Source organism: Camellia sinensis, chromosome 3 (genome assembly GCF_055761805.1).
Source record: "Camellia sinensis isolate YWXY chromosome 3, ASM5576180v1, whole genome shotgun sequence".
NCBI classification, from domain to species: domain Eukaryota; kingdom Viridiplantae; phylum Streptophyta; class Magnoliopsida; order Ericales; family Theaceae; genus Camellia; species Camellia sinensis.
This window is the reverse complement of record NC_138963.1, coordinates 163,153,914-163,226,002: the sequence shown is the minus strand read 5'-3', so window position 1 is coordinate 163,226,002 and position 72,089 is coordinate 163,153,914. Positions and strand designations below refer to the sequence as shown.

General features: G+C 39.6%; 1 protein-coding gene across 1 annotated transcript; it reads left to right on the top strand.

The window, feature by feature from the left end:
- Positions 1 to 34,817: 34,817 nt before the first annotated feature.
- Positions 34,818 to 48,097, top strand: LOC114314937 (TOM1-like protein 3). The gene is made up of 10 exons (XM_028261468.2): positions 34,818 to 35,100; positions 35,468 to 35,639; positions 38,011 to 38,089; positions 40,717 to 40,815; positions 40,914 to 41,027; positions 41,590 to 41,768; positions 43,108 to 43,189; positions 45,866 to 45,951; positions 46,049 to 46,240; positions 47,135 to 48,097. The coding sequence occupies exons 2-10, from the start codon at positions 35,530 to 35,532 to the stop codon at positions 47,805 to 47,807; spliced, it is 1,614 nt and encodes a 537-aa protein (XP_028117269.2). The 5' UTR covers positions 34,818 to 35,100; positions 35,468 to 35,529; the 3' UTR covers positions 47,808 to 48,097.
- The last annotated feature ends 23,992 nt before the right edge of the window (positions 48,098 to 72,089 follow it).

Below are 72,089 nucleotides of genomic sequence, written 5' to 3'. Positions count from 1 at the left end.
AATTTATGGCTGCTTTTGTTACCGAAGTTAATTTATAATTTAATTACAAAAAGGGAAAATTAATTTTCAAAAATGAAAGAAACCACATTATGAATGAAAACTCAATACTCTTCGTAGGTAAGTTATATATCAGCCCATTAGCACATATGACTCCAGCCAAAACAAAACTTTCATGGCTTACAGGGAAGGTTAAAAAAAAAATAAATCAAATCTACACATCTGCTGCATCATCAGCAGCGTCTTCTGAAGAGTTGTCTGTACTGTCTGATTGACTGTCCTCATCCATTGTCTTATCAGACTTCGCTTCGTCCGCCGCCAATTTGTCATCGGTCAGCCAATCAACGTTCTGCTTGACAGCGCCGACTTGCCACTCCAAACTTGACAACCGTGTATCCACTTCATTCAACCTTTCGTAGATAGCTTGCAACTGTTGGAATACAGGAGCAACATGAGCTTCAACAATAGCTTCAATCTTGTTCGAATCGGACATTTTGTAGGAATATGTGTATGGTTTATTTTACTGACTACTTTTTTAAAGGAATGTACAGATTCATAATATTGCACAACACTATGCTGTAAGTATTTGTAATATATGGTACATGACTTGTATGTTTGCAGAAGACCTCATGCATTGTGACATACATCGTATTAATTTCTTAAACTGGCCGAATTCATCTTGCAAAAATTTGTTCCTTCTTGCATGCACCAAGTCATCCGTTCAGTACCCCTGATCGTCCATTATTTGGCATTTCCAACACACATGCATTGTACCTTCCATCAGTACTATCCCACTGCCATTGATTTCCACACCCACAGTTCATCATACATTCACATTCGTCATTTGTATTTGTGCCCCAACCCAATTACATGTCTACTCATCCATAAAGGTTAGCAAAATTGCTCTTATCAGATACATATGTTGTTCCAATTGCACCGAACCTATTAAATGAAATACCCGCAGTCATTAAGTTGCTTTTACGCAGTTTGGGTAGGTGTTGCCACCAAACAACAATAAGTGTGTTCACATCTTTAAACCTACCACCAACGTATTAATGACTACGGGTTTAAGGTAATTTAACATTTACAACCAACCACAAAAAAGTTTGCAATCAATGTTGTTTCCTTTGTATTTGGGTTTGTTTTTGCGTCCATATATTCTTCGTGAACCTGGGAAAACAAAGTTGGACTCAATCAAGAACCTTCACACCTATGGATGCACACCACGATAAACGTGGTCGTGGACAATCACTTGCAACGGCTGCCAGCTCCCGACCGAAGTCACCAGAATTGGATTATGCAGGTGGGTATATCGATTCCTTCGGTGATCGACGTTTCTTTGAAACAGGGTTCCCACTGTGGAGTTTTGAACCTCTACGGGATTACAACTGCACCCCGATACAAGATGCTTGCCTGGGAAAGTATTTTGGAATTCCAGTTTCACTGTTTGCCAAACGAGTTCAGTGTGAACACCACTGTCGATGTGCTTTTCTAAAGGTCACAAAAGCTCGATCGGTTGAAATGCAGCGGCAATTCCCCCATGTCAGCGACTCCCAACTCAGGCATCGTTTGCAAAGTGAGGTTGATCAAATAACTCGTCGACTCATTAGGAACTCACGGATAGAGGACGCAAAGGCAGAGTCGAAGATACATGGATCGAACTCGGCATCTGCGATCAAGGCTATAATGGAGGATCCTGCACTAGTGTCGGACCCTGACCTTTCAGATTACTCAGACTCCGAGGTTGTTGATTTGAGCGAGGATTAGCAGACCTGGACATGTGTATGACATAGTAAGCGTAGTCTTGTAAAATGGCATCGTCGTGCGAAAATAAACGACTTAGAAACTAACAGACCGTCATACTCTGCTAACCATTGCAACGGTGCATGTGTTAATGTCTTCATCATGTCCACTTTGTTGAAGGTATTTTTTTGGGTCACCGTCCTCGACTAAAAGCTGTCTTATGATTTTTGTTGGTACGATGACAAGGTAATTTTTTTGTAATGTCAATGGCCAATATCAGAAACTATCATTAACCTATGTTTTGTTGATTACTTCATGTTTGTGAATCGTACAATATGGACAATAAGGTTTAAGTGTCGGAATCATTGACTCGAATCACAAGCTGTAATTGCAAACAAAAATTGTGCACAACCAGCCAACGGTCTCATACACTCTTAACATCAATATGGGCACAAAATGTTTTGTTTATTCAAACACAACGGTTGTGTGGAAGCATACTCCATGGGGTCAACCTGTGCATTAGCAATTTTTCTCCCATTGTGCATTGTTATGAACTAATCAGCTCCCCTTCAAACAAAAAAATATACAATAGACCATGCAGAAACAGAGTATTGATATTCATTAATGAAGAAGTCAGCACGATGGTGAAGAAATGTACCACGCATTCTATATCTGCTTTCAACTTGCTAACAGATAATAGTTGAGGCCACAGATAAGTGACAAATAGATACTAGCTGACAGATAACAGATTTGCCAAATCTGTTAATTACAAACAAACCTGCAACACATAACAGAAGTTGTTCATTACAACCAAAATTCATGCACCCAAATAAGAGAACCTGCAACAGATAACAGGCCACAGATAAGTGACAATGCACCGACAAAATTCAGTCATCCACAAAGCATCCACAAAATTCATCCACATAGCATCCACAAAAATGAATCCACATACCATCCACAAAATTCGTCCACAGATCTGCCAAATAGCATCCACAAAGCTCTTACAATGACACCAACGTTTCCCAAAATTCATTACAGAATAACATTATAAGTTACATCATAATAACTTATAAAATTCATTCCGTACATTCATTCCATAATAAAATTCATTCCACAAAGCTATTAAGTAAGTTACATAAGTTACATCATAATAAAATTCATTCCATAAACATTACTTACATCATGAAGTACAATACAACAAAAACTGGTACAAACTTCCATTCAATTTCTCAAAATACAAAAAAGTACGAAAGTTACATGATCAAGTACAAAATGATAGAAGGGCTGTGCTACATCCCCCGAATTTGGGGGCCCCTAATCTCCCGAAAAATCAGAACAAGGCAAAAAAAAAAATGCCCAAAACGACGTCGTCTTGGGCATTAGGGGGATTAGGGGGGCATTTTTAGGTGGACAAATTATTTCTCAATGATAGAAAATAGGAAAATGATTTGTCCCCCTAAAAATGCCCCCCCTAATCCCCCTAATGCCCAAAACGACGTCGTTTTGGGCAAATTTTTTTTTTTTTTTTTTTTTGCCTTGGTTTGAAATTTAGGGGGCCAAAAATTAGGGGGATGTAGCAAGGCCCTAGAAAATATAATGAAATACACCATCGCTTTGATAATATTTTCTATCCTTTCAAGCCTTCGACCATGGTCATTTCCCAAGTCATGAAGCCTTGTCCTTACATCGTTGAAGTGTTCTACTGTTAAAGCATCACCAGCTCTAGTGTTAGAAGGGATTGTGGACATAACGCCTTCATCATCTTCAGCCACGAACTTGAAGTAATTGCAATGGGGAGTGGGAGTGGTACTTTACAATGCATAACAATCAGTTAGTTGAATACGACAAATATTACTGTGACTACTAAAGGATTAAAATTTCCAATACATACTTACATATTTTGATGGGCAAACAAAGCACAAACGCCCTTCATTTCCATTCTTATTGTTCTGACAATACGTATGGCAGCGGTTCTTCCATAATTGCACAGCCTCGTTTGTAATATTATGTTGCTAATGTTAGAAGAAGAAGCCATTTTTTAAATCTGCATACATGAGAAATTTGTAGTGCTCTGCTATGCTTCTGTTTGATGGGGTTAATCGCAGGTCTAGTTTAATTTGAGGGACAGAGTGTGTCTTTACTGAAAACATCTATTTGTTCAAACTGCCATGTTTAATAGCATTTGCACAGAGGTTACACAGACTAAACTGTTAATAGCATTTGAACAAACATCGCAGCTCAATGTACACACATAGCATTTTGAAACTGAACAAATACAGCAGTTTCAATCATAGCATTTGTGATTAATTGCACACATGTTACACACATAGCATTTTCAATCTGAACAAACATGGCAGTTTTACAAACATATTAGTTCAATGTCAAGTAAATTATCAATCACACATGTTAAACAACTATTATCAACAAATCATGCTGAAGTGAAATGATTAGGGGCAGATTGTTGGAGACTGTGATTCAGTAGTTATCAAACTGAAATAGTTATCAACAAATGACACATGTGATTTTCAACAAAGCACACTGAAATACTTATCAACAAATCAGTAATAGTTATGAACATTTAAGTTCAGTTTGATAATAGTTATCAATGCTGATAATAGTTAATTCAAGTCACACAACTAACACATTAGTTGATAGCAGTTCATTACAACAATTCATGCGTGATTGACAACAAATTCAGCAAAATCACATTATCAATCACACATTGAAAATTACACAACTATATGCATTCGTTCAACTAATTATCAATCTGCATAATCATACTATGTTCTTCAAAGATGTGATCCTTTCATTTTATGTTGGATCAGTTTCTGCGTATTCATACTACGTTCTGCAAAATTTATACTTTAACTCTAAAAGGTAAATGCATAAATGTTCGTCACAATATGTGCCACATTTTTCAATCATACCATTTATCTATCTGCATAACAGTAATTTTCAAATCTATTTTGTGAATCACAACCCTAACTTTTTGATTTCAGCGTTTGGAGGACGAACCTGGTTCATCTATGGCCTGAAAGCCCACGTTATCGTCAACAAATTCCTTCTCTACAACCGATGGTGGTCGCGGTCGAGCTATGGTTCGCGAAGCAGAGAAAATGAGGGCTACAGCGGTGGGTTGGGTTTACGAGTGGGTGGCCGTCGGGAGTGGTCGCCGGTGAGGCTGGGTTCGGTGGAGGAGGAGTGAGTGTGACAGTGAGGGGGAGTGAGAATGAGATTAAGGTGTATACTCTATATAACCTGTATAGCAGAGCGGGAAAACGAAAATTTATGTTTGGTTTGCATTTGGGAGACGAGTTTTAAAGAAAAAAATTTCTAAAAAATTGTTTGGTTTGAGTTTTTCTAAAAAAAATTTCAAAATCACTTTCTCTCTCTTACACATCAATCAATCACTTTTTCTCTCTCCTCTCTCCTTCCCAATCACTTTTTCTCTCACACACATCTACTCAAATTCTTCCAAAATATCAAATCATCCCAAACTTCCAAAAAAACAACTCTCCCAAAATACACAACCAAACAAACCAAAAAAAATTTTAAACTCTCTCCCCAAATTTTTTTTCAAAAACAACTCTCCCAAAAACAAACTAAACAATCTTTATTTAATTTTTAGTCCATAAGCCAAAAAATCACTAACAAAAGACAGTATGAATTAAGATTGGGACCCCCTTTCCCCGTACGAGGATCCTCTCCTTGCAAGCTCCTCCTTATGCCCGTCCTTGCAGAGCCTTCGGGCCTACTTTTAGGCCCAATTTTGATAATCCGAACCGTTCATATTTTATGATTTATTCAGTATATCATACCTGTAAAAAATCAAGTTGATTTATTTACTCTCTCTGCTTCCAACTCCCTTTGGAGCCTCCCTTTCTCCTCCCCTGCCTTGGCGCGCTCGCCCTCCAGTTCCCTCTGGAGATCGCCCACTCTGCTATCCGCCCCGTCCTTTTGCCTGACCAGCTCCTCATTATTGCTCATAGCCTCTTCATGTCGCTCGACCGCAACGACGCAGGCTCTTTAGGCCTCGTCCAACTTCTTCTGCTCGCCAGCAAGTTGGAACTCGAGTGACACAACCTGGCGGCGTGTGTCCTCCAGCTCCGCCTTAACTGTTTGCAGCTCAGTGTGGGCACTCTCCCAACTTGCACTCTTCTCCTTTAACTTTGCAAGCTAGGCCTTGGCCTCATCTGCCTTGAGTTTGGCAGCCCCCGCCTTCCTCAGCAGGGCCCCTGCTAAGGTGGTTACCTCCATTTGAGCGGAGTATAACCCCCTTAGCCGCTTAGCCTCGTTGAATCTGGAGGCCGAGCGCAGGGCTGCCTCTTCTACAATCCCTACAAGGTGATTTGCCCCTGCTCTGGCTGGGCCTTCTTCTCCCTCCAGCCGCCCCGCCACCGCACGAGCATGGTAGATCGCCGTGGCCCCACCAACTCCTCCTTCTTGAGGTACAAGACCCCCCTGAGGCTGGCGCTCCCTCCTTGGCCCAGGGCCAACAGCCTCATCCTCCACTTGCCTTTCGGGGACGACCTTTGCAACCCCTGCGGTGATCGCCGCCACCACTGGCACCACCTCCATGACCTCTGAGGCAACATCCACCACTTCTGGGCCACCTACCCTTCCTGGGGCCCCCTCCACTTCTCCCCCTTCAGACCCCACGACTGCACTGTTTTCTTTCACACTCATCTCCCTCCTCCTCTTCTGGGCAGGCACTTCCTCACTCTGACTCACTCTCTTCTTCTTCTTTTCCACGCCCAATGCCTCCATCTCCTTCAACGACCTCTCCTTCAAAGGGTCTGCTGGGGGCGGCCGCGGCACAAAATCGCCCAAGTTTTTCTCTCCCAAGGGTTTGGGGCGAGGTCGAATCCGCTCCCTCGCAACAGGTTTTGGTGGCCGGTCGGCCTAGGACTCTTTGAATTGCTGGGCTTTGGCAAGAATGGCCTGATCCTCTGCCTCCTGCACCCTTCTCCTCGCCTCCAACTCCGCTCGGTCGAGATCCCCACTACTTGGCTTTGGCCCCAACCCCGCCTCAAACAATGCCGACGGCTGAACGAGCTCGTCCCATTTGGCCTTTTCTCTCTCCCTTCACTCCTTCACCCTCCTCACCCTCCCCTCCGCAGCTGCCCCCAGTTTCAGCTCCACAAACCTGATGGGCACTTTCCACACGGTGCGCGCTCCAAGCCCCCCATTGGCAGACACATAGAACCATCGCGGCCGCCACCCCTTGATTGACGACGGCAGACCCGCCACCAACCCCTTCCCCACTGCAGCCTGCAGGGTGACCCACGTCTCCTGCTGCCCCAACACCTTATAACACGCAAAGAATTCGTCTACTGTCATGGCCTCCCCTCCATTTACCTTCGACCACGCACTGGCACAGGCAAGCAGGATCTTCCATACGTTAGGCATTAGCTGCCTCGGTGCTACCTCCAGACGGTTAAGCTAGGGATGGCAATTTGAAACCGACCCGACGGGGATCCCCGATCTCGACCCCGATTTAAGCGGTTTTTCCCCGAAAAATACCCCCGACGGGGAGAGGACGGTATTTGAAAATCAATCCCCGATCTGTCACGGGCCGGGGACGGTGATCAGTGTTTAATCCCCGGCCCGGCCCGATCCCCGTCCCCGTCCCCGTCCCCGTCCCCGGTCCCGTCCCCGAATTTCCCCGAAGTGAAATTACTTTTATACCCCTTATATATAATAATAATAATAATAATAATAATAATAAAAAATAAAAAAAAACCAAACCGTTTATAATATTTATAATATACCAAACCAATGACACTGTGTTTATAATATTTATAATAATAATAATAAACGGTCTCCCTCTCTCACTGTGTTTATAATATTTATAATATTTAGGGCTAGGGACCTCAAACACACTCATCACTCATCATCAACGCCCTCATCTCTCTCGGTCTCCCTCTCTCAATCTCCCACCGCCGATCTCAATCTCCCACCGCCGATCTCCCTCCTCCCACCACCGATCTCCATCCTCCCACAACTCCAACGTCTCTCCCACCGCCGATCTCCATCCTCCCAAGCTTGCCGAATCACCGCCACCATCACCGACCAAGCTTCGCCGATCCGCCACCATCACCGACCAAGCTTCACAAATCTGGAATATTCTCTCTCTCTTTCAATTTGTTATATATATATATATATTATATTTGAGCATTAGATTCAGATCTTCTCTTTCTATATGATGTTGAATCTGAGCTCTAACTTTGAATCTGATATTGAATATGATGTTGAATCTAATTTTTTTTTTATGACATTTGAGCTCATTCGATCTTCTCTTTCGATTTTTTTATATTTATTTATGATGTTGAATCTGATATTGAATATGATGTTGAATCTTATTTATGACATTTTTTTTGGAACTGATTTGAATCTGATGTTGAATGGGATGTTGAATCTGATTTTTTTTTTCTTTTGGTCGGGGATTTTTCGGGGTCGGGGAAACCCGATCCCCGTTAAGGGGCAGGGGCGGGGGTAGTGATGAGCTCCCCGTCGGGGCCGGGACCGGGGACGGGGGGAGTTTCCACCATCGGGGATCGGGGACGGGGAGGGTGATCCCCAGCCCCACCCCGTCCCGTTGCCATTCCTAGGTTAAGCACATCCACCACCACTTGCGGCAGTGGTAACCTCAGTCCACCCTTCAGAGCTTCCTCATAAAGGGAAAACTCCCCTGGCCTGGCGTCAGACGGCCTTTCCGTTGCTGTCGGTAGCAACAACTCCACATCTCCAAGGATCTGGTATTTTTCGCGGATAACCTCCAACTCCGCCTCAGTAATTGTGGATTTGTCAGCCTTCGTGTGCCAATGATCTGGTTCCGCCTGGCTGATTGGCTTTGGAGTTGCTATCATGGTGGAACCGTGGGATCGTACCACCGGCTCCCCCACCCTCTCTGTCCTATACTGCGCCGCTAGCTCCACAGCATCGTCATCTCCAAGCGGGTCCACCTTGACAATCGCACTCCCTTCTTCAGCCATTTTTGTGGTATGTCTGCGAATCGCTTCGGCGGTAGGAACAAGGAAATTGAAAAAGTGTTGCAGAGGTGTATTGTGAGCAACAAAGGAATTCACACTTGGAATATTTTGATTTTTCGTACACAGGTAGGTGAATCGAATAATGCCAAAAGCCCACGGTTTACCCGTATTCCAAGGGTCCCAATTAATTTTCGCCAGTTTCAAAACTTTTCAAAATCATCCGCCAAAACCGTCTCTTCAATACCCACAATGACCTAATGTTTCATTTCTGATCCAACGCCTAATCTTCCCCCCTTTTGCGGGATGTGGCCACTTGTACGGCCACGATGCACTGTCCATCCCTCTTACCCTATCTTTTTTACTTCCAATCATCACTTTCCACGCCGCCCCTTGAGCCTCGCGCCAATTCGCCCGTCCTTCACACGATCAGCCCTCCCCATGGTCGGTCTGCCCTCAACGGTCGGCCTTCTCGCGCGGTCAGCCTGTCCTCACGGTCGGTTCCTTGGGTCAGCCTGCCCTCACGGTCGGCCCATTGGATCGGTCTGCCCTCATGGTCGGCCTTCTCGCGCGATCGGCCTGTCCTCACAGTCGACTCCCTTAGGTCGGCCTGTTCTCAACGGTCAGCCTGTCCTCACGGTTGGCCTCTTGGATCGGCTTGCCCTCAACGGTCGGCCTTCTCTCACGATCACCCCTCTTCACGGTCGGCCCTTTAGCTCGGCCGGTAGGCCCTCCGCTCGGCCTTTGCGCGATCAACCCTCCCCACGGTCGGACAATCCTACGCTCGCCTCACCAACTCGGCCGCCCATCCCGGTCGGACCCATCTTCCTCATACATATTCCTTTCGCTGCACTCGGGAATGGGGGACTACTGACATAGACAGGCCCACAAAGGCCATGAACCACTATAAATAACCAGAGCCCATCATTCGGGGCCCAATGCATAACCCTGCCGATGGAGTCCGGAACTGCTGGAATCCAATATGGCACCAAGAACCAACAGCATTCAGACACGCGGCGGGTGAAGGACGAGCCACATCAGCAGACAAAGATCTGCAAAGTTATTGCCACTACGCATCACCATTAATGCAGTCCATCACAGCATTTATTACGACAACACCTCTCCGTCGGAACAGGACCCCTTTACCCTGAGCAAGGTAAGCTACAGCATAGGCTTTCGGCAAGGAGAGCAGGTCGGAAGGGACAACGAAATGATGACAAAAGGATATAAGCAAATGTTGTAGACAAGAAAAAAGTTAAGTTCTCTATCTCGAATCCTCTCCCATATACTCTGCTTCTCTTCCTAACTTGTTCGTCGGAGAGTTCGCTGGGGGACTACTCCGTTCCCCGTTGAACTTGCCTACAGGTTATCCTGTGGGCTTGATCATTTGGGTACGGGCTGGAGGAGCTTAGACCTGTCTGATCCATTCACTGGGACGAACAACATTAACACATATAATCAGTGCAAATTTCCTGTCACAAACATCATATCCAAGTACAACAAAATTTATTACTTTGAAAACACAAAAAATTAAATTTAAAAAATATGAAAATACTAAAATAACATAAAAATAGCAACTTTCTAACCACCTTTTAGGGCTGGTTTGGCATGTTTACAAAAAGCCAAAAATCAAAAAGTCACTATTTTGACTTGAATCACATTATTTTAAGTCACATCACCTCTCACACACATCATTTCAACCCCCAACCCAAACGGAACCCATATTTCACAAAAAGTGAAAAAGTACATTTATTTATATTTAAAAAGTGAGGAAAAAAATTGGACTAAAAAAGTGTAATTTTTGTCTTTGTGGATAAAAAAATGAGGAAAAAAATATGGATGTTTGGGTTAACTTTTTGACTTTTATGAAAAAATGTGTATTACAAAATTGTATAAATTAATGTGTAAGGAAAAATTAGAATTCGGAGTTGTGTAGGCGTAATTTTTGACTTTTTCTGAATAGTAATAACTTTTTGACTTTTTTATTTTTTTCCCAACTTGCCAAACTTGGCCTTAATATGTAGTGTCACGTACGTTTCCGTTTCCCTCCCAAATTTGGAACAAAAACCAAAGTCGCCAGACAGTGCTTTTGAAATCCCACAGATGCAGTACTTTTCATGATGACCCACATGCCATAGCCTTTCTAATCTCACCAACTCATTTCCATTTCCCACATACAAATTTCGGCAACTTTGATGTCCCTCCTTCTCTCTCCATTTCGGTTTTGCTGTCCACCTCCAGTAACACACTCTCTCTCTGTCTCTCCATTTCGACTGCGCCAGGTCGCCGACGGTAACAGTCACCATTTTCTCGGGCATGTGTGAGTCTGTCTATTTTTTATTTCGGAGCACATTATTATTATGACCTACTGTGTTCTACTCGCACGACATTACCATTTCTCAACTATTAAACTGTTCCTTCTTAGGTCATTGAAACCATACGTACGATTAGGTATACAAACTACACGGGTGACAAACTGATATTGCCATTAAGGAGTTTCAAAGTGACAAACGGTCTTCGTTGAGCAGTGTAGTCGGGTTTTTATTTCTCTGCATGAAGGTAAGTTGCGTATGGGTGCTGTTGGGTTGAATGTCCGATGTGGCCCTGTTTCAAGTGTGCGCATTGGTTGTTGATTCGGGCTTGAAGTCGTAAATACTATAAAACGAGTACAACATATGGCCAATTAATTTTCGTAAAACAGATGCATGCCATATCTGCATAAATTAACGACAACATATCGTACTTGAAAATAAACGAAAAGTACCACTCGTACAATGCACGTACGACTCAATGGTCCATTGATTGTAAGTTGTTAACAGCCAATTTCGTTTTGTTACAATTTGGGAGTAACGTTCTTTCTGCATCCTTATGAATATTGCATGAAATTCTTTGCAGGAATTATCGTAATTGGATATGGGCGACATGTCAGACAATGCGAAGCAACTGTGAGTTTATGTCGTTCAGTATTTGATACAGTTAGGTTTGCAAGGTTATGTTTCCTGTACCTACTAAATACCACGGTCTGTTTGTGTATTGCATATTGTGCCATTATGTACTGCCATCAGGAGGTTGTGGGATTTGAGTTTGACACATTTGCGATAGCTTCAAATTGCACCATGAATTTCGTGTAATGGATTAAAATTGTGTCGATTTCTTACCAGAATATGTGCACATACGGCACATGTCGCGTATTCTGCGGAGAGAATTTGTGAAATCCATAATTCACTGAGTTATACTAAACCACTTCAGTTCATAATTTTCGGTGACAACGGAAAACGACGTTACCAATTTCACGAAAATGACACAACTTTTGAAATGGGAAGGCAAGATTGACTAACTTTAAAGTTAACCGACGAAGATGATAGAATGCACAAAACGTACATACCACCGATGTAATTTGGCCTTGAACAAAATTTCATTTACGTTGATATTTGTTACAGGCAAAGGAAAACATTGAAGGCAAGTGGCAAAGGTTCACAAATGGAAAGGGTTGACATTACCGAACCCCCTCGTCGAAAGCGGCCACTTGGGCCATTTATTTTTTACAGGTTCGATCCATGTCCTTCAAAGCGGCTCACGGTACGAATCCCTCTCGTCAGAAATGTGTGACAGTATTTTTGCACAATTCTGCATTACATATTTTGAACTCATAGCTTGCGCCTATGCAGATTTCAGTTTGTACTCACAAGAAATTAAGATTTTAGAGACCAAAAGTAAGGGCCAAAATAATTTGGACCATTTATAATTGTTGTTGCAGAAATGATGTGGTTATTATATTTTTAACAACCAAAATTAGACATTACGGATGCATTATTATGTAGTTGGGACCAAATTTGTTTGTGTCACAAATTGTGTACATATATGTATATATATCCATCCATATCTAACATATACTTGCGCCGAAATTGACAATGGTTGCAGCCAGGAACAATTCAAGGAAAGACCAGAAACAGACAACCCCGGACCGAATATGGTTAGTGTGCAGACATGTAGTAAGTAGAGTACCGTGATGGAAACACGTGACTGCTGTGATAGCAAAGTATGGACTTCTATTCCATGCGCACACCAGTCATGTGCTTTTATTGTGTCGCATTCAGCGATTTCCAGCAGTCATAGACGCCATATTGCGTGTTCTTATAAACTCCGATTATTTGTAAAATTCCATGTTCGTTTTTATTTCAACTGTGTGCGAAATAGTAATTTGTATGTGCAAACATATGTAAATACCAGAAAATGTGCACACATTGCGAGTGATACAACTTTTGGTGACAATTATTTTGGACTTACAGCTCCTATTTGTCCTGTATGTGCGTCACGTTGGTGTAACACTTACAGAGCCGAAAGGATATTGGGGAAAGGTGGAAGGAACTCCCCTGTGATGAGAAGAAGAGGTTTCAGGACATGGCTAAGGCAAGTGCCAAGGAACTGGGCGAAGAAGTTGCAAAGAAATCTGCAAAGGTACTTACGTGCTTAGTGTTTTCGTAACTGCATTTAGGGAGGACCTGCTATCGACACAATGTTGGTTAATTTTTTGTATTAATGTTCACGTTAATAACATTGCAGAGTAAAATGCAAGTCCGCATATCATTGAAGGCAATTGTTGATATCGTGAACCGGTGTAACGAAGCACAAAAGCAGGCAGTCATTGATATTGGGTTCGGTGGCCTCCTCGGGTTAAAGTGTACCCGTATAGATCACAACATATGCCAATGGTTGGTACAGAACTTCGATCCCGACACGTGTTCGTTGACTGTTCATGGCCATCACCTGAGGCTCACCTGTGAGGAAGTGCATGTCTTATTGGGTATACGGTCAGAAGGCAATGACGTGCAGTTCACTGGTTCAATAGACGCATATCCCAATATCTACGAAGAGGTTGGAGCTGTTAAGGGAATCATTCCTTTGAACCAGTTGAGAGTTTATCTAACTGAGAGTGATGGTGCAGATGACAAGTTTCGGCGGAAGTTTGCGCTGTACGTGTTGGGGGCCATGTTGTGTCCTACCACAATGACCGCGTTGAGCCTGTCGTTCGTTCATGCCGTGAAGGACGTGACCGGTATGGGGGCATGTAATTGGGCAAAGGTGACACTGCAATTCCTTGTCAAAGGTGTTCGGAAGTATAAGATGAAAGTTCAGCGCGAGGCAACTGGATGTGTTTTCCTTCTAATGGTAACGTAATCGACCGTTGTTTGTTTGTACCATGCCGATTACATATTTAATCCATTGCTGTGCATATGGTTCAATAAAATGGCAGTCATTGCGAAATACAAACTTACTTGTTATTGAACAGCATGACAAATATACCTGTACGGGCCATATTTTTTGCAACCACGAAAAGCTTATTTTTTTAACCGGAAAGCTGCATGGGGATTCTGCCATCGAGACACATAAACACATACATATGATTGTGTTGTAAGTTGTATGCATTGTTAGCGAATACGGATTATTTTGCTCGGAAGTGTATAGTAAATATCTTTTCCCCTTTATGATGTAGCTATTTTACTTGGATCGTTTTGCCCCTCCCTATAAGAGTACGTCGGTTACTACACGCTCCATCCCTCGGCTAAATGATTGGGGTGATGCCGAAATATGGGAGACGAGGCGACGTATGGGAAGGAAGCAATGTTGCAGCAACATGAGGTAATCAACCCATTCGTTCTGCACATTTGACAGCATTGCCCCACTTGTGTTATGGATAACGATGATGGACAGAATTTGTGTTCCTATGACTAGGTGACAAGCAGTGACAAACAGTGACCCATTCCTTAGCGTACGTCATATTTTCAGTTTGTCCCTCCCTATTTACTCTGAAATACTCGAACTTTTGGGGGGAAAACATGAAGTTTCCATGTGGACGATGTTGTAGCCTTACAAATTCAATTTTATGTACTACTTCCGTTACGAAATGAATTTTGGTTAAGCCCTGAAGTCAGATTTTTGGAAAAGCTTGAAGATTTTGGTTTTTTAACCTTGTAAAAAGGTCAAAACATTGTCGTTCAGTTATTCTTAGTTAGTTTGTAATTGAAAGTTTCTCTTTGTTTATGTAATTGGGAAAAGGTAAAGTGGTAAACATGGGATCGACTGTGAAGTTTTTATCCACACCAGATAAGCATCATTTACAACAATTTTTTTTTTTCATTTCAGACAAATGGAGTAATTAAGTTTTATTAGATATATTTAATATGTAAACTGTGTACACATATGTTGTGTGCAACTTAAGAAAGCAGACCGAAATTTTACGATTCACAATTGAGATCGATTAACGATTCAGTGCATTACCATTTTCATTTATGATTTGAATCCCGATTTGACAACTATGTTAGGTGGAGTTTCATCCAACAAAAGTGAAAAGCAACGACATTGATGACGCAATTGACACACACCATGTCAATAACAAATAGAAACCACAGATTGATGATGTTCGTTTGAGCAAGGTTGAGACCGACATTGGTGAACTGAAGGAAACCATGAAGCAAATGCTTCACAGCAATGCGGAAATAAGGGACATGTTGCTCAATTTCTGAGGGAAGGAAGCTGTTGACAATGCAAAGGTAAGCAAAAGCAATCAGTACACATGCTTTACACAGTTCACAGAGGTTACTTGAAGATGAAATATCGTAGCAGGTTAATGTATGTGTTTGTGTGATTAGGTGGAGTCGACTGAAAGAAATTGTAACATTAACATATCCTCCAGCATTGGTGAACTGAAAGGAATGCTGAACGAACTGGTTGCAGCTATATTGTCTGGGAAACAACCGTTTACTGAATAGACACATATTGCTGAAATGAAGCAAATGATGCAGCAAGTGCTGGCAGGTTTATCGGAAACAGCACAATTGCCTCGCTCAGAGGAAAAGGGTGTTGACCCTACCATGGGAGTCGAGTTGCATGATGGCGGCGTGGTCTTCCCAAATTATTATGGTAGCCCAAATGAGGGTAATGTTCAAGATTTACAAGGGGTGGATTGGGAGGACAATTATGTGAATGGAATGTTGTCCAATGAGATAATTGATATGCACGTTGGACAGTTGCGTACCGTCCAAGAAGTTGGGGACATGCACAACAACCATGGCCTTGCGTTGGAGGAAACATACACAAGCGAAGAAAGCAAATCCCTTTCGGTTTAGTTTCTGGCCATGAAGAACGTTGTAAAACAGAGTTTATCTTCCTTTGATGATTTACAAACCTTGCCACCAATGCGAGGAGAAGCAGACAATGTGCATCCTTCTGCTGGTAAGGTTGCCCAAACATTGGGAGCGGGACAAATTGTAACAGGCACACGAAGAGGAAGAGGAAGAGGAAGAGGAAGAGGTGTTGAAGCGACAGACGTAGGGGATATGCATTCGTGCAACGATAGCAAAATAAGTACTCGACTTACTGCCAAAAAATTCCCAAGTCGCCACATCACTTCACCTTTCGTATGTTTCATTACCAATTGATGTCGACAGCATTACTGATCATAATAGAACCATTATTTGTGTTGTATTTTAATATTTGTCATTCTAGTGCAAGTTTGCAGTAACAAATGTTGTACAATTGTCTTACAGATTTCGGACAAAGTCCTGTCCAAACTGCACAGGTTGGACAAGCGGTTCCGTTCAGAGGTTAGACATCGCTTCACCAATTTTAGATGCATAAGGATGTGTTATGTACTTTGCAAATTAAATTTCTAAACAGTGGTGAGTTAGTTAATTGTTTATATTAATAGGAAGAGTTGATGTTACTTGATTGTTTATATTGATAGAAGGACTTGATAACACTGGAGAGCATAGAGGTTTTATCAGCGGCCGAACACAAAGTTGTTGACTCTGTACTTGACGACAGAAACAATGAAAGGTACGGATGAGTTTAGTACTCGCAATTAACCTGTTCCGTAGTATTTGTGAAATAAGTTTGAATTCCACAATTTTCATGTGTCGTGCTATGTTTATTTGATTCTTGTAGGTATTAGTTCTTTAATTTTTTATTCTCTATGATTTTGATAGGTTTATGATGGGTTTATCCATGTCGCATGTAGGATTTTCTTTGAATTTAATGCAGTGGGCTACGGAAAGATCAGTGGCTAAATTTCCTGTCTGAAGTTTTCTTCTTTTGGTCTTATCCTACACACATGTACCTATTGGGAAAATTGCAAACCACTGATATTTTCACAAAAATATTTACAAATTCATGGAAACCTTTATAATTTTAATTATGAAACTTAATAAAGTTTACCAATGATTTGTAATTTTTTTTGAAAACTTATAATGAAGTGCAATTTTCCCTAGCTATTTTCTTCTACTCTGCTTACATTTTCCATTTTGATCATTTTGGGATATTGTTGGCCCCAGTTTGTAAAAAACGTGTTTCTTTTTTTTTTTAACTTGCTGACCTGTAAATGAGCATTTCAATTTTCACATATTATTTTAGCAAATACTATTGGACATGTCATAAGTTGTAATATTTAAAACTTTGTCTTTTCATTTTGTTTTTTAAAAACTTAAAACTAATCTTCATTGGATTGGAGCCTAGTAGAATCAGGAATATCTGTCATAGTTGTACAACAGAAAAAACTAATCTTATGTTGTAGAGTTAAGCCAGATACGTTTAAGTTTTACTAGGCTGTAGGTTGCTTCTTACTGGTTGATGTATACGTTTTATGTAGGGACATTGTCGTGTCTATGAATCTACATGAAATGCCTTGCGAATGTGCTACGCGACGTGACATGCGCACGCTGAAACCAGGGGTATGGCTATCCGACACTGTAAGTCGTGGCATCTGAGAATGTTATTTCCACTATATTTGCATGATGGACATATCCATGTAGGGACATTGTTATTTCGCATTACATTTAAACAAATGGCAAACCTTATTTCGCAAGTTGCCTGGTCTGTTACAATGTTCCAGCCAATCAACTTGGTCGCGGTTCAATTGACTAACGGACAGCGGCAAGTACACAAAGACGGGAGGCATACTGCGTGGTTCTTTCCAGTATATGTGTCGGTAAGTAAGTGTTTTAGGTCGGTTGTGTATTGCAGAAGACATATTTTCAGAAAACTTTGGCTGACTGAACTTTACACACTAAACATGCAGACTTTGATACTAAATCAAAAAACTCAACCTCTGAATCATGAAAATATCGTCAAATCATATTTTGGACATGACAGATATACTGGGGTGCTTGATGCATGTCAGAAGGTAATATAAATGTCCATCCCATTGAAGCGAGTAGATTTAATATGAATGTCGATCCCATTTACATGTATGTCAATGTAAATATGAAAGTGCGTACATGTTCGCATGCCCTCTAAACAATGTCTTCACTTGTGTTTATGTGTAGATTTATATGCCTTTCAATTATAGAGGAATATATTGGGTGTGGCTAAAAATAGATATGGTAGACCGTGTGGCGTACCTATTTGACTCATTGGCATCCGCCACACTGGACACCAACAAGCTGAACGCGGCAAAAATGTTAGTATGTCGTGCTGAATTTCACAAATCTACTTCCACACTGTCACATCCTTCACATAAACTAACCGTCTCATTCTGCAACAGGTTCAAACAATGCATGCCTTACTGCAACTATAGTTTGGAAATGAATATGCTGTAGACGTGCGTACCTTTGAGGTCCGCATGTTAGAACAAAGGCCATTACAACAGCTGGACGAGTAATCCACAAAGCCTGCGTCACATTGACTTCACTCCTGAATCACTCATTTAACGAACCTGCTTATATTTTACAAGAAACTGAATGTTACATTTCATTTGTAGCACTTTCGACTGTGGGATGTTTGTGATCAAGTACATGCATCGGCCTGATATACCCAGCGGTCCACACAAGGTACATTGTATCGCTTAATTGCCAATTGCAAAATAAATCCGTTTATTTCCTACCGCTGTAACTGTACCTGATTTGTGTTATTCGCTTTCTGTACATAGTTTCATCCTTCTGTGCGCCGGAAGTTGGTGCTTGACTTCGTTATGGATGTGAACAATACAAAGATGGGCGAGTATCGTTCGTGCATGTGATTGATTGCAATTACAACAAATAGGGTAGCGATTTTATCATGGCCTGCCAGTACGAGTGTAATTTTGATGCCCAACCACAACTGGATTACTGCATCAGCTTGTCGTGACAACTTTTTAGGTCGCAGCTGTGATAATACTAATTTCCCACGCGTATTGATTGTACACATAATTCCAATGTTTGGGACTGGAACAAACGAGGGAAAGTAGTAATGTTTGTTTGCTTTTATCGTGGCCTGTACATAATGTGATACACATAATTCTAATGTTATGGGTACAGAACAAACAATGCAATATCATATTTGCCCAAATGACTATAGTAATGTTTGTCCAGTGCAATGTGATATTTGTCCAACAAACAATGCAAGTTGAAAGTAGTAATGTTTGTTCGCTTTTACCATATGAATTATGTTTGTTCGATTTTTTTGAATGTCATGATTTTGTCCAAAACAAAGCAAAAAAAAGCCCACAGAACAAACAAATAGCGGTGACTATAATGCACTTTGAAGGGGAATTGATTACTTCATAACAATGCACAAACAGTGAAAAATTGCACAAAAAATAAAAACAACCATACAACAGACCATTAAAAACACAGAGTACTGATATTCAATTTTTTTTTTTGTTCAGCAAAACAAAAAACTATATTGATGAAAAAGCACATACAAGGTGTCAATGATACATCAACAAAGAGGAGGTTGGAGCTAGTTGGTGAGAGACCAGCGAAGAGAAACAAAAACAGAAGGAAAACAATAAGAATGTAACTCCAAGCCCATCCTCACAAAACCACATAATAGGGCAACCAGATGAAACTCCAAGGCAGCATGAACAAACTTCAGACCATACAGCCACCATTGAGACTTGAGCCTGAACCTTCAACCTCCATTGAGACTTGAGCCTGATCCTTCAACCTCCAAAAAAAAAAAAATAATAACTACAGCAGCAGACCAACAATTACAACAAGGCCAGCAGCAGACCTCCAATAACTTTCCCCAATCCAGCAGTAGACTTCCAATACAGCACACCAAAACATCATTCAAACAATTGCAAAAAGGCCAATATGCACCAGCAGACTTAAGCCTATTCGTTGATCACATATAGCAGCAGCAGAGTACATATATAGCAGAGCAGAGTTGAAGCACAGCAGAGCAGCAACCAGAAATGAGCATGCTTGACCCCATAAACTAAGCCAGAGCAACAAGCCAAAAATAAGGCAAAGCATAGCAACATTGAAGCATAGCAGAGCAAAAGTAGCCACTAAGAAGATATGGTAATACCACAGACTGACCAAAATCCTGCATACCACAGATTGACCAAACTCCTGCACCCTTGCAGCAAAAAACACCAAACACCACCCCCTCAATCAGACTTTGATACTATCCAAAATACAATATATGTCGTCCACTGAATACTGTAGGCCTCTATAACTTTGCTTACAGCAAAGTGCAACCCTCACTTTCACCATCTCAGCCAATTCAGGCCCATCAACAATCTTATCATTAAAAAGGCAATCATTCCTACCTTTCCAAATCATTCCTAGGTGTGCAATACAAAAGAATACATATATAAACTAGCCTAGGATTTGGGGAACAGAACGGCTAGAACACCCCACTCTGATTGAGCATCTGCCAACATGACTTGGGCTTGGTCCAACTCAGCTTTAGTTGTCTGAATGGATGCAGAACGATGTCTAATTTGGGAGAGCACCATCCTTGCTTCTTGATTAAGCTAGTCATGTTGCTGCTGCAGATGAGCCTTTCTTTGCCGGACAGAGGTAAGTTCTGCAATGAGTTTGGCTTCCTCAAGTTCAAGTGCTGAGTGTTGCTGAAGAATGGCTGTAGAGGTTTGCTGGTTGAGTTTGAGTGAAGTAGATATGGTGTGGGCATCGTTTAGGAAATCCTTATTGGTTTGAATATCCTTCGAGCAAGTCTGAACCATCTCTGAAAGGGTTGGCCATTCTGTGATGATCTTGGCCAATTGCTTTAGTTGAATGGGGTTGAAAGGATTAGGGGAGAGGTTTACAACAGCAGAAAGACAGACCAAGGTTTCATCAGGTTTGTGGAGAATGATTTCTTCAACTGGGGTGTTAATGAGGTTGATGAAGGTGGTTAAGGTTTGTTAAGTTTCAGCATCAAACAGATGTAGCCTTTGAGGCAATGGGGATATTTCGTCTAGATCTTGTTGAAGAATAGAAAGTTCGGCCCAAATATCCTGGCATGGACCGACGGCCTGTGAACATTAATAGTTTGGTGACAATATATGCTTGCAAGTAATAAAGGGTAAATAGGATGAGGTTGGAAATGGTAGTACCTGTCCTGATAACGTGCGCGCAGACGGTTGGCCTTGTTCAGCTGCGGTTGTGGCATCAGGACGAGTTGTTTCTGGTACTGATGAAATGGCAGCATCAGCGCCTTGAGGCTCTTTCTCTGGTTCTGCTAACAGGGGAAAGTCATGAGGACCTTCAAGTTCTGTCTCGCCCATTGGTCGTGGAGATGAGTCCTATATTATGTCCATCCCTGTAAATTGGAGAACAATACTAGTTACTTAAAGAGAAGTTTTTTTTTCCCAAACGAACAGTAACATTTGTATTTCTATTTACCTTGGTTGTGGTGAACTTCTGGTTGAAGGGATTTTGTGTTGTCATCTGTTGGAGAGGATTGGCTGTTGATTGAAATGTCAAATTCAATCCTCTGTGATTCTTTGTTTGAAGTTTGGGAATTGGAGGGGTTGGATGGTGATGGTTGAGGGCTAGAGACAGAAGGGACAATGTGTTGAGGAGAAGTGGAAGGATGTTGTGATGCAGACTGTGTAGATTGCTGTGGCGAAGACTGTGAAGCAGGTTGTAAGGAAGTTTGTTGCGATGCTTCAGGTGGTGGTGGAGTTGGTTGTACAGTGGGTTCTGTAGGTATAGTGCTGATTGGACTGGGAATTTGATGAATGTGTTGAGGAGAAGTGGAAGCATCGTCATCATCAACAGCAGCAAGGAGTAATCTCCATCTTTTTCTCTGCACAAAAGTAAGTGATCAGTCGGGCGTGAATGGAAATTGAGATGCTGTAAATATGTAAAGTGAAGGCTTACTTGGTAGAGCTGCCCTGAAGGATTTGATGTTGTTTGGCCAACCATTTGGCTGAGAGGGATATCCCACTCACTTAGGTCTGTGCTTAGAGCAGGAGCAGTGGAAGGCTCTTCTCTCTTCTTCGCCGTGACCTCTGTCTTGGCAGGGGTACGGGTGGTAGTTCCTCTCTGTGCTTGTGTCTGCGCGGCTGCGAAAGAGTCTGCCATTAATTTCGGAACTGAGGGGGTGTTTGTCTGAGTAGTTGCATCCATTGGATCCTTGCCTTTACGTTGGTCCCTAACCAATGGTTCAGCAGCAGGTCCAATTTTCGCTGTCAAAGGTTAAACAAGTTAGTGTTGTAGAGAAAAAAAAAAAACAAATTGCATGACACAGTCAGGGATATGAAGCATATGAAGGAAGGATACCTGTAGCCTTAAGCTTGGAAGGCGAGGATATGCGACCCTGAATATGAATACAAGTATTGTTAAGGCAGCTTTCAAGTGGCTTGCAGAAAATAATGGCAGACATAAGTCCCCACCAATGGTCAAAAGCAGCCGAGCAATCCGAAGCAGGTTTGAAGAAGAAGGGGCCAAAATCTTGGAAAAGTTTGGTGTTCTCTGTCAGAATGGATTCAGCTTGTGTAGGATCTTTTAAGTGGATTCTGGACCCAATCTCCTCATGGATGGTTGGGTGGAAATAAGGATATGGGATAGTCTGGGAAAGACCAAATTGCCTGGACCATTGATTGGGACAGTATGTCTCAAAACTGCAGCTGGATAGCTTGGCGGAGGATATGGAACAGCCAACCAAGACATGTCTAGAGGTGAGAATGTGTCTCCAACTCTCATTTTGCTCTTGGACTTGCTCATTGTGTAAATCAGAAGGGTCTGTGAAGAGGAAGCGAAGTCTACTGGAGGAGAATTCAAAGTTTTGAAATGGCATGTACAGGTTGGAAGGTCTCTGCGAAGGAAGGTTGTAAAATATGGTAAGATGATTTCTGAAAGTGAGGATGGGTTGGCTGTTATAATTGAGCAGTTGCTCAGCATAGGAGTAGCAAACAGGTTTCAAGGTGTTAGGTGGTGGGGGTCGTGCCTCAGGGAAATAGGCATACAACCAGGCCTGGAAGAGCCAGAAGGGGCCACCACAGTTGCCAGAAATCTTCTTGTCGACAAAGGAAAATAGGGTCTTGTAAAGGGTGGCAAGAAGATAAGGGGCTAAAGCCATAAGTTGGCCATCTTGCATACACAAGGCAAGGGAGAGGTATTCTTTCGTGATCTTGTACCCAGGGACACAAAAAAGAAACTCACAAAGCCAAAGTAAGTAAAAAGCAGTTCTTTCTTTGTCATCGACAGGGGAACCAGGCTTGCCTTGGTATTTTTTGGCAAAATCTGTATAGCACATGTCAGTGTTTAAAGTAAATGTCACTTTTGGAGGCTCAAGGAGAGCATGAATTGGATTGCCCAAGATTGGAAGACCAGTCAAGTGAGCTACATCTAAGATGGTAGGGGAAATCATACCAAAATTGAGGAGTATGGAGTTACTAGACTGCGACCAAAAGCATGCAGCAGCAGTAATCAGCCCTTTGTCCACGTCATAAATTTTAGTCGACAGTCTAATTGCTTCACCAATGCCCTAGTGCTTCCATACTTCAGCGTCGTGACCTTCAATTCTCCTGGCCCAGCTTCGCCAATCAGAGTCTGGTGACCTCCACCCTCTGAGTGGGTTTTTGCTGACATTCCAGTTAGTCCACTTGAGTCCAGCTTGGTTGAGAAGAAGGTTCTCACCATTACCAAGGGGATAGTATGGAGCTAGCTCGTCTGGGAAGTAAGACGCGAATGTAGGGCCTAGAGTAGCCTTAGCGACAGAGCTTGTGCTGGGCAATAGGGTTGCAGCAAATTTTAGAGGAGCGATACGTGCTCTGATAGGGTCTGGGAAGCGGAGTAGGTCTTCATTGTTCTCCTCAGATGGAGATGGTTGAGATTTTTTCGATGCCATGGCTTAGGGTTTTGTGGTGCTCTGGTTTTGAACGGCAATGGTTGAGAAGAAGGAGTACAGTCTGGGGAGTTCGAATCAGAGGGAAATGAAGTGGTTTGAAGTTGAAAGGGTGGGTCTTTTATAGCTTATGATGGGGCCAGTATATTTAAAAGCTCTTATATTGGGCTGTAGTTTACGTTTGTTTTGGGCCCGTATTAAGAAATTTGCTATTGGGCCCAAACAATGGCCCCCTCGTTGAAGTTAAATATCATATGACTTGGACCCCCACAAGGGGGGACCCCCATGACCCCCTCTCTCTCTCTGACTGGCCACTTTTTTTTTAATTTTTTTCAATTTCTTTTTTTTTTCTTCTCCAATCAGCAACTCCCACGTGTGTGTGGGGGGGGGGTGGGGGTGGTGCAGGTGGTGATTGGAGGGGGTCTCAATCACTTCCGCAATAGTTAACTTGAACATGAGGGCCATTGTTTGCACCAAGTTTTGCCAATCTCTGTCGACAGATGGTTCACTTAATCAAGGGCATGTGGCCAAGTCTGAAGGAATGTCCACGACCTAAAAGTGGGCTCTCTGCATGTGGGTCACCTAGAAGTGATAGGGGAAGTTTTTACCACTAGTCATGGAGTTAGTGGGCACACTTTCAGGAGGAAGCATAAGACAAAGCAGGAGCCTTGATCTGTCGACAGAAGTTTAAAACAGTTGGTGGCCATAAAATAAACACAAGAAAAGGGAGCTCGATAGATAGAAGTGGAGGTTTAGTATTGATATCCGTATACTGTTTTTGTGGCCCATCATTACATGATCCCACACGTCTACACCATAACTGCCACTGTAACTGCCCCCTGACTTCGAATCTTCAAGTCCCCTGAAAACCAATATTGACTCTTCCCCATCGACCTTCCTTTTCACCATTGTGGGGCATGTCCCTCATCATTATGAGTTAGTGGGCATACTTTCAGGAGGAAGCATGAGACAAAGCAGGAGCCTTGCTCTGTCGACAGAAGTTTCAAACAGTTGGTGGCCATGAAATAAACACAAGAAAAGGGAGATCGATAGATAGAAGTGGAGGTTTAGTATACTTGGAATGCCTAGAATGGAGATCGTTGGTTTCGATATCCGTATACTGTTTTTGTGGCCCATCATTGCATGATCCCACACGTCTACACCACAACTGCGACTGTAACTACCCCCTGACTTTGAATCTTCAAGTCCACTCTGCCAAATATTGACTCTTCCCTGTCGACCTTCCTTTTCACTATTGTAGGGCATATCCCTCATCATTATGAGACAAAAATCGACAGAATATTGTCCACTAAACACAACCACAATCCTTGCAAACTGGGCCAATGAACCGTAACACTTGGCCACTCACTGTTACTGCCCCTGACTATGAATCATCAAACTCTGCCAAATATTGAATTTTCCCTGTAATTTAATCAAAATATATTCAATGTCGGTAAACTTGAAAATATGTTTGAAATAACCTTTTTCTGTATTGTAATGACTTAAACACAATTGTTGTCCTACATTTTACGTAACGAAAATACACAACTTATTTATATCAAAAACAAAATATACATCTCGAGTTTATAATCATAAAAATGGGAACTACTTTTTTTTTAAAAAAAGTTCACTCATATTTTCAGTTACATTCTGATTGGATATTAGATTAAAAATTCCTCTTTGCACCTATTTTTCCCACATCCTCCCAACAGCTGCTCCATTCAACTAACATTGAATCTTGCATGCCACTTGACTTACACGCTGGAGCAGTTACTGGCAGTGCTCATGGATTTAGTGGCCACCCTCCAAGAGGAAACATGAACGAATTGGGAGTCTGTATCTGTCGAGGAAAGGCTAAAAGGACCTGGGCACAGGTGGCAACTTCAATTATATGCACTTCGACAGGTACAAGTGAAGCTTTTATGTGGTTTCAATACACGGAAATGACCGTGCAGTTACAGAAGTTGCACAGAAGTAGTTGTAGAATTGGCAGATCATGGGGTCGTGGGAATTTTATAGCTATAAAGGGCAGAATGTTTGCAGAGAGAGAGGACGTGAACAACAACACAACTTACTTTCTACATTGTAACTTCTGTGTAGTTTTTTCCCTTCTACTTTCTACTTTGTTACAAACAACACAACAACACAATAACTTACTTTCTACTTTCTACTTTCTACTTTGTTACTTTCTACTTTGTTACCATCAGTTCATCGAAAGAAGTCTTCATCCATTTCAGGCATTTGAATCGATACCACAATTGCTTGATTTTCTTCTTGAACTTGTCAACTTTAAATTACTGCTTCGTTGCTGTCGATATAGGCCCACCATAATTTTACGAACAATAAACCCATACTTCCATAGTAAACATTAAATAATTTCACAACTCCTGTTCGTAACTCGTAATTCATATACCAATCGGCATGGAGATAAAGTAACGAGTTCGTTGGGTTACTTTCTCCAAGTAACACCCAAAATTAACTGCCACTTGGATTATATACAAAATGCATGTGCTGGAATGTAGTTTTGCAAACCCACTTGGACAAAATTCGTATTTTACTCGAAATATAATACTAATTTACCGACACAAGTCATAACAAATCAATACGAAGCGAAACACATCGTTAGTTGATAAACCACACCGCAAAAAACCCTTCAGTTAGATCCAACCAAATATGGAACAGAAACAAGCAACCCGCAATAGGAATCTTGGAATACAGACATAAGCCAATTTCCCACCTAAAACAATACACAGACAACCCATATATATGTCACCTCATCTTCAATTAGTTTTGAAAATGACAAGTCACTGCAAACACAAATGACAACATCACTCTAAACAATATGGGAAATTTACAACTCGTGGCCTTGTACATAAGTAATGTTGTGCCATTTCCTGGCATTGTACATAACCAATTATTTACACGTTACGTACAGCAATCCGTGCAAAATGAAAACTACATACATTATTTCCATGTGTTTTCAATAGCTAGTACTGTCTACCTAATAAATTAAGGGAATAAGTAAATCATACAAATTATACAATTACCTGATTCACCTCATCAATTGTGTTCGAATCATTTTTCCACACTGCTGCTTCAACACTACCGTATTGGCCCACAGGCTGCTTGGAATCAGGAGAAACATCGAAAAATAGTCGCCGTTGCTTAATGTGCGGTGTACTTGGATCCACCAACCCAGTTTTACAGCGAACGGGCAATGACTCCGCATTGTACTCACAGTCAGTTATGTGGGGTGTACCTGCATCTGAGTTAGTACCCACTGTTCGGCTAAATCGAACCTTAGGACACGTTCGCTTTGTGTGCCCAATGCATTTGCAATTCCTACATTTTCTTGGTCTTCGAAAGTTGGACGAGGCCTGTCCTGGGTTCCCTTTTGTCTTCACAACATCAGGATCTTTTACTCCAAATTGTCGACGGAATGAATGTTTCCCTTTGTCTCCATGCCCACCATTCAAATTCCTCTCATATAACTCCTTCATCCAGCTCGTCATCGGAAGACATGCATCCCTAGCCTCTTTGAAACCTTCCGTTGATTGCGAGGCATAGAAACACATTTCGTTGTAGGAAGAACACAATATCCCATACCGGGCCGTCTGTGTTGTAGTGCTATCAATTGAGGGTTGAGGCCATTGCTGGCCATCCTTGCTTGCAGCCCTTGTCCATCTATGCAGCACACAAGTTGGGGGAATTTGCGTTAAATTTGTAGCTTTCATAACACATATCATGTGGCAACAAGGTAGCCCCAACGACTCAAACTTCATGCAAGAACATCTCATTGCAGCATCCACTGGACTGTGTGTTACTATCCATGATCTGTCCTTCACTTTGTACTTATGAATATAGTAGCATTTCTGACCATCCGGCATAGGGAACACATCCTTGACATTCAACTCTAAGATTCCATCACGGAGCATTCTAAATATATTTCGGGTGAATAGCTCAGCTCCATGTCTCTCTATATCTCGCAATGGAGTAATCAATACCGGAAAAGTGTTATTTGTTTCAGCATCATCTCCAGCCTCGTTATACCTTATCCTTGCAAGAGCCCGATCATAGTGCCTAACAAATTCATATAGCTTCAATTTGTGTTGGAGGAAGGGATTGAAATAAGCAGTCATACACTCCGAGCGCTGAGTGCTCTTCATCCCAGCAAAGAAATGTCCACGCATATATGCCTCAGTCCACATATGACGCTTCTCATATGTCTCCAACACCCAACTGTTGGTTTGAAGTCCAAAATTTTCGACCATTGTCGTCCAGCCATGCTCAAACTTTATCTCATCCGTTTCCATGTCCATGCACTGCTTGAAAGCATGTGCAAAGCCACTTATGTGAACATTTGAAACATCATTTTTCCCAAGATGCCAATTACATAATCGATGTCTTGCGTCTGGAAATACTCTTCTGATTGCCTCTCGCATCGCCTTATCCCCATCTGTCAGTACGGACACAGGTGCTTTATTGCCCATCGCCTCCATAAATGTTTCCAAAACCCATGTGTATGTCTCAATTGTCTCATTTGCTAGCAAAACACATGCAAATATCGTGGTCCTAAAGTGGCTAGTCACACCAGCCAACATGACAAAAGGTTTCTTGTATGCATTGGTTCTGTAAGTTGAGTCAAATATCAACACATCACCAAACTTTGCGTAGTCGGCCCGCGATTTCGAATCTGCCCAGAACAAATTTTGTAACTTGTTATCGTTACACACATCATACTTGTAAAAAAAAGTGCATCAACATCAAGTTTTGCGCATAGGTAAACCAACGCACCCTGCGCATCACCATCCTCAACTTCTGCTCTACGTTCGGCTTGAATATGGTTGTGCAGATCCGTATGGATGAAACCAACATTCTCATAAGACCCGGACTGATTTACCATATAGTCCATGATTTGGCTAGTCTTCACACCGACATTGCGCATAGCCATTGCTTGAGCTTTGTCAGCGCTGTTTAAACTGCGATGTGACCTCAGATACATCACACAGTGTTGTTCCGCCAATTCATGGTTGTGGTCTGCGACGAAGTGAGTCACTACATACTTTCCCCCTTCACCAGCATCCGCATCGTACCGTATGCGAAATTGGGCTTTGCAACCTACTCTTGTTAGTGCCTTGGGAGCTCTACTCTTCTCAGCAACACGGTCCAAGTATTTTGGTAATCTCTGACCTTTCCTTGAACACAACCACAGCCTACTAACGACCTTTCCCTCTTTATTTGTGTTAAATCTGGATTTTCGTATACTAAATCCCTTGGCTTTAGCATACGCATTGTAGAAATCTTCTCCATCTTCGACCGAATCAAATTTCTGTTCTAGAATAGCACGTTCAACATCACCAACCATGTCATTGCGATGAGCATCGTCAACCATTTCTTTTTTCGCATCGGCTTCGCCATCTTCAACGTTCATGTTGGTTGCTTCTTCATTGCTCGGACCAGCTTTGCAACCATGATCAAGTTCTGCCCGACTTTCATTCATCAAACGAATGTCATCTGCTTCATTTGGAATGTCATAATCATCACCTTCCCTTTTAACTTCCGTTGGGGCCATACTGCACATGACATTACTACAAACAATTACTTGATGACCGAAAATTGTTAACACAAACACAAACATGACATTTTCACACGGTTTACCTGTTTGTGCAAACACAAACACTCGCTTGAGAAAGAGAAAGAGAAAGGTTAGCTGCCAATGGAGGGGTTTCCGTTGGAGCGAAGCGTAGAGCGGTTGAAGTTAGGATGGGGGTTTAGTTGAGGGAAAATAGCTGAAGTAAACGGGCCAGAGAGACAGAGAGAGGAGACAGAGAGAGGGAGACAGCTCCATACCTCATATCTAGTTCGAGAGAAGGGCTTCACTTCAGCAATGGAACCAACACAGCCTTGTAGTTACGTTGTTGTTGGAAATCGCCCGTTATACTATTCCCTACAGAGCTTCGTCAATGGAACGAACCCAACATGGGCTTCTCCCTGTTAATGGAAATCAACAGTTACACTGACTCAACCTTACACAGAGAGGAGAACGGAGAGAGATAGAGACGAAATACAGAGAGTGAGTGGGATGCAATCATGCAAATACAAGCATTAACCGGTTGCCCCGGTTTCAACTTTTTCACGATTAAACAATTCAATGGTCTTGATCAATTATTGTAATCTAACGGCTAACAATTGGGTTGCATATGGTGTGCAACCTTAAGGGGGTTGCATACTTAAGCAGGACCCTAACATATATATATATATATATATATACAAACTAGAGTAGCAATAGTTAAATCCACAACAGTAGTTGGGTCCCAAAAGAACTAAACACACTTAGAATTGGCAACGAATTGAGATTGGAAGAAGAAGAAGAAGAAGAAGAAGAAGAATAGCAGCAAAAGCAGTAACAGAGATAGGAAAAACCACTGCTAAGGCTACAAATGAACCAAACTATTCATGAACAAGCTCTGCTCGGCTCGTTAAGGGTTCGGCTCGTTTACACGAGTTCGACTTGTTTATCTTTATTTAAATTATATAATAAATATATTATTTATATATTAAACAATATGAATAATATTTTTTATTTAAATATTTTTATTTAAATAATATAAATAATATTAAAAAAAAATTATCGAGCCGAGCCGAACTCGAGCCCAGTTTTTTATCAAGCTGAGCTCGAGCTCAATAAACGAGCTTGATAAGTAAACGAGCCGAGCTTGAGCTCAGCAAAGCTTGGCTCGGCTCGGCTCGGTTCGTTTGCAACCTTAATCACTGCGCAACGCCACTGTCAGCGATGGTGTTGGACTGTGTAAAGCGGTGATTCTAGGAAGCCAAATGAGGCGACTTCTCTGGTGAGTTTATTGGAGGAATCGTTGACGCCATCGACATGGGATACGAAGATGTGGCCCGGGTGGACAGCGTTGATTCCATCGATAGTGTAGCTCATGAATTAGATTGATTTTTTTCTAGATTATGTGAATTTTCTCTGGATGTGGGAACTGTGTGAACTTTCTCTAGTTGTATGAATTTTCTCTGGAGTGTGTGAATTGTCTCTGGATATAGGAACCGTGTGAATTCTTTAGTTGTATAAATTTTCTCTAGATGTAGAAACTGTGTGAATTTTCTTTGGCTGTATGAATTTTCTCTGGCTGTGATCACTATGTGAATTTTTTCTGGTTGTAGTCACTGTTTGTAATTTTGTGAATTTTCTCTAGCTGTGGTCACTGTATGAATATTCTCTGACTATGGTCACCGTGTGAATTTTCTCAAACACTGTGGGATTGTGATGTGTCTAGAGAAATTTCAATGAAAATATTCAGATAAATTCTAAACATGAATACATAAACACACGCAGAGAAATTCTAAAGGAATTTTGATTTGTCTAGAGAAATTCCAAATATGAACACACAAATACGCTCAGCGAAATTTCTCTAGTTTCCAAATTTTTCTAGATTGAAATTTCTTTGAAAAAATGTTAAGAGATCCCAACTACTATGAAAATATTAAATGTCCTTTATCCTATAAAATCTTAATACTAGGGACCTTAAATTTTTTTTTCCACATAATTTTTAAAAATATTTTCAGTTAAGTAGATATTTTAAAGTTTTGAAAATCAAACTAAATGTCAAATTATCATGTTCCTGTATAGATAATCATAAATGATGAACAATTATTATTTGAAGGACAATTCCGACTATTAAAAATTTAATGAAATTTGAAAGTTCAAAAAATCTTAATTAGGACTTGTTTGGGAAGTAATAGTTTTAGGCCAAGTTTGGCAAGTTGAAAAAAAGCCAAAAAGTTACTTAAAAAATTAAAAAGTTATCATTACTCACCAAAAGTCAAAAATTCCGGCTACACAACTCCCAATCCTAATTTTTCCCTACACACTAATTTATATAATTTTTTAATACACATTTTTTCATAAAAAGTCAAAAAGTTAACCCAAACATCCATATTTTTTTCTCAATTTTTTAATCCAAAAAGACAAAAAGTACACTTATTTAGGACATCTAAAAAGTTAAAAAGTTACTAAAAAAACCAAAAAATCTATAATCTATACCAAAAAGTCAAAGATGATTTTTTCTCTTTACTTTTTGCATATTTTTTCGTAAAAGATTAAAAAATCATTCTAAACACATAAATTTTTTTACCTTATATTTTAACTAAAAAATTTAAAAATTGCTAACATGTTTCTAAATAAGGCTTTAGTAGAATATAAATTTATAAATTAAAATTTGTACTAAGGCCAAGTTTGGGAACACCCCAAAAAGCCAAAAAGTCAAAAAGTTACTCAAAAAGTTAAAAAGTTATCACTATTCACCAAAAGTCAACAATTACGACTACACAACTCTCAATTCTAATTTTCTCCTACAAATCAATTTTTACAATTTTTTATTACACATTTTTCCATAAAAAGTCAAAAAGTTAACCCAAACATTCATATTTTCAATCTCAACTTTTTAGTCTAAAAAGATAAAAAGTGCACTTATTTAGTCTTCCCAAACTTGGCCTAAATAAAATAACGTGTAAACAATGTAATGAAGATTCAAGGTCTCACTGGTCAAATGCCAACTCCTCTTGTTTACACCATACGCCGGTCAGCAGTGCTTAAACGCGCTTACGGCGCATACTATTTTTCCCCATCTTATCAACCAAAAGTCCACTCCACATCTATCTTCTCCCTTGCATAACAAACCAATAGCTGCTCTTGAAAAAAAATAGTACATAGCATTATGTCAATACGTGGCCAATTATTATTGGTTTGTGACATTACTTATGTTGTAGGACTGTTATTGTACGCTTGTTGAAGGAAAATTGAGAACTTTCTAGTAATATTTTTACAAGTTTTGTTATTCTATAATAAATGGTTGACGCAATTTTGCGAAATATATTATTAAAAATTATTAGTTAAATTAATTATTGATAGTAATAAAAATAATTATTTATTATGTAATTAAAAATTTAAAGAGAAAAATTGTATAGGGTAAATTATTAATACATACCACCTATGAAATTTGATTAAATTACGAATTACATTTATAATTTGAAAAATTATAAATACTTCATTATCAAAATTTTTTATTTAATAAAATTAGTTGAAAAATAAATTTCCTAGCTGTTTTTCAATATAATAAGAAAAATTATCTGAATTATTAGTTTAAACAAATTTCTGACATCATTAAAAATTATTAATTGAATTGATGATTTACATATTGTTTGAAAAGTGTTAAATAAGTATACTTTTTGACTTTTTATAAAAATATGTGTAAAAAAGTAGAGAAGTGATGTGATTAAAAAAATAAAAAAGTGTGCTATTATAATAGTTTGCAAACAATTTTTTATTAATAAAAAATACTATTTGTTATGAAATTAAAAATTTCAAGGGGCGAATTGTAATTTTTAGAACCATAAGAGATAATTTGTATTCTATGTAAACCTTAGGAATATATTTATAATTTACCTAAATATAATATTAAGAATCACATAAAACAATTGTTATTTTAAATAATTTTTTATAATATATTTTAGAATAAATTACAAATACACCTTTCAAATTTGCTTAAAATACAATTACCCTTGTGGCTTAGAAAATTATAAATATTCCTTATCATAATTTTTTATTTAACATAATTAATTGAAAAAATAAAATTACTAATTGCTCTCATATATAATAATAAAATTACTTAAATTATTATTTAAAATAAATTTTTGATATAATTTTATGATTTATTAATAAAATAGATTATTTCTTATGAAATTCAAAAATTTAAAAGGTAAAATGTAATTTTTAAAACTGTATAGGGCAATTCATATTTTAAGAAAATATTAGAAAATGTATTTGTAATCTATTCTATATTTTAAACAAATTATTTGTAATTTCTATGGTGCCGTTTGGTAACACTTACGTTTTCAGTTTTCTGTTTATATTTACAAAAATTTAAAAAACTCAAATAAAAACTTGTTTGGTAAAATTTTTGATTTGTAAATCAGTGGTCTCAGTTTATAAATTTGGCCAAAAAATGAAAACACAAAAAATGTGTTTCCGTTTTGAGTTTCCAGTTTTTTTTTTTTTTTTACCACTTAACACTAGCCACCACCCGCCACCATTTTTCACCACCGTCTTCTGCCACCACCACCCATCCCCCACCACCACCTGTCACCACCACTCACCACCATTTTCCACCACCGTCTTCCGCCACCTCCACCTCCACCTCCACCCCACCCCCCACTACTACCTAGCACCACCACTCACCACCACCACCCGCCACCACCCACCTGCCACCCACTCGCCACCACCACCAACCCTTCGCCGCCGCCACCACCACCACCACCACCCACTCGCTACCACTTACCATCCGCCACCGTCACCCACCCACCTACCACTACCACCACCACCACCTGCCACCTACCCGCCACCACCACCACCCACCACCCACCACCCGCCACCGTCCCCCACCCACCCACCCACCATCACCACCCATCCACCACCACCCGCCACCCACCTGCCACCACCACCCACCACCACCATCACCCACTTGCTACCACCTGCCACCGTCACCCACCCACCTACCACCACTATCCGCCACCACCACCCACCCGCCACCACCCACTACCACCGGCCATTCGCCACCCCCTGCCACCACCACCCACCACCACCCGCCATCCGCCACCCCCCTGCCACCACCACCCGCCACCCACCTGCCACCACCACCCGCTACCACCCACTCGCTACCACCCACTCGCTACCACCCGCCACCGTCACCCACCCACCCACCACCAACCACCTACCGTCACTACTTTCCACCACCGTATTCCGCCGTCACTTGCCACCACTTGTCATTTCTCACTCTTTTTTATATTTTAAAATTTTTTTAAACATTTTGTCAATTACCAAACACGTTTGTCATTTATATTTTTTTAAAAATAAATAAAAATCAATTTATAAAATTTTTATAAATATAAATTAAAAACACGTAAACGTTACCAAAGATACCCTATATATTTTTACAATTTTTTTTTTTATTCTATAATCAATGGTTGACGCAAAGTGAATGCGCCCTTCCTTTTTCAATAAAAAAAAAAAGAAAAAAAAAAAACAGAAGAATACCCCTTTTGCAAACCCGTGTTCCTTTTTCTCTCTCTCTCTATATCGCGATATATATAGACCGACTCTCTCTGTTTCTTTCTCTCTCTACTCTCGCTCTAGACTGGGGTGTGGCTGTTGTGGACAGGTACGACTTGGAAGATCCTGAATCGTTCTTGTGAGAATTCTCTCTCCGATTCGACAATTGCCGATTCGTTTCTGAACTGGGTTCGTCTCTTTCTACTTTTGAATTGGAGTTTGTTTGTGTGGGTTCTTGCGAGTGATATCATTATTTGTGGATTTAATTTTGTTTTTAGAAGCTCTAATTCTTGTGGAATTGTTGGGTTTTGTGACTAATTTGGGGTTTTCAAGCGTTGATTCTTACGATTTTTTCTGTTTACATTCATGAATTAGAGGTTTCTTTTGTTCATGTTCGTTACATTTCGATCAGTCCATTTTTTTTCTTTTCTTGTTTGGTCAATCTTTCGTGGGTTTTTCTTTGTTTCCTCATCGGGCACATTTAGATGTACATGTTCTTGTTTTTCTTTCTCTATATATATATATGTGTGTGACTTTAAATCGGTGCTTTGGGCAGTTTTGTGACCAAGATCAAAGGTGGGTGGTGGGCTCAGGAGAAGGTGCAGACAATAGACAGATATGGCTAATAATGCGGCAGCTTGTGTTGAGAGGGCAACAAGTGACATGCTAATTGGTCCAGATTGGGCTATAAACATTGAACTATGTGATATAATAAACATGGATCCTGGGTATAGTTTCTTTTACTTAAACCAACTATGCTATGATTTTTATGAGATGCCTTAAGTATTATGTCTATTGGTGGCTCTGAAGTTTGACACCAAGTGAATGTATTCTTTGTTTTAGTGATTACTTTCAATTGTAATGGAAGTTTCAGACCTTCAAGACATGGGTAGTTTTTGTTGCATAGCTTTAGATTCCGCTAACACCCCGACTAAAATCTTCATGAGTCCTTAATGTAGGATAGCTTTAAGAAACTTGCACTATGGTCGCCCACAATTCGTTTTGTAGTGGATTTAGGTTTTCGGAAAGTTTCTAAGGTTTTTATATGAGAAGAGCAAGTTTTGGGATTGGTTTCCGAAGTGTGTGGTTGTTGGATATTTAGAATTTAGCTGCTGGAAAGGATTAGGGTTCATATCCAACAGCCCCACAACTAACGGCTAGGGATGGCAATTTGAAACCGGCCCGACGAGGATCCCCGATCCTGACCCGGATTTAAGCGGTTTTTCCCCGAAAAATACCCCCGACGGGGAGAAGACGGTATCTGAAAATCAATCCCCGATTTATTTCGGGCCGAGGATGGTGATCAGTGTTTAAGCCCCGGCCCGATCCCCGGCCCCGTCCCTGAATTTTTCCGAAGTAAAATTACTTTTATACCCCTTATATATATATATATATATATATAAAACCAAACCGTGTATCACATATTTCAACTCTCTCACTCTTTCGTTTCAACTCTCTCTCTCTCTCTCGTTGTTCTCTCTGGCCTCGACCCCCCCTCTCTCTCACCGACGCGACATCACCACTGCTGCTGGCCCCGACCCCTCCTCTCTCTCACTCTCTCTCTACCCTCTACTCTCTCTACCCTCTACTCTCTCTCCGTCTCCGCAGCACAGCCGCCACTGTCTGCGAAGCCGGCGTTGCTGTCTACCTCCGTCGACTTCGCCGTCCCTTCTACCTTCGTCGCTGCCCTCTCTCTTCCTGTCCGTTGAGTCACCGTCGTCGCCATTACACAGAGATCTCAGATCTGTAATTATACTATAGATCTGGGTAATTATCTATAGATCTGATTTCATTTATAATTTCTATAGATCTGTATACATGTAAATTTCATTTATAATTTCTATCTATTGTAGAAAATAAGAAAATACTATAGATCTGTATGTGTTTTGTGTATCTGTGTGTTTTGTGTTTTGAATGTTGAAACAGATTTGGATTGGGGGAGTTTCTGGGTTGGGGAAACCCGATCCCCGTTGGGGGCGGGGATGGGGACAGTCATAGGTTCCCCATTGGGGCCGTGGCCGAGGACATTTTCACCGTCAAGGATCGGGGACGGGGAGGGTGATCCCCCGCCCCGCCCCGTCCCGTTGCCATTCCTACTAACGGCCAGGGGTAGACTTGTCAAGCAATATAAAAGATCTTTTTTGTGAATCCTCTTTTTGCCCTGTAGTTTTTATAGTTGAGTTCAATTTTTCCATTGAGCTTCTTTGATGCATTTTGAACATGTTGGAACCCTTAGGGTGTTTTTAAAATAGTAATACAATACGGTACAAACTTATTTATCAAAAAAAATATTAATAAAATGTCATTCCGAGCCAAGTCTGCTGCATCAGATGGTCAGTTAGCTATCATATATTACACTGCAGAACAGCATCTGCTGTCTCTCCTAAAGTTTGTGCTGACTAAAAAGCATTCTACTGGTAGTCTTTGATTTCTTTGTAGTTGAGGTAATAATGCCATTGCCATGTATCTATTATAGATATAGTGTAATAAGTTGCTTGTTGCTTTGATAATTGTTTCAGATATGTTGAAAATTTGCTGCCTTAAGTCTGGAAATGACGTGTATTGCTCATCAATAAATTGCATCTCTAGATTATGCTGCTCCATTTTCTCTAAGAAGTGGGAGTTGTTTCCTGACTGAGGCAGACTTGGATTAAAAACTTTGTATTCCACTTATTTATTTATTATTAGAAATATTATTAGGATTCTGAAATAATTGGTTGTTTTAAATGATTTAGCATTGTTAAGCAGTTACTTATGTGATGTTATTCTGGGTCTTCTATGTTAGAAATAGATTTATGCTTTTTTCTTTTTGATTAAATTGTTTTAGATACATGCTTTTTAAATATTTGGATATTGTAACTTGTAAGTTCGCGTGTCTATTTTGTTTCTCCTTTGACCCCCTTTACTTTTTTTATGTAATAACTGCACGAAATGATTCTGTTATCTTTCTGTTATCGGTTTGGATTGAAATTGCTGGCAAGCAAAGGATACTTTGCATGTCTATTTTGTTTCCCCTTTGACCCATTAACTTTTTTAATGTAACAATTGCACTAAATGATTCTATTATCTTTTTGTTGTTAAATTGGATTGAAATTGCAGTCAAGCAAAGGATGCATTGAAGCTACTCAAGAAGCGTCTAGGGAGCAAAAGTCCTAAAATACAGCTACTTGCTCTTTTTGTCAGTAATCAGTATTCTCTCTCTCTCATGGAAGTGGTCTTTGCCATGGTTATGTTTAATATCATGAATCTTACTGGCAATCAGTTAGGCATGATGTGGTATTTGATACTTATTTTATTTATTATATTTGATGGGTAAAGGATATCTGCTAGAGTCACAAAGGTGGCTACATCCCATGCACACATGACACATGCATCGACCAACAATGAAAAAAAAATTAACAAAACACAAACCTATAACCTCATTACTTTAAAAAACATAAATTAAAAAGCTTGAATTTCTGTTTGAGAAACAAAAATTAAAAAAGAGGAGCTTACAAAGATGCACCTGCTGCTTTCCTTCAAAAGGCATCATCAAAGACAAAAATGGCACCATCTGCTCTACCTATCTAACATTCCTACTGATATGACCCCCTTCCAAGTTCCAACTACTTCAGACCTCAGCCACTGATTTAGCACAACCTTTTGAATCCCAAACAAAGATGTACCAAAAGTAGTAACTGTTTCTTTCCAGCTACTGATCATTTCATCCACAATTGATTCATGGTGTCGTTAGCTTCTTTACACAGATTGTTAGTTAGCGAGAAGTTCTCCGTATCTTGCAGCAACATGGAATACTTTCATTTTACAACGTATTTCATGAAGTCGTATTGCAAGGTGAAAGCGAAGGCTGAAAAGCTTTTTGTCTATCTTCATATATGCATTTTTTAACACCCAAGTTGAGACTTGCCGAGAATTTAACATAAACCTTGTTTCTGTATTATGACGATGCCCACCTTTGATCTTCTTTTTGGTTGAAATTAGGTATTCCTTTAATTAGTCCATGTTGAGGAATCACTAATCCATGTAGAAGCACCAGGCATGGGAACGCCTTTGCCATGTGTTGAGCTTCCAGTATCATTTTATGATCATGTTTCTTTGGCACATTACAAGCCATGCCTATGGTTGGGTTATGACAGTGTGCCACTTGCATGCTCTGTATTCATTTTCTTTCCACACTTCCTCCTTCATTGGAAGTAATATTTCATCTTTGGTTTATGGAGTCATAAACATTCATTTGTAACTCTTATATTATTATTATTTTTCGTAATGTGGGTTTTAGTGGTCTGTTAGGACTTTTATATATTTTGGTTAAAGTCAAAATTCATAGAATATGTTTCTTTATTATTAATCTAAAAAGTGTTTTCTCAAATATGTGTATTACATTGTATCATTAGTGCTTTTTAATGTTTTGTAGTGGTTCTTATTAGTTTTTTTTTTTTTAGTTTGAAAGTTGTTTAGTCTTATGCCATGTTGGAGGTGCTGTCATGGCTTCGGCTTTTGTAATTCTTGTCTCATTAACAAATCCTGGTGTGGGAAAAATATAATCTGTTCAAAGGTGATTTATTATTATTGTTATTACCTTGTGATGCAACTTGTGGCTTGAGCCAACATTGCTTGAAAAACTATTGTTTGATTTGAAACGATCCAATGAGCAAAATTCACAGCTTTGCTGTGAACCAAACTGATTTTTGACCGAACTCCATTGTTCAGTCTTCTGAATTCATGTTTTTTACTGTTTCAAGAAAAGTTGGTTTTAGCAACAACTCCACTTAGGAATTTTTGTTTTTGACGCTGCTTGTTCTGGCAAGTTTTTTCACTTTTAGTATCTAAATTTAATCTTAGCTTAAATTTCTACTTTCAGTAATTTTTCTGTTTTTCTTTATTTAATTTTTTTTTACTAAGGAAATTACTTAACTTCTTGTTTGCTAGTCATAATAGGAGTATTCTATTATCATAAATAAGGTTGTAAGCCTTAGGGCTCAATAGAATGTGTTTTTGATTATTAATAAAAATTAGGTGTGAGGGTTTTTCTTTCTATTACAAACTCTTTGGTATTCTGCGGAATCAACAAAGGCGTTGATGCCTTCCCAATATTTGTGGTGAATCAACAGATCTAAAGAAGCTTTGGCATTCTATGTGAGAATCAATAGTTCAAGGAAGGTTTCATATTTTGGGTATTCTTAGACTAGACACAATATTAGTAACATGTTTTGTGTTGATCATGTTGCATCATTTCTGTATTGCACACTTCCTTGCGTCAGTTGGTATCAGAGCCCCTGCATCGCCTTGGGATGGTATATACATTGAGGCATCTTAGCTTTGATTTCAATAAAGAACTTTTCTTGTTTGTTTCGCATTACTTTGTGCTTGTGTTCAACTTTGTTGTAGTTGTTTAAGCTTCTACCGTGCCATCCATAGCTTAGAATTTGGTACACGACAAAAGTTTATTGCCTGAAATTGCCTGCTACTAATCTGTCTTCTAGCATCTGGTAAATCAGTTTTTTCATTCAGTGAGATTTTGAATATATTGTAGCTTGGTACTATATACGTAGGCTCCAGTTTATTAGCAATCCGTAGCAGGCTCTGCTCCTGATGAGCAAGTTGGCTTTAGCTATAGGCAAAATTAGAATTGTAAATCAGATTCGCAATCCTCTGTTCTCCATGTCTTGTGTAACTTGTGTTTGGTTTGACATCTCAGCATTTGAGTTATTCATGGGGCCACTTATTGTATGTATTGTTTGTTGTTACTCTTTAGGCGCATTATTGCCCCACAGCAGTGTTTTATTTTGGAAGTTTCTGATTTAGGTATTGGAGACTCTCAGTAAAAACTGTGTGGAGACTATTTTCCAGCAAATTGTTGAGCGGGATATCTTACATGAAATGGTCAAAATTGTAAAGAAGAAGGTGCTGATTATCTTCTTTCATTTGATATCTCTTGTTTCTTTTTTCCATTGAGATACTTAAACATTGTCTAATTTAACCTTGTGATTCTCATTCTACAGCCTGATTTGAATATAAGGGAGAAGATATTAATTTTGATAGATACATGGCAAGAAGCATTGGGGGGACCCAGGGGAAGGTATCCCCAGTATTATGGCGCATATAATGAACTCAAGGTAGACGGTTAATCATTTCTTTATTTTGCCTACGTTGCACGAGGTTCATTGTCGGAACATATCTATTACCCTATATCTGGGCCTGCATTTTCATTTTCACTTTCACTTAAGTAATTGATGACACTTATTTGTGGTGACTTTCAAGTTATGAAAAGAAAATCACTCATTATATCTTCCTGATTGCAAGAACTTCTCTACTCTACCCAAGGAAGAAAGATATAAGCATGATGAAAATATGACTGGGTTTGAGTCTCTTCAGGAGCATGATACCAGTCTTCACCCACTTCCTGCTTGGTAATTTCAATTTCAAAAAAAAGATGGATGCTTTTTTTGGGGTGTTGAAAAGATTTGTTTGTATTGTGATTTGAATTACAATTTTTCGTTAATTTATGGTCTTTTGCACTTGTGGTATATTAGTCATTAAATTTATCCGAACTACTTGGACTATTCTTGGTCAAAATCGTGATTTCTCCAGGTTTCTGTTTCATGTTTGAAATTATTTCTTTAGCACCTCTAGAATTGATTGAACTCAATTAGTTAGCTATTATAATGCAATTGACAGGCTGCTGGAGTGGAATTTCCTCCAAAAGAAGAAAACAGTGTACCTTTATTTACTCCTCCACAGACCCAGCCGATAAGTCACCCTCCGATTAGTCACCCTGCTTCAGAATACCCTCCTCCTTCAGCATATGAGGAAGCTGCTGTGCAGGCGTCTCTCCAGTCTGATGCTTCTGGACTCAGGTATTATTACTTAAAAGTTGAATCTCATATCCCAGTCTATTTGTTTCCAGCACAGCAAGATGTGTTCTTCAACTTATTCTTGGATTTGTTTGGCTTCCAATTTTGTTTGCCTTTACAGATCCCATTATAGGACGCATGACTCTTTCTGTAAAATTTTTCTGTTCGTTTACAGATCCCATTATAGGACACATGCACTGAATAGCATTAGCATCTGATTCCAATCAATATCTTAGAATGATGAATGTATTTTGCAGAATGTTTGGAAGAAATTGCATGCAAATTGCAAATAAAAATAATCCAACATTCTGATTTTATCAGTCATATATGAAACCTAAACTTTTAAGAATTTATCAGCTTTTCAACAATCCATTTGCCTTAGAATTTTATTCGTTTTCATGTCAATTAGTTTTTAATGGTAATTATTTATCTTAGCATAGTTGCTCATATGGGAAACTATATGGAAAATGGAAACGTGAAATGTGGTCCAAAAATTTCACGGCAAATGGGAAATGCTAGGTGACACAAGATCAAATAGGATGTGTATAAGAAAATTTATCAAAGCAACAATCTAAAGCATTAGAATACTTTCACAATCAATTAAACACTAAGGCTAATCAATATTTAGAGATTTTTAACAACAATTACATACATATTATTGTTAAAAAAAAGCTTTGGGAGCATGAAAAATTGTAAAAATTATGAGAAATGTTTTTAGGAAGTTTTTACAAATTTCCAAAAGTTTTGGACAAGTTTCTTCAAGTAGTGCTAGAGTTTCTGAAACATCTCGGAAATGTTTGTGGGCATGGACATGTACTGGGAATGCAGTTCATTAGTTTATGGGCATCTGTGTGCCCACATTCTATCGTAAATGTACATTTCATATAAGTAGATATGGAAGGATAATGGTTTCAAATGTCTGGCGACTGGTGGAATAATGTGCTTTGTCATCAAGCATACATTGATTGCAGAGTAGTGATTGGTCTTAATCATCTTGGCTCCTTTTCACCAACTAGCACAAGGCCCTGTAATATACAATTTATGCTAGCTTGCTAATTATTGCCACACATTTTTATGTTTCGCTAATCTGGTTGAGGTTCGATCTTTTTCCCTGATCTATTGACTCTTTCTTTACTCAGTGTGTAATGGGCAGATGGTTCCTTTTACAGTCCTTATATTTAGATTGTCTAAAGTTGTGCACTGGAATTCTGCTATTAGTCGATCAGCAATACTCACTTTGTCCAGCTATATGCCTTTTCTGTTCTGATTGATTTTGTCCCATTTTAGCCTTTTCTCCATGGCATGCATATCCATGAATTTCAAGATTTATTTTTGGTTGCAGCTTGGAAGAGATGCAAAATGCTCAGGGACTGGCAGATGTGCTAATGGAGATGCTTGGTGCCTTGGATCCTCATAATCGTGAGGTCATAAACTTCCCTTTTTGGTAGATCATTCTCTTGTAGGAAACTGGAAATGAAGTCTCTTGCTTGTTTCTGGTAGAGAAACTCTAGACAAGTTACTTGGTTGTTCGTCTGGGAAAAACTTTTTTTTGTGACATTAAAAAATTTGTTTCAAGTACTCTGCAAACTGTTACCAGTGGGCTTGGTTCAGTTTCAACCAAGGATTTTGAAACACCCTTGCTTGTTTCTGGTAGAGAAACTCCTGGTTGTTCATCTGGGAAAAACTTATTTATGGAATTCAAAATTTGTTTCAAGTACTCTACGAACTTGTTATCTATGGACTGGTTTCTGTTTCAACCAAGGATTTTGGATTTCAAAATTGGATGCTAAACATTGTTGTCGTGCCAAATTTATCTTCTTCATTGAGGATGCAATCAGCCCTGGTTGGGATTTCTTTAAGTTATATATAGATTGGTTGCTGATAGATGATATTAGGGGTGAGCATGGTCCGGATTGGACCGGATTGGTGTAAAACCAGGACCAATCCGTTATTTACGGTTCCTGAAAAATTAGAACCAATCCAATCCGTTTAAATCATGGAACCAATCCGAACCAATCCATTTAAATACGGATTGGATCGGTTTAGGACCACGGATTCACATAATTAAATAATAAAAATATATATATATAACACTTTAATTTCATAAAAACATAAACATAGCACTATATTAGTTCCACAATAGCAATATGTCTTTATAATAGCGACATATTGTTCTAGAATTTAAACAACCATAAGAAAATTAGTTTCACCATAAGTATTTAGAGCATTACAAGTTAAAACTAAAAACTAACAAACAAAAGTAATAAAAGAAGATATTAAACGAGTTTAGGTTTGAGTTTAGGTTTTATATGGAATAAGTGAAGATACTATGGGTAAGGATGTATAATAAAAATATAGACTATTTGTATACGGTCCGGATCGGTTCCAATCCGAAACCGTGGGGTTCAATCCGGAACCAATCCGTGGACTACGGATTTTTAATTCTTCAATCCGGAACCGAACCACGGATTCAAAAAACCAATCCAAACCTATCGGATTGGACTGGACTGGATCGGATTACGGATTTCACGGATTCCTTGCTCAGCCCTAGATGATATGAAGAACTACCATAAAAATTGTTATATGTAAGAAAATTAGCTATGTAATCTTAATTGTGATTTGAACTCCCTTGACCCTCTAGAGAAACCAGTCCTCTTCCCCTTGTTTCTATTTTTATCCCCCAAATAGTTTTATGCAGAAAGAGAACTAGGGTAGTGGAATTATATATACTCGACAACCAGATTTTATATGATTTATTGAATCTTTGGTCATCCTTGGACCATAGTTTTTCAGTGAAACTGATATCTTAAAAATAGTGAAAAAATCACTTGCCAATAAACATTATTCACAAGTGTAAGGAGTAAGGACAAAGCATCTAATGATGGCAGTGTTTTAAAAAGCTCTAGGCGCATTGAAGTGCTAAGGTCTCCAGGCACCTAAGTGTGAGGCACAAGGCAAAGCGTGTGCCTCACCACTGAGAGGCGCAAGTTGTAGAAGATAAGCAAAATTTTAATATAGTATAAGCAAATATTTTTAGAATTTCAAACAACATAGCACATCATTTAATATTCCAAAAACCACAAAAATAACATTCTAACATTTCGAAATTTTTTCACTAATAATATTCAATTTTACTTTACCCAATACTATTTGTCTTCATCAACTTCTTGACATGATTCACTTAATTTTTTTAGATAAGGAACACACACCATATAGTATCATAGTGATTTTGATTTTAAACCGGGACCAAATTACCTGATAGCTTCAATCATTGGCCTGAAGTTGTCATAATTCACTATATTGAAAGGAATCCCAAAGCCAGATAGCCATCTTGCTATCCCAAAGTTTTTGCTCAATGCCTAGGTTTTTTTTTTTAATTTTATATGTGGGGTTCAAAGCATGCGTTTACATTTTATATTAAAGGGGTTGTGATTCCCTGCGACTACACAAAGAATAAGGATGGAGCAAAAATTTAAAAGAAGCGTATGAGGCGTGCACCTTGTGTCTGAGCCTATGGCACGTGCCTTAAGTGCCTCAGACATGCCTTTCCTACAACACCTCGCCTTAAGCTATCTGAGGCGCCTCAGGTGCGCCTCGCACCCAAGCACGCACCTGACGGTCACCTAAAATTTGAAGAAAGTTGCTGAAGAGGGAATTCTAGGAAGAGGTTGAAGTTTGACTTGTTAGTGTGGCCTCTAATTGAGGTATAGAAATAATTTAAGTTCAGTTATTAGAAAAAAAGGTGTTTATTCATATATAGAACAAGGGATTAAAGATAGGAAACTAATACAATTGGATAGGAAAAGCATATATATAACCCTATATTTTTGCAGGTCAGGTCTGTAATGTAGTAGCGCCTGAATCCAGAATGTTCTTACTCTTTACTCAACGGGTTGAGGAACTTTCTATTAAGATCCCCTCATCCAATTGAAATGATTTATAAGATTTACATGTGATTAAATTTGAGTTCTGAACAATCCATAAATATTTTAATTTTCTTTTCGGTATAAGTAAATAGCAAGCAGATTTTGTTTTAATAAGAAATGTTATGCATTTTGTCTGAGTCTCACTTTTTTTTGTTATTCTGGTTTTCTTGGCAGGGACTTAAGGAAGAAGTGATTGTTGACCTTGTTGACCAGTGCCGTTCATACCAAAAGCGTGTCATGATTCTTGTGAACAATACTGTGTAAGTGTATATAGATATTGATAAGCAAGGATATGGTGACTTTGTGTTTTTGATTGGTTTAAATTGACAATTGCCGATGATGGTTGTTTTACTCTAGAGATGAAGTGCTTCTATTGAAGGGGTTGTCATTGAATGATGACTTGCAGCGGGTTCTTAGCCGGCATGATGATATTGCAAAAGGAACCCCTACTTTGGGAGTAGGAACACCTGAAAATTCAGTTACACCTCTTGTGAATGTGAATCACGAGGATGAGGAGTCAGAAGATGATTTTGGCCAGCTAGCACACAGGTACCTTCTACATATTGTTTCTGTCGAGCTCCTGAATTCGACTGCTTGTACCATATGCATATTTTGATTAACCATAAGTTGAATTTTAGCAGATGTGAAATAATATAGGCGATGAATGAAGATTTTTTTGGAACATGTTAAACCTGCGAGTCTGGCATTTCCTGTGATTGATTACTCATTTGAGGAATGTGGGAAGTTACGATTTGAAACTTGATTAGGGTGGAAACTGTGTGGTCTTTTTCCTTTGATTGATTACCATTATATTTGATTTATTGACTTGTATGGTCGAAACTGTTTGGCGTGATCTTTAAATTTCAAAGTTTTGCTAGTTAGGTTTTGTTGTTGTTATATTTTGATGTAGGAAGATAAATTCTGGAAGTATTTCATCTTATTTAGATGTACCTATATTGGATTTTCTTTTAGCCTGTCTCTTCGGATGTAGACTCATTTATTGGATATTATGGAATTTTAGTAAAACACAAGTTACTACATGGAAAATATCCAAGTTTGTAGCTTGTTGCAAGTTGATTTTAAATGTACTTGAGTCTGCATGTTTCTAAAAGCACATTCAGAAATGGTATGGCCTTCCATTATCCTGTTTCACGCACAAACTAACTTGGCATTAAGCAGCATTTCCACACATGGTCATAGAAACTATGTTCAAATAATTAAAAAAAAAAATTTAGAACTTTTAAATTTTTTATCCTTTTAACAGACTCTGCATTCACCAACATTGATAGGCTTATGCTTGTAGGACACTAGATTTTGAAGAATAGTATTATGCTTCTAGTGCATTTCGCTTTCCTTTGTTTAATTAAATTGTATTCTGGTCCTTTAATTAAATTGTATTCTGGTCCTTAATTCGTAAGTTTTTAATTAATCATATCATTGCAGGTCATCAAGGGATACTTCACTGGGACAGGGACGGAAACCAGCCTATGCTAAGAACGAACCAGTGCGGGTCAACCCAATTCTACCTCCTCCACCCTCATTCAAGAAGCCAACTACAGATGCTGGGATGGTTGACTATCTAAGTGGCGATACCTATAATTCTGAAAGATCTTCTGGAAGATCAGGATCCACACCTTTTGCTGTGAGTCATTCAAACACAACAAACTCCATCCCATCATCAAGTCCAACACTACGGCCCTCCTCTCCTCCCTCTGATTTCATAAACCCCACTGCTCCCTCTGATTTCATAAACCCTACAGCATCAATGTTTGGGCAGCCCAAATATGATGATCAACAACCACCAATGACCAACCCTTCTGCTCCTTGGGAAGTTCAGGCTCCTCCAACCAGCATTCCACCCCCACCTTCCAAGTATAACCAGAGACAACAGTTCTTTGAGCAAAAGCAAGTTTTTCCGGGCGGTGCTTCTCAATCAAGTAGTGGGTCTGGTTCCTCTTACGACAGCTTGGTTGGGCACACCCAGAATCTCTCTCTTAATCGATCAACAACCCCAACCAAGCAAGAGAAACCAGAAGACGCACTCTTCAAAGATCTGGTTGATTTTGCAAAAGCCAAGTCTTCTTCGCCTTCCAAACCCAACAATAGGTCATTTTGAGTGGATGTGAAGTTTGGTATGGATTATTTGTGATGTAATAGATTTGAGTATTGTTTCTAGTTCATTAGGTTTTGTACCATAAGACTTTCTTGAATAAATATGAGTGGAAACTTGGGTTATGACGGTTTGACAAGTCACATTTTAAAATTTGGGGACCTTGGGCTTCCCTACCACTATCGGCTGCTGGTGTAGCTGAGAGGAGATGAACTGCTTGTTGGATATATACGAGTTTGTGAATGTATAATACTGTTTTCTGGTATATATAACTTGTTTTGAATGGGTTTCCTCCATTTAGCCTTTTTCATAGGAATTGGGAACCATAGTTTTTACATGGCAAGTTGCTGCTTGGAGCTACCGTGATAGAAAATTACATTGCAAATGAATTTTCTTTCTGAGTTCTTGCCTTGCCTTGCCTTGCCATGTTTATATACTTGTATTTGACTATTTGTGCCTATCTCTGTCTTGACTTTAAAAAGAATTTGGGGTTTGAATTTTAAGGTCATGATGAGTAGATGCTAGAGAACATGGCTGTTGTGCACCTGAACTGTTTTTTCCTAGAAATTTTTGTTTCCACTTTTGGTTGAATAATATTGAAAATTACCTACAGCCTAGAAAGTAGTAACAGAACTGTTTTGTAACAAAACTGAAGAATTGCAAACATGCTTTGCTGCAATTAAAAAGGAAATCAAACTCGGGGCCTGTTAAGCTCAAATGTGGCTATATCTGTCTGTGCCTTCCAACACTTTCAGTCGAGAGAAAAGAAAATGCAGATATGTAAAAAGGATTTTCTTTTTGAAATTTCATAATTATTATTTTATTTAAATACTGAATAAAATGTACAGGTATTCCATGCAGTTTGATACCAGTTCCATGAATAAATTATTCCAAATTCTAATACTATTACAAACTGGCTAGCTACTTTTGTCCCGATGATACCTCATTCTAAAGAGTCTTTGTTTTCATGTTTCAATTTTCTCGTGTCTTTTTTATCATATTTTGAAATTTTTTGATGTCAAGACTTTTACATATTCAATGACTATGAGTGAATTAAAACATGAAGAGAGGAGACTTTGGAGACAGAAGCTCATTGTCTCTATCTCTGTTGTTGTTGTTGGAGAGAAAGAAACAAATAGCGAGCTTGAAATCGTGGAAGATGGAAGCAAATATTTGACGCTTAATGGTTCCTCGAACTGGAGGGACTGCTACTAATAAGCCTGTCTTGTTGGACTTGGAGTTGCCACCTCCATCACCATGTTCATGTTCATGTTGTGCCTTCTTTAATAACAGCTTCTCCACCTCAATATTCTTTCCCATATCTACAGAGAGAGAGAGAGAGAGAGAGAGAGAGAGGAATGAATTGGGTTGAATTGGATTACACTGAATGAAGAGGACTCACATATATATACATGGTGGGGTGGGGGTGATTTGGAAATTTGCTTGGGGGGATTGGACTTGGGAGAGTGGGGTCATTTGGACATTTTCTAGCCATCTTCTAATGTTAATAATGTCAACTTTCATGAGCTGTAGGTCTTTCTTAGTGTCTAAGTCGCGTGCTTTGCTTATCTGCATCAAGTCACAGACACAGATTTTGTTGTTTAACAAAATTTTTCCCCTCTCCTCACTCCTATCCTGCAATCTTTTTTTTTCCAGTTTTTGTAACTGCATTTCTAGGAAGCATCCTTTTATTGGTTAATTTCCCCCAAATAAAAAAGTTGAGTTGCTTATATAATAATAATAATAATAATAATAACAACAACAATAATAATGAGCAATGCTATGGCTTGGTTTGACATAATCAAAAAAAGTTAAAAAGTCACTATGCTATTTAAGTCACGTCATCTCTCTACCATATCACTTCAAACCCAACCCATACCCAACTCATATTTAATAAAAAGTTAAAAAGTACACTTATTTAAGTCACCGCAAATAATTCAATTTCTTATCTCATTTTTTTCATTCCTAGACACAAAGTAATAAAGTCCACATCAATAAATACATGAGACCTATTTACTCGTGTCTAGGAGTGAATTAAAAAAAATAATAATGAAATTATATGTAACATTTTTTTTAATGATAATACTGATAACGAATTAACATATTAATAATTTTGATATGTGTTTTTCTTAACCAAACTTTAATTCCTGAAAGGCAAAGTAAGTATGGAAGGTTGGATCATTTGGTCATTTGCTTGCTTTCTTTATCATCTTCCTCTGTTAACATCAAATTCTCAACTACTTTAAATAAACAAAACAAAATTGTCAACTACTTGACTTGTAGGTCTTTCTTCTTTCTAGATGGCGTGCTCTGATCGTCTTCATCAAGTCAGAGAGAGAGAGAGAGAGAGAGATTTTGTTTGTTTTTTAGCAATTTCAACGCTACGAGATATATTACTTACCATAAATATATAAAAAGTACTCTTTATTTTATCTTATTATTTTAGTTAGGCCAAGTTTGGGTAGTTTAAAAAAAGTCAAAAAGCTAAAAAGTTACTCAAAAAGTTAAAAAGTCATTACTATTCACCAAAAGTCAACAATTACGGCTGCACAATTCCCAATTCTAATTTTCCCTTACAAACTAATTTTTACAATTTTTTATTACACATTTTTCCATAAAAAGTCAAAAAGTTAACCCAAACATTCATATTCTCAACCTCAACTTTTTAGTCTAAAAAGACAAAAAGTGCACTTATTTAGTCTTCCCAAACTTGGCCTTAATATATACTTTTACAATACTTTTTATAGTTAGTCACATAAGCACCTAGAGATAGTAAATATTTATCTAGTCTCTCTTAGTTCTTCGACTGTGGTTAGCCCCTTTGCAAATGACACATAATAGAATGTATTGTTTAGCCTGTTGGAGCATTAAAATTGTGATTTGGCTGATAAAATGTGTAACAAACCCAATTTATAGAGCTTTTTGGAGTTTCTCATATTGTTCTCTTGCAATCTTGATATAGATAGATTTTGTTTTTGCTCTTCTAATTTAAAATAGGATAAATTATATTGACACCCTCTAAGATTTGATCTAATTACATATCACCCTTTGACGTTCTGGAAATTACATCCTCACTCTTGCTGTTAATAGTCTCATTTCACAAAACCCCTGCTTATATAAAATACAACAATTTCTAATAAAAAACAGAGGAAATTATATTTAAAAAAAAGTAAAGCAAAGAAAAGAAAAAACCAGAAAAAGTAAAGTAAAACAAGAAAAGATAGAGTGCATGAGTTCAACGTTTTCATTCCGTCTAAATAATTAAAATAATAGGGGGGTTAGTGTAATTTTCCAAATATCAAAAGGTGATATGTATTAAGATCAAACCTCACATGGTGTAAGTGTAATGTATCCTTCAAAATACATACAACTATTAAATTATGTTAAAAAATTTAAAAAGAATTTAATGAGTAATTTAAAATTGAGAATAAAGAGTATTCCATGCCCATGACTTCACTTTCAAAAGAGGTTGGAGTGGGTGAGAAATTGCGTTGTCGGTGGTAGGAGTGGCGAGGAAGGAAGGATGTGTGGTGGTAACTAGCAATTGGGAAAAAGAATGAATTGGTGGTTGATTAGTTGGGATGAAAGAGATAGAATGATAATTAAACAAAAATTAAAAATTTTAAACTTTTTTAGTTTTCACTTTTTTTAGGAGAATTTGTTTTTTAAGCTCTCTCATATTAAAATTTTATAATATAAATGATATTAAATATTTTTATAATAATTGGGATCCTTCAAATTTCAATCTAGAGAAATTTCGAAGCGGAGATATTTCAATTCAGAGAAATTTGTCTAAAATTTCTCGAGTTTGCTCACGAATTTCTCTATGTTTTGACTAATTTTGTCTGATTTGCTCACAATTTTCTTTGTGTTTTGAACAAATCAAAGAAAATTACAGAGAAAATTGAGCTACCCACAAACTAATTTTTCTATAATTTTTATAAGAAAACACCATGCTAAATTCATCAAAAAACTTTGTAAAGGGTCAGAAATTAAACCCCAAACTAAGTATGGACCTGAGCACTGAGATCGCCCCAACGAGGCGACCAAGGACAAGAAAGGATCATGGGCCAAAGCCCAAAGGAAGTGGGCCAACAAGTGGGCTGAGGCAGGTCCGACCCACTAGGGCCCCAGATGGACTCCGTGAGGAAAAATGCCCAAGTCAAGTTGCAGAGACAACACCTGCAGCGGTGAAGTTGCGGAGGGAACATGTGCAGCGGTGAAGTTGCTGAGGCACTTTGCCTCAGAGCTGCCATTTCTAATAACTTCGGTCCCGCTGCCATCTGAAGTTACAGAGGGAACATGTGCAACGGCAAAGTTACCGAAGCACTTTGCCTCAGCGCCGCCATTCCTAATAACTTCGGTTCTGCCGCCACCTGAAGTTGCTAAGGGAAAGAGAAAGCCGAAGCAACTAAGTTGCGGAGGCAACACTTGCAGCGACCAAGTTGCGGAGGCATTATGTTGGCGCTGCCATCTTTAATATTCTCGGTTCTACCGTTTGGACTCGTTGCGGGAAATGGTTACCGCAGTAACTACAACCGCAGCAACTAAGGTGCAGAGGGAATATCCTACCAAGGTGATAGCAGCCTTTGATAGAGGCTTCCCTCTGCAAGTAGAGGCTAATGCTTGGCGCTGATAGCAGGCCCCAAGGTTTATTAACTTGGCGCTGATAGCAAGCCCCAAGACTTATTGGTTGGAGCTGATAGCAAGCCCAGAAATACCAGTATACCGCAGCAACCCTGCGAAGATGGAAGTAGGATAGCCTGAACATAAGGGACTCCCTTTCCATTAGTCGTACTGGCAGGAGCAAGGAAGCCCCCTTGGGCTTAGTACTAAGGCACAACATAGCTGATAGCAGGCTTGGTTGTGCCCTTTGCCCTGGGAAGCTGGGGAGTTTGTGGTTAGGTGGATAATGGTGGAGGCTTCACTGAGGTGAGCACGAATGAAGTCGATAGCAGACTAATGGAGTCCTGAGAATACGTGTACTGGCCAAATAGAATTGAGAAGGCAAGTGTAGCGGCAAGGTTCACCGCTGCAAGTGCACTTGCTGAGGTTCAAGCTAAGAAGGCAAGTGCAGAGGCAAACACTCTCGCTGCAACTGCACTTGCTGAGGCTCAAAAGGGAGTTGCAACGCCAAACACTCCCGTCGCAACTACACTTGTTAAGGCTCAAAAAGATAGTTGAGGAGGCAAACAGATAGTACACAGTACATGCAGAGGGACACGTGGCACCTTTAGTCTGGTGGCTCAAGGCAAAATATTCCATGTGATCCTCTGGGACACATGTCTTCTCTCTATTTGGCCACTTGGTCTCCTCTTAGTACCAAGGAAAAGCCTATAAATAGGACCCATTTCCCAAGGTTCAACGAGAGAAATTTTTGGGATTTGGGGGAGATGCTGCGCAATTTGGTACTGCAATACAGTTCTTTTTGAGCCACTTGCTTCACCCTCACCCGGCTACACACTCTCCAACTCCCAGATAATTGCTGTTGTTCATTCTCAAGCCACTTCCACCATTAGTGGACCATTAGCATAGTTTTGTCTCTCTAATCACCTCCCTAACCTTGAACCCCCCTATATTTCTGGCAACTCTGCTGGGGAGGCTGCTTTGTTCATGGTTTATACTTGCAGTGGCTTACACACTTCGCTGGAAAAGATGACAGATGATGAAGTTCAGCAACCTCTACGGCAGCGAGGCTCTTCCAATGGCGGAGCAGCACATGCGGAGGGCCATGACCATAGTGTTGTGGTTGAGGCAGTTCAGTCACTCCAGGATACGCAGAGGGAGATTCTGGCAGCTTTGCAAACTCTCACTGAGGCTATCATGGCCATGGTGTCAAGACCAGCTCCAGTGCAAGCACCTTCGTCTGTAGTAGTCCCAAACTTAGTGTCTAACCTGTTCCCTAAGGTTCGGGCTCCGATCCAGGTGCCCCGGTGGTACCTCAGGTGAACGGTACGGCCACTGGTTCAGCTACCCAGGAGTAGATTAGACCATTCCAGCCCACTCACTTTGTTACCCTAGTCGATATACAAGCTATACTCGAGCAAGAGCATAGCAAGAAGCAGCTACCATCTCTCCTCGACCCAGATATGAAACCCCCATACTCTCATGAGATATTGACCATGCCCTACCCAATTGGGTATACAGTGCCAAAGTTTATTAAGTTTGATGGGAAACAAGGCAATGCCAGAGAACATGTGGTGAGGTTCATTAAAACTCTTGGTGTCCATGGTAGTGACCACTCTTTGCACCTTCGGGAGTTCTCCAAATCACTTACTGAAAGGGCTTACAGTTGGTATGTGAACTTGGCTCCCAACTCGATCAAGAGTTGGGAGGAGATGGTGAACAAGTTCCACACGAAGTTCTTCAAAGTCCAAGAGAAAGTTACACCCCTCACACTTGGGCGAGATGTCCAAAAAGAAGGCGAAGATATACTGGACTATGTTAAGCGGTTCCACGATAAGGCTATTGACTGTCATGAACCAGTGGATGAGGCCCACTTAGTCATCATATGTGTGGAGGGTGCCATACACGACTACAAAATTTTCTCGGTGAACCATAGTCTTCCTACCTTTTCAGCCTTGGTTGAGGTAGCTAGGAACCTCAGTACCACTGGTCCCTTACACAGATCTCATGACAGTTATCGCTACCCCCGCAGTAGTAGAGTTGCTGCGGTAACCTCTACAAGAGGGAGCCGCTCACAAGCAGAGGCCTCGTCCTCTCGAAAGAGGAAGAGTTATGAGGACAGAAATCTATATCCATGCAGCCACGAGAATGTTAAGGCCTTGGTTAAAGAATGGGTCGCTGATGGCGAACTTGCTTTACCTCCAGTTGATGTCCCTCCAACTAAGAAAAACAAAGAAAGCCCAGATTACTGTATCTATCACAGAGCCACCAGACACCCTACGAGGGATTGTTGGACTTTGAAAAGTATCTTTAAGAAGAAAGTTGCTGTGAATGAGCTGAAGCTTAAAGACTGTTAGACTTATTTATTTTGATGATTTATTTAATTATGTTTTAATTTGTTTGGAAGAGAAAAATAGAATCAAAATTTATTTTGATGATTTATTTGAAAGAGAAAAATAGAATCAACATTTATTTTGATGATTTTATGTTTTAACAAAATCAAAATTTATTTTGTCCCATTATTTCTCACCTAAACCTTTATCCTAAATGTTGTTAGAATGTATTTAATATTTGATTAAATCAGGAGTTCAAATAGCCCAAAACAAAGGTTCAAACAGCCTAACACAACAGCAGTTCAAAAGGTTCAAAAGGTTTAAGTGGAAGATATTCAAATTTGTAATAATGGAGTGGAAGATATTCAAATTAGTAATGATGGAGTACAACGGCTATAAACGGCTATAAATTCAAAGGACTACAACGACTATAAAAGGCTATAATTTTCATTACATATACCAAAGCCTCTAATGTAAACAAGTTACAAAAACCTGAAAATATTCCTTGATCTATAATCACTCACATCTATTCTCAGAAATTATACACTGAGCCTTACAGCTTTAAGCCCATCTTTCCTGTGTGAGGTTTACAGAAAAACCAAAGCTTCATTTTTATATCTATCTTTGAGAGATAATTCTTGTAACTTTCTGTGAAAGCAAAAATACATTCTTTTTAACATTGTAAGAGTGTAGTGCACTCAGTAGTCTTGACTTAGAAAGTCTGTGTAAAATTCGTGAAGGATTGCTCCATTTGTAAAGTGGTTGCTAGCACCCCCGTGAAGCTAGAGCATAGTGAAAAATCTCAAGTGAAGCTTGAGGAGTGGACGTAGGCCGAGTTGAAGCCGAACCACTATAAATTTGTTTGCCTCTCTCTCTCTCTCTCTCTCTCTCTTATCTCTTTATTTTGTTTAAATTGTTGTAGCTATATTTCACATTTTCATTGTGCTGAAATCATTAACTGACATAGTTGTTAGAACACTTGTTTTAATTATTTTTATTTCATTAGCTATATTTATCTATTGTGCTTGTCATAATTTTTATTAGGGTATTATTAATTTTTAATTGTAAAAACTTAATTCACCCCCCCTCTTAGGTTGTCTTTTGGGTAACAAAGACGTTGGTAATCGTGACGTAAGGAAGGACCCTTATCCTAATCACAAGGAGAAGGGGAAGAATGTACACATGATTGGTTATCTTGGGCTCGTGCGCGACCAAGTGCACATGGCGTCTTACTATAATGAGTTAGAAGAAATCACAACTGGCAAATTCACAGAGGATACTCATGCTCAGGCCTTGCAAAACTCTGTTAAGTTTCGTACCTTCTTTGACTAGCTAGGGCTGAGCCAAGCTGCCAGGTTGGAAGCCACAAAGGCCCTCATTAACATTTCTGAAGTGCATCATGCTGAAGTTGCTGAGGCTAAGAAGTATGTGCCTCGACGTGTCCAGGAAGATTATGGGGCCATTACTTTTTCAAAAGCAGATAGAGCGTACCTATTTCCTCATAACCGTCCTCTCTTTGTCACAGCTTACATCAATGATGTAGAGTTCAAGCGTGCTTTCCTTGATGGTGGGGCATCCATAAACATTATCACTACTGACACATTTGCAAAGGCTGGTATCCCAGAGTCTAGGATGGTTTGCCAATCCATCACTATAACGGGGTTTGGTGGTGAGAAGAAGGTTACTAAGGGCCATATTGTAGTGGACTTAGCAGTTGGCGAGATCCGTTTTGCCACTAAGTTCCACGTGATTGAAGCAAACACGAATTATCACATGATACTTAGCAGAGCTTGGATGCACCGCTATGGAGTTATCCCGTCGAGTTATCACCAATACGTGAAGGCAAAGTTGGGGAAGCACACAGTAACCATAAATGCGTCTGAAAGACCATTTGGAGTGGAGGAAGCACATTATTCAGATGCAGTTTGCTTCATTAAATTGTCAACGGATGAAACTCCAAGGACCGATAAAATTGCAGGGGTAAAGTTACCAAAGTGGGAAGACATTCAAGATGCAGAGGCTACTCCGGAAAACAGTGAAAAGAAAAGGAGCAGCAAATCCACGAGTCCTCTGCCCAAGATTGTTAAGGTGCGCGAGGGCGGCAAGACAGTTTATTACCTATGACGGTCTTGGGGGCCAGACTTTATACCTTAGAAGGATGGCCCCGAGACGAACAAATGTGACGGTGATGAGTCCCAAGAAGGGCTGGTGAAGACGCCTGAGCCCGTCCCTAAATGCATGCAAGATAGACCCAAACCGTAGCATGAGGTACTTGCTGAGGTCAACCTCAGTGACTTACTTGGGTAGAGCAAGCCGGTGCTTGTTAATGATACAATGGCTCCAACAGCTAAAGCAAAATTGATAACACTACTAAAGTAATACAGTGATGTATTTGCTTGGACATATGACGAGATGCCTGGTCTTGACCCATTCCTTGTCACTCATCATCTGGACACTTTTTCCAACTCTAAACCAATCAAGCAGCGTACTCGAGAATATCACCCAATCTTGAAGCAAACATTAAGGCAGAGGTAGAAAAATTACAGAGGGCCAAGTTCATTGAGTCTATACAGTACCCAACTTGGCTAGCAAATATTGTTCCTATGCAGAAGAAGAACGGTCAAATCAGGGTCTGCGTAGACTTTCGCGACCTGAATAAGGCTTGCCCGAAAGATGAGTTTCCATTGCCCTATGTTGATACACTTGTCGATTCTACTGCGGTCCATCAAATGTTCTTCTTCATGGATGGATTTAGTGGTTATAACCAGATCAAAATGGCACTAGAAGATACAGAAAAGACGGCTTTCAGAACGCCCTTGGGAAATTTTTTCTACACGGTGATGCCCTTCGGTTTGAAAAACGCTAGGGCAACCTATCAACGGGCTATGACTGCAGTGTTCCATGACATGTTGCATCATGAAGTAGAAATATACGTGGATGATTTGGTGGTCAAGTCTGCTGAGTCAAGCCAACACCTCTGTGACTTGGAAAAAGTTTTTCAGTGTTGCCGCATATTTTGCCTCAAGATGAACCCCTTCAAGTGTGCCTTTGGAGTTACTGCCGGCAAGTTCCTTGTGTCACTCCCTGAGAATTTATGTGACACAAGAAGCAGTGTTTGAAGGCGCTAGAAGGTTCCGGAAGGTGTGAGATCGGGCTAGAGTATGCTGGAAGGCTCTAGAACCTAATGGATGGGTCCGAAGTGGCCTAAGAGATTCAGGAATGTGGTGGAAGGGTCCAGAAGAGTCTGGATAGGTCTGGAACATCCTAGAATATCATGGAGAAGCCTACCATGTACTACACTAGTATGGAGAGTTCTAGAAGGTAGTAGAAAGGTAGTTGTCCTAGATATTTCTATGGAGGGTTCTAGATGAGAGTTTGTAGCCCTTGGATCAAAATGATCCTAGCCATCCATTGAGGAGGAGGATGGCTATATAAATGGGAGGGGTCTCATTTATAAGGCACCGAAGAGAGGAGCCAAGAGAGGAGATCCAAGAGTGCTCTAAAAGTCAAGCACTTGTGAGGGTGAGAGCCTTGTAAAGCTTTGTACACAACTATACTTGTATAGCGAATACATTCTTCTACCTAAACTTTGTGTGTTAGTTAGTGTGGTTGAGTGGGGAATGCTGACTTAGGTGCAACCAAGTGGGTTGATAAGCATCTAAGGCCGCACGGTTGGCTTAGAAAATCTAAGGCCGTGACAATTGGTATTAGAGCGAGGTTACGTGAGAACGTAACCAAGGGAGGTGTACATCGCTACATCTGGCGACGAAGGTGCTAATGTCCCCAGGGTGAAAAAGCTTTCAACAAAGGACTCGATGGCGGCATTGGAGGCACGACTCAAGGGGATGATGGAGAATATGGCAGAGCGGTTCACTAGACTGGAGGAAGCTCTAGTTGGCCCTAGTAAGCCCACATCCCATGTAAGAGAATTTTTCTCTCACTTTGCTAGTCTTGTTGCTAGGGTAGAAGAGTTGGAGGAAAAGGTTGACTCCTTCGAAGAAAGGGCGAACTCATCTCTCTCTAAGGCAGCTAGAGACAGTCCCATCGAATGGAAGGGCCTGGAAGCAAGAGTGGCTAGCTTAGAAGTGGAATTGGAGCTGTGCAAGAAGGCCATAGTCACTGGCAATGGAGGAAATTTGGCTCCAACCAAGCGGAAGGTTCGTGCGCCAGAACCTAAGAGCTATGATGGTGCGAGGGATGCCCGAGAGATTGACAACTTTATTTGGAACATGAAGCGGTATTTTGAGAACGTTGACATCATAGATGAAGACGAGAAGATGCAGACCGCTACCTTGTATCTGAAGGACACTGCAATGTTATGGTGGAGGAGGCGGTATGCTGACATGGAGAAGGGGTTGTGCAAGATAGAGACTTGGGCAGACCTCAAGAGAGAATTGAAGAAGCACTTTTACCCTGTCAATGCCGAATTCTAGGTGTACAGGAACCTGCGCAAGCTAAAGCATGAGGGGTTATTGCGAGACTATGTGAAGGAGTATTCCGCACTGCTATTGGAGATCCCTGACATGGCGGAGAAAGAGGCTTTATATCGCTTCCTGGATGGCTTGCAGCCTTGGGCAGCAAGAGAGTGGCAGAGTCAGGGAGTAAAAGACCTTGTAATTGCCCTAGTGGAGGCAGAGAAGTTGGATGACTTCAAAGCACTAGGGAAACCCAAGGGCGCAAGTGAGTCTCATACCAAAGGAGGGAGACGGTCTCCACAAACCACCGATGATGAGTGCAGTGATGAAGAGTCCCAAAAGAGACGGGAACGACGAAGGAATGGGCAACGCACCGGGTCTCCAAAGAAGAGGCAGAAAGGCAAAGGGCGGCTTGAGTGTTTTCTGTGCAACGGACCGCACATGGGAAGGAACTGCCCAAAGAAGAAGGCGCTTAGTGCCATGAAGAAGAAAAGGATGAAAGGCTCCGATAGTGAAAGCCCTTCAGAGAATGAGGCATAGCTGGGAGCATCTAACTTCTTGGGTCAATATCCAAGAAGAATGAGAAGATGCAGGAGCCGAGGAGTATCTAGAAGAAAGATGTGCTTTACGTAGAGGTGAAGGTTAATGGGGTAACTTCACATGCGTTGGTAGATACAGGTGCCACTCACAACTTTGTGAGCACCAAAGAGGCTAAGAGGCTGGGCTTGAAGACGAAAGAGGACAAGGGTTGGTCCAAGCCAGTAAATGCGAAGGCCAAGCCAATCTAAGGTGTCGTGAGGAGTGTTGACATGATCATTGGGAGTTGGACTGGATAGGTGGAGTTCTTGGTCATTAAGATGGATGACCACCCCATGATCCAAGGGATGGATTTCATGAAGAAGAACAATGTGATACCAGTCCCGAACGCTGCAACCATGTTGTTGTTTGCAGGTGATCGACCATGTGAGGTCCCATTGGTGGCAAGGAGTCAGCTACTCAAAGACAAGGAGAAGGCACTTGCGGAAATGCAGCAGACTAAGCAGCATGGCATGGGCAAGGATGAAGCGGCAAGCTCCAGCAACAGCGACGGACGAAGATCGTACCGAGATGTGGTGGCTCAGTATGCTTCTGCGTGACGAGGGCGTCACGAGATCGGGTGGGGGAGAGTGTCACACCCCGAGAATTGATGTGACACAAGGAGCAGCGTTTGAAGGCGTTGGAAGGTTTCGGAAGGTGTGAGATCGGGCTAGAGTATGCTGAAAGGCTCTAGAACCTGATGAAAGGGTCCGGAGTGGCCTAAGAGATTCCGGAATGTGGTGGAAGGGTCCAGAAGAGTCTGGATGGGTCTGGAACATCCTAGAATATCATGGAGAAGCCTACCATCTACTACATTAGTATAGAGAGTTCTAGAAGGTAGTAGAAGGGTAGTTGTCCTAGATAGTTCTATGGAGGGTTCTAGATGAGAGTTTGTAGCCCTTGGATCAAAATGATCCTAGCCGTCCATTGAGGAGGATGATGGCTATATAAAGGGGAGGGGTCTCATTTGTAAGGCACCGAAGAGAGGAGCCAAGAGAGGAGATCCAAGAGTGCTCTAAGAGTCAAGCACTTGTGAGGGTGAGAGCCTTGTAAAGCTTTGTACACAACTATATTTGTATAGTGAATACATTCTTCCACCTAAACTTTGTGTGTTGGTTAGTGTGGTTGAGTGGGGAAGGCTGACTTAGGTGCAACCAAGTGGGTTGATAAGCATCTAAGGCCGCAAGGTTGGCTTAGAAAATCTAAGGCCGTGACACTTGGCTTTCTTGTACACCAGCAGGGGATCGAAGTAGATAGGGATAAGATTAAGTCAATTATGGAGATACCACCGCCACACTCAAAAAAGGCCTTGAAGAAATTCCTAAGCAAAGTGTCATACCTCAAGAGGTTTATTCCAGCCCTTGCTGAGATAACCTTTTCCTTTGGGACACTGCAGAAAAGGAATCACAGGTTTGAATGGTTGCAAGAACACCAATAGGCATTTGATATGGTGAAGAAAGCACTTACCTCTTCACTTAAAATGATTGCCCCACAGCCCGAAAAGCCTCTGCTACTGTACCTGACTTCTACTCCTTGATCTATTGGGGCCCTACTTGTCCAAGACATAGACGACATTGAGAAGCCAGTTTATCATATTAGTTGCAAAGTTAATGGTGCCGAGTCGCAATATACCCCAATTGAGAGGCATTGTTTAGCCTTAATCTTCACAGCGTAGAAGTTGTGCCATTACTTTTTGGCACACCCGATCCAGGTTGTGACCCGGAGTGAGCCAGTTCGCTATTTGCTGAGCAAGCCTGCTCTGACTGAGAGAATGACAAGATGGCTCTTGGCTCTAGCGGAATATGATATCACTTGTGTCACTTCTAAGACTATTAAGAGCCAAGCACTTGCAGACTTACTGGCCTAGTTTCCATCTGGTGAACATGAGCCTGTAGAGGTACCTCTACCAGGTGAGGTCCATGTCTCAACAGCTGCAGTTGAGACTTATTGGGGCTTAAAATTTGATGGAGCCACCGGAACAGGGAAAGGTGGAGCTGGTATAACACTAACCAGTCAAGAAGGAGAGAAGTTCCATCTATCATATAAACTTGACTTTGAGTGTTCAAACAACGAGGCTGAGTACGAAGCATTGATACTGGGTCTGATAGCTGTCCAAAAAAAGGGCCTCCGCAAGTTGAAAATCTAAGGCGACTCCAAGTTAATTGTCAAGCAAACGATGGGTGATTTCGCCTTGAAGGAGCCTCTGTTGGCCCCATATCGCACTGTAGTTCAAAGGTTGCTCACTCAATTTGATGATGTCCAAATCCAGCATACCCCTTGAACACATAACCATTTCCCTGATGCCTTGGCTACACTGGGGGCAAAGATGGAGATACCAGATGATAGTATAGCCATCGTCATCGAGAAAAGAACAACACCAATGGTGTTAGCCGAAGAACATACAGAGCAAGATGCTAAGGGGTCGAAAGCAAATATAATCCAGCAGTTAAAAATAGGCCAAGGAACAATCAGACCAGCAGAACTTGCATCATTTCTTCTCCTCAGAGGAGAGTTGTATTTTCGCGGTGCCAACAACTTGCTGGCAAGGTGCGTCGGTAGACAAGAAGCAATTTATAGACTTAAGTAGATCCATGCTAAGTCCTGTGGAGATGGAGATATCAGTCTATACCGACGGATACAGAGGCAAGGGTATTACTGGCCAGAGATGGAAAAGGAAAACTGAGTTGCAGAGGCAATATGCAAAGTGTCAGTTTTATCCTAAGGAAGAGGAAGCCCATTTCTTAAGCAGTGAAGAGTGGAGGTAGCCGTATATCGACTACCTTGGAAAGGGTACTTTGCCTGAGAACAAAGCCGATGGAATTAGAGTTAAGGGGCGAGCCTTCCATTTCTTCCTTGACCAAGGCAAACTGTACCGAAGAAGCTTTGAAGAGGAACCTTTAGCGTGCTTATCAAAAGATGAGGCAAATGAGGTGCTGAAGGAAGCCCAAAAGACAGAGCATCAAGGAGGGCAGCGATTATATAGATTTCATTTACCTCGGCTACTACTGGCCGACAATGGAAGAAGATACTAAAAACTTTGTGAGGAGATGCCAATCCTACCAGAAGTTTGGAAACTTGATGCATGCACCGGCAGTTGAACTGCACAACATCAAGACTCCTTATCCGTTTCATACTTGGGCATTTGACATGGTAGGTCCTATAGCGCAGCAATCTAAAGGCTACAGATGAATACTTGCAGCAACCGAAGTTAGCACCAAATGGGTAGAGGCTATACCAATGAGGAAGGCAGATGGGGCAGGAGTAGCTAACTTCATCAGAGAGAACATAATCTGTAGGTTTGGCATACCCAAAGTGATGTTGTCTGACAACGGAACTCCTTTTATAAATCGCCATGCTGGAAGGCTGCTGGATGCCTACCAGATCAAGCACTACAAGTCTAGTCCATATTACCCGCAAGGGAACGAACAAGCTGAGGTGACCAACAAAACACTCATCCGAATACTGAGTAAAATGATGGATGAAGCATGAGGCACATGGTCTAAACAACTCATCGTCGCGCTCTGGGCATATAGAATGTCAAAGAGAAAGCCAAGTCAAGCAACCCCATTTTCCTTAGTATATGGATCCGAAGCTGTGTTACCAGTTGAGTTGGCAGTACCCTCAGCAAGAATGGCTATGTCAGCACACTTAGTTCCAGACTGCATGAAGAATGACATATAGACAGCTGAAGAAAGAAGAGATCGGGCCTCACGGGCAATGGAAAAGTATCATCAATCCATAGAGATAGCTATGGAAACTTGATGATGTCAAATTATAGAAGAATAGGTAGATAGCAAAAATATCATCCATTGCCATACCTAATTTCTTACGTTTCCAAGCACAAACCGCATGTTAGACTAATCTTTTAGCCGATTATTCCTGAAACACCACCACAAACATCAATCCTTCTTACATATATATATATATAGAGAGAGAGAGAGAGAGAGCCCTAATCAAAGATTTACAGTGTGGACCAAAATTCACAGCTATAAATATATATAGAGAGAGAATACAACGACGGAAGAGAGAGCAGAGACACAAGAGAGAGAAGAATAGAGATTTGGTATATGTATATATATAGAGAGAGAGACAGAAAGGGTGTGATATGTAGGTGTGTGTGAGGGATCTTAGGCTACGAAAACCAATATTATGGATCTCTCCCATTACTAAAAGTTGAAGAAGGATGTTAGACTAGTTTTTCCTCCTTTTTCTTATTAATACTTTTTATCTTTAAAGTTCAATTAATTAATTAATATTTGGAAAAATTAAAAAAAAAAAAAAAAAAAAACTGAAGATTTGACTATTGTGAAAATTGGTCTAAGATCCCTACTCAACTTTTAGTATGAGGAGAGATCCATAATAATATTTTTTCATGCCTAAGGTCCCTCAATGTTATTTTAGTTTACAAAATACCTATTTTACAATTCTTTCTAATATAAGTGATTTTCAATTTTGGAAACTGAAGATTACGTTGCTATTTTTGTAGGAGATTACGTTGGGATGAACTTGACGATGGAGATTTTGATGATGCAGATTTTCGTGGAGATTTTATAGGGATTTTGTAGTCGTGTAGAAGTTGATTTTCATTGATCGTGTAGAACTTGATTTTGTAGTAGTACAGAAGTTGATTTTCGTTGATCGTGTAGAAGTTGATCAGGTAAGTTTAATAATCACTGTAAGTTTTTGATTTTTCATTTGATTTATATATAAAGACTCCGATTTCATATTATTTTCTCGAGTGTATTTTGAATTGAGTTTTTGTTTTCAGTTTTGATCAATCTGAGAGAAAAGCCAACTCAGTGTAGTTGTTTTTGATTTTTGAAGTTGATTTGTCATTCTTTGTTATTGACAATGGAGTTAATTTTGATTTTTGGAGTTGATTTTTCGTTCTTTGTTACATGTTTATCAAAGATAAGTTTTGTTCTTTGTGTTTGGAGACCAGCTCTGTTTTTCTGCACTTTTCTAAGTTTTGTGCTCTTTTTTTTTTTTTTGCACTTTTCATTTTTTTGCACTTTTCTTTGTATTCTAGAGAAAATTGTACGTTTGTTATTATAATCCAACGAAAGTCACAGAGAAAATTGTAAGATTGTAGTCCAGTGAAAATCACAGAGAAGATTATAATTTCATAACAGATATTCTCTGTGATTTTTGTCAGTGATTATGTTTAATAGTTAGCATTAATTTTCTCTATGATCTTCTCTGGACTCATTAATTTTCTCTGTAATTTTCTATGGACTCATTAATTTTCTCTGTGATTTGTTTTTGTTATCTTGAAGGTGAATATAAGTTCGTAAATTTCTTTGGACTTTGATTTGAGTCACATACTGCACAATCACACAGAGAAAATTGTAAGCTTGTAGTCTAGTGAAAATCACAAAGAAGATTATAATTTCATAACAGATCTTCTGTGTGATTTTTGTCTGTTATTGTGTTTAATAGTTAGCATTAATTTTCTTTGTGATTTTTTTTGGACTCATTAATTGTCTCTGTGATTTTCTCTGGACTCATTAATTTTCTCTGTGATTTTGTTTTTGTTATCTTGAAGGTGAATATAAGTTCGTAAATTTTTTTGGACTTTTATTTGAGTCCAACACTACACAATCACACAGAGAAAATTGTAAACTTGTAGTCCAGTGAAAATCACAGAGAAGATTGTAATTTCATAATAGATCTTCTGTGTGATTTTTGTCTATGATTGTGTTTAATAGTTAGTATTAATTTTCTCTGGACTCATTAATTTTTGCTGTGATTTTGTTTTTGTTATCTTGAAGGTGAATATAAGTTTATAAATTTCTCTAGACTTTTATTTGAGTCCAGAGAAAATTATAAGCTTGTTATTATAATCCAGAGAAAATTATAATTATTACAACTTTCTCTGGATTTGTATGTTTTTCTTTTTAAATGTTTTTATATTAAACAATTTGTTTTTCGTTTTTTTTTTCTTTCAGTTTAGATAGATACTGTAATGTTGTTGCTGTGCAAATATGAGAATGATACTATTGTCATTAATGCTTCATGCGAATTGAATTTTGAGAAATTGGTTGGCATTTTGTATAAAACATGGGAGAATTTGAAACCTGAGACGGTGTGCATTTCATATTCTATTGTGGACCATCCGAATTGTATGGTTCGAAATAATACTGATTTTTTGAATATGTTGAGGGTTGTTTGTGAACGTGGTGTTGATATAGTTGATGTGTCAGTTATTAGGTGTAGTACTTCTGATCAAGAGGATGAAGTGGGGTTTAATTGGGTAAATGTTGTGCATGGTGAATAAATAGGCTTGTGGATATTGAAAGGAATTCCCTCCTAAGTTTTTTTCTCATCAAGAAAAGGCGTTATTGTCAGCTAGTTGGCAAAATAATATTAGAAGTGTTGGACAAAAGTTTGAGGGTAGTGTGATTGAGTTCCGTACTGTTTTGTGTAAGTATGCTATTGAGGTTGGTTTTCAGTTTACGTATGTTAAAAATGAGAAGCTGAGGGTTACGACAAAATGTGCATATAAGGAATCAAGGGAATGTATGTGGCGTGTACATACTTCAGTTGAAAAAACAAATGGTTTTTTACATAAGAACTTTAAACAATGAACGTACGTGTGGTGTGGCGGTTCGTACTAGTATACATGGTAGGATGACTTCCAGCTTATTTTCTGGGCTGATACTTGAAGAGGTAAGTGCAAAACCTTTAACTTGTCCAGTGGATATTGTCAAAGAAATGAAAGACAAGTATGGACTCCCAATCAGTTATAACTGTGGTTGGTTGGGGGTTGAAAAAGGAAAAGGTAGTACAAATGTGGATTCTTATTTGTCATTCGATCAATTACGGTGGTATTTTGATGACACATGGAAGAACAATTCAGGTAGTCGTTTTGAGTTAGATTTTGAAGATAACAAGTGTTTCAAAAGAGTGTTTGTGGCTTTTCATGCATGCATTGCTGGTTTCAAATATTGTTGGTCATTATTGTTTCTTGATGGAACATTTTTGCATGCATTGCTGGTTTCAACAAACTCCATCCCATCATCATGTCCAACACTAGGGCCCTCCTCTCCTCTCTCTGATTTCATAAACCCCACTGCATCAATGTTCGGGCAGCCCAAATATGATGATCAACAACCACCAATGACCAACCCTTTTGCTCCTTGCAAAGTTTAGGCTCCTCTAACTAGCATTCCACCCCCACCTTCCAAGTATAACCAGAGACAACAGTTCTTTGAGCAAAAGCAAGTTTTTCCGGGCTGTGCTTCTCAATCAAGTAGTGGGTCTGGTTCTTCTTACGACAGCTTAGTTGGGCACACCCAGAATCTCTCTCTTAATCGATCAACAACCCCAACCAAGCAAGAGAAACCAGAAGACGCACTTTTCAAAGATCTGGTTGATTTTGTAAAAGCCAAGTCTTCTTCGCCTTCCAAACCAAACAATAGGTCATTTTGAGTAGATGTGAAGTTTGGTATGGATTATTTGTGGTGTGTAAGAGGGTTAACTTGAGCTTATTAAATTAATTGGGGCAAATCGAAGCCCAATCGGAAAGTCCAAAAATTATTGGTGAACTTGGAGAAATTATTGCCAGATGGGCCCAAGTGGATTCTATTGAACGGGCCCATAAGAAAGCCAACAGATTGGGTCGAGGAAGACCCATCAAGCAGATATCTCTAAAGAAAGTTCCACAAGCCCATCCGAGGAGGCCCAGATCATACGAGTGTCCAAAGAGGTTAACCGTTGCTTTTAGAAGAGACGAAACCCTCAGAGAAGATCCATTCTCCGAGGTATTGGCTTAGTCTTGAAAATGTTAGAGACTTATTTGAGCTCGGACTCGAAAGGGTTCGGATCCACGAACCTAGAGATCCGAAGCACTTGGCTTCGAACAGATTCAAATGCAATCTAGAAATCGCTCCGTTAATGAGTCCCAGAACACTTGCGGGTTCGGAGCTTTCCGGGATCTACGCACTAGAACCATGGGCGTAATGGAGTTCGAACAAAGGACCCGATCTCGAAGACGGTGAGTGGAGATAAATTCACTCTTCGGTTAAACTAGCCTATACCCGGGTCGAGGTGGCATGATCTAGAGGGTTCCTAAGACTCAGCAATATTTGCGGCAGGGCGTTATCTTGAACTACCCCTGACCCTTCTATGACAGGGCGTCCTCTGGGACTACCTCTAACCCTTTGGGATGATTGGGGATCATTGGTTTGGTGTGGCTAAGAAGAAGGGTTTGCCAAGAGGTTGATCTCCTCTTCGAGGGTTTTTCCTGATCCTCAGAGAGGTCACCTTCTCGGGCAAGGTGGTTAGAGAGAATATTCCCCATGTTCCTTGCACACGGGCTCCATCCTACATAATGAGGTGCCTATAAATAGCACCCACCTATAGCTTTACAAGGAATGGATTTTGGAGAGATAACTCTTAGGAAAGAACTAATTTCTCTTCTCCATTATCAACCTTGAGAGTGAAAGTGGGAGATCCATGAGAGAGCCTTGCCATTATTCTCTCTCTAACTACGTTGCCTTCTTCTTCACCTAATCTCTCATCCCCATCATCTCTTTGCTTTTGTGTTCTTAGTTGTGACTATTGAAGAATCTAAGCCTCTTACCATTTCTAGAGAATTCGAATTTTCTTCAAAGATCTTTGAAGATTTTCGAATTTTCCAACAATGTTCTTGAATCCTCTCATACATGGTGTAATAGATTTGAGTATTGTTTCTAGTTCATTAGGTTTTGTACCATAAGATTTCTTGAATAAATATGAGTGGAAACTTGGGTCATGACGGTTTAACAGGTTACATTTTAAAATTTGGGGACCTTGGGCTTCCCTACCACCATCGGCTGCTGGAGTAGCTGAGAGGAGATGAACTGCTTGTTGGATATAATTATATACAAGTTTGTGAATATTTAATACTTTTTTCTGGCATATATAACTTGTTTTGAATGGGTTTCCTCCATTTTAGCCTTTTTCATAGGAATCGGGAACCTGAGTTTTACCATGGCAAGTTGCTGCTTGGAGCTACCAGGATAGAAAATTACATTGCAAATGAATTTTCTTTCTGAGTTCTTGCCTTGCCATGCCATGTTTATATTCTTGTATTTGACTATTTGTGCCTATCTCTGTCTTGACTTTAAAAAGAATTTGGGGTTTGAATTTTAATTAAGGTCATGACGAGTAGATGCTAGAGAACATGGCTGTTGTGCACCTGAACTGTTTTTTCATAGAAATTTTTGTTTCCACTTTTGGTTGAATAATATTGAAAATTACCTACAGCCTAGAAAGTAGAAACAGAACTGCTTTGTAACAAAACTGAAGAATTGCCAGCATGCTTAGAGCAATTAAAAAGAAAATCAAATTTGGGGTCTGTTAAGCTCGAATGCAACAATTTCCGTCCATGCCTTCCATCACTTTCAGTCGAGAGAAGAAAATGCAGATATATGTAAAAAGGAATTTCTTTTTGAAATTTCACGATTATTATTATATTTAAATACATGCAGTTTGATACCAGTTCCATGAATAAATTATTCCAAATTCTAATACTACTACAGATTGGCTAACAACTTTTGTCCCGATGATACATCGTTCTAAAGTCTTTGTTTTCATGTTTCAATTTACTCGTGTCTTTTTTATCATATTTTAGGAGATTTTGGAGACAGAACATCATTGTCTCTATCTCTATTGTTGTTGTTTTTGTTGGAGAGAAGGAAACAAATAGCTAGCTTGAAACCGTGGAAGATGGAAGCAAATGTTTGACGCTTAATGGTTCCTCGAACTGGAGGGACTGCTACTAATAAGCCTGTCTTGTTGGACTTGGAGTTGCCACCTCTATCACCATGTTCATGTTCATGTTGTGCCTGCTTTAATAACAGCTTCTCCACCTCAATCTTCTTTCCCATATCTACACACACACACACACACACAGAGGAATGAATTTGGTTGAATTGGATTAGACTGAATGAAGAGGACTCAAGCATTTTTCATATATATATACATGGTGGGGTGGGGGTGATTTGGAGAGTGGGGTCATTTGGACATTTTCGAGCCATCTTCTAATGTTAATAATGTCAACTTTCATGAGCTGTAGGTCTTTCTTAGTGTCTCGTGTGCTTATCTGCATCAAGTCACAGACAGAGATTTTGTTGTTTAACAAATTTTTTCTCCTCTCCTCTCTCCTATCCTGCAATTTTTTTTTTTTTTTTTTTTCTCCAGTTTTTGTAACTGCATTTCTAGGAAGCATCCTTTATTGGTTAAGTGACAAATAAAAAAGTTGAGCTGCTTATATAATAATAATAATAATAATAATAATAATAATAATGAGCAATGCTATATATATAATTTAATTTCTTACCTTATTTTTTACATTTCTAGACACAAAATAATAAAGTCCACCTTAATAAATGCATGAGATCTACTTACTTGTGTCTAGGAAGGAATAAAAGAGGAAAATAATGAAATTATATGTAACATTTTCTATAATGATAATACTCCTAACGAATTAAGATATTAATAATTTTGATATGTGTTTTTCTTAACCAAACTTTAATTCCTGAAAGGCAAAGAAAGTATGGAAGGTTGGATCATATGGTCATTTGCTTTCTTTATCATCTTCCTCTGTTAACATCAAATTGCCAACTACTTGACAAAATAAATAAAATAAAATTGTCAACTACGTGACTTGTTGGTCTTTCTTCTTTCTAGATGACGTGCTCTTTTTTTCTTTTTTTAGCACATGACGAAATAAGGTGGGATGCACGACAAAACCTCACCTAGACAATTGCTGACTATAAAAAGTACTCTTTATTTTATCTTATTATTTTAGTTAATATATACTTTTACAATACTTTTTATAGTTTTTTTTATATTTTTTTTTTATTTTTTTATTCTTAATACTATAGTTACATAAGCACTTAGTGATCGTAAATATTTATCTAGTCTCTCTTAGTTCTTCAACCGTGGTCAGCCCCTTTGCAAATGAGACATAATATCTAATGTATTGTTTAGCCTCTTGGAGCATTAAAATCGTGATTTGGCTGATATAATGCGTAACAAATACAATAGAGCTTTTTGGAGTTTCTCGTGTTGTTCTCTTGCAATCTTGATATAGATAGATTTTGTTTTTGTTCTTCTAATTTAAAATAGGATAAATTATACTGAAACCCTCTAAGATTTGATCCAATTGCATCTCATCGCCTGACGTTCTAAAAATTACATCCTCACCCCTATGTTTAATAGTCTCATTTTCACAAAACCCCATACTTATATAAAAGGCCACAACTTCTAATAAAAAATAAAGGAAATTACATTGAAAGAAAAAAAAAATAAAGCAAAGGAAAGAAAGAAAGAAAAAAAAAACCAGAGGAAATAAAGTAAAATGAAAAAAGATTGTGCATGAGTTTAATATTTTCATTCCATCTAAATAATTACAATGATAGGGGGTTAGTGTAATTTTTCAAACATCAAAAGGTGATATGTATTAAAATCAAATTTCAGAAGGTGTAAGTGTAATGTATCCTTTAAAATACATACAACTATTAAGGGGTTGTTTGTGATGAATGCACTTTTTAACTTTTTGGATAAAAAATTAGAGGAAAAAAAGATGATTGTTTGGGATAACTTTTCGACTTTTTACGAAAAATGTGTATTCAAATATTGTATAAAATAGTAAAATTATCATATTACCCCTATGTCCTATGCGTACTGACGGTGATGATTGAAGGAACCAGTACGGATTGCGTTGAAATGAGATGGTGGGCAGGCATGCTCAGAATATATATGTATAGGATGAGGCTTCCCTCCAGTCCTTCATCAGACTGGAGGGTATTGTTGGACCCATTGGGGCCCATCACGGGTTCTGTTTTGATAATCCGAACCGTTTAATGTGTAGAAATCGTCGAGTATTATATGCTTGTAAAAAATCATGTTGATTAGATATCGATAGCTATGTGATCAAATCAGTTTTGTATAAAAAAAAGGACGATGAAAAATAAACGACTGACAAAAATTTGATTTGATCACATAGCTATCGATATCCGATCACCGTGATTTTTTACAGGAATATAGTACTCGACGAGTTCTACAGATTATCGAAACGAAACTCGTGGTGGGCTCCCATGGGCCCAACAGTACCCTCCGGTCTGATGAAGGACTGGTGTTCACACGTCAACTTGTACCATCACTTCAATACAAATTTGGCTTGTGTACTTTTTTTTGTACTTTTTTAATAAATAGTGATAACTTTTTGACATTTTTAGTAATTTTTTAATTTTTTGTCTTTCACAGACTATTCTAAACAAGCACTAAATTATGTTAAAAAATTTAAAAATAATTTAATGAGTATTTTAAAATTGAGAATAAAGAGTATT

Excerpts from the sequence above, each read along its gene's own strand:
- LOC114314937 (XM_028261468.2), top strand. The coding sequence starts at position 35,530 with ATGGCTAATAATGCGGCAGCTTGTGTTGAGAGGGCAACAAGTGACATG. Across the intron at positions 35,640-38,010 it reads ATAATAAACATGGATCCTGG|TCAAGCAAAGGATGCATTGA; the intron begins GTATAGTTTCTT and ends TTGAAATTGCAG. Across the intron at positions 40,816-40,913 it reads TCAAAATTGTAAAGAAGAAG|CCTGATTTGAATATAAGGGA; the intron begins GTGCTGATTATC and ends CTCATTCTACAG.